Source organism: Eupeodes corollae, chromosome 1 (genome assembly GCF_945859685.1).
Source record: "Eupeodes corollae chromosome 1, idEupCoro1.1, whole genome shotgun sequence".
NCBI lineage: Eukaryota > Metazoa > Arthropoda > Insecta > Diptera > Syrphidae > Eupeodes > Eupeodes corollae.
In genome coordinates, this window is record NC_079147.1 from 198,208,730 (window position 1) to 198,269,677 (window position 60,948).

Genomic DNA, 60,948 nt, shown 5'->3' on the forward strand with positions numbered 1-60,948 from the left:
TAAATTCCCTTTACATTTTTTCACCAACGAAAACTGCTTGGTTTCAACCATTCACGAAAGAATTAGCTTTAAATTGCGTTCAAAACATTAATCCGATATTTTAACTTGACTATAAGAGTCTACTGTGGTTGGCGTTATCGAATGCTTTTAAAAAATCTAAAAGTACTTAAAAAGACTCAGATCTTTATCCATCGCATTTCTGATATCCTCTGGAACTTTTAAAGTTGTTGTAGTTTTGTCTTCAACTTGATTGTTTATCATTAATAAGTTTGTTAGTCCTTAAAAAAATACGTTTGTTTGTGTAGGAGTTTTTCCAGTACCTTGAAAAGAAACAACGTCATTGAAATCAGTCTAGACACTTGCTTGACAAATCGAAAGGAGAGATTCGAATTCAGGTAAACTAAGTCGTTTCCAATAGCATCGCTTGGTTAGTGTTACAAAAAATGCATCTTGTATCAAAAATGGTACATCAACTTTTACTCGCTCTTAAAATGTTTTTGTTTTGGTTAGTAACTAATGGTTGTTTTTTTTTTAATAAGAACAACTATTTCTTAACCAAACTAAGAAAAAAAATCACGATCGATCTGTTATTGGTGATTTGTACGATATCGTTGACTCGTAGGCGGCAATTTTGCAATAGAGTTAAATCTAAAGTTTTCTTTTTTTGTTAATAATTAATTGTATGGTTAAAATTAAAAAAAAAATTAATCAACAAAGGTTAGTATTTTGTTTATGTAAATGCGTGGTAATTTTTTGTTTATTTTAACTTTGGATGTGAAAAACAAGTGCTTTTTTGTCTGTATCAAAAATGATACTTCATGCATTTAGGACTTGTTTTGAACTAAGATTAGTTTGTTCGGAGATGTGATTTTTTGCATTTTTTAGAATGGACTGGAATCGGATACTAATAGGGACATCGTTCATTATTTAAGACAGTTAAAAATGGGTTTGTCAGAGGATGATGAAGATTTCAGGTCATAAAAGATACAATGACCGTATACCGCTTTGAACAAAATAAAGCGAATTCTCCATTTTAACGAAAAACACAGACCGACCCTAACCATGACAGGCTCCATAAACTCCGCCCTATAATGGACCACCTCATCGAAAGGAATGCTAGCGTAGCAATGAATCAACGCCTTTCCATTGACGAACAAATGTGTGCAACAAAAATGGGGCACTTTATAAAACAATATTTGCCCTTGAAACCACATAAGTGGAGTTTTAAACTGTACGTACTCTGCTCACTGGCAGGATAAGAGTACAAATTTATCATATATTCGGGAAAGGACAACAAACCGATGTTAGAAAATGAGATGGACGTTGGAGCGGTTGGAAACTTTGTGATAACCGCTAACGGAGAGTGAACCATATCGTGTACTTCGACAATTTATATAGCTCCTTGCTACTAATGTACTATATGGTCAAGAAAGGAATTTTTTGCCTAGGGACAGTACAAAAAGACCGCCTTGGAAAAAACTGTAAGCTTCCAACAAAGCAAGAGGTAATGTCAAAATCTGTGGAAAGAGGATACTACGACGAATACCTCACAACTTACGACGGTGTTGAGATGACTACTGTAAGTTGGAAGGACAACAAACAGGTTACTCTCTTGTCAACTTATTTAGGAGCAGAACCTGTAACTACAATTGAAATGTACGACAAGGCTGACAAAAGAAGGAAAAACAACAAATGTCAAAAAATAGTCAAAGAGTACATCGCCCATATGGGTGGAGTGGATTCATACTTTGGGTCGATATCGAATCTGCATGAAGAGCAGAAAATGGTATATGAGGCTTTTCCATCATCTCCTGGATCTAACGGTGATAAATTCATGGGTCTTATATAAGCAAGTTTTATCTAAAAAAGGAAAACCACTGAAAGAAATCCTGAGTTTGGTTGATTTCAGAAGCGAACTTGTTGATACGCTCTGTAGGTAAGTATAAAGTCCACCTTTAGACAACTAGAGGTCGACCCAGCAGCAGTAGCAGTTTTTTCTGAGGAACCAGCCCCAAAGCGGAGGAATGTGTTGATGATGTCATACATGATATAACCGATCAAAAACAAAAAAGACAGAGCAACCGTATGCGATTTTTTTTTTAGAAAATAGAAAATCATGCATTTCATATGAGTTTATTGATGTTTTTGTAAAGTTGTCAATTGAATTGTTCTTAAACATTAAGTCAAAGTTAGCTACAATATTTTGCATATGATAAAACAATTTGTAAGATCAAAACTAACAGTGGTACCCATACAATTTTTTTGGTCAAAGAACGAAAATTCGAATTTTCTTAAAAACAAACCGATAGATTTTTTTTTTAATTTTCTCTAAAATTTTATTTTTTAACTTTCAAATCAAATGGGGTGGCGCAACAGTCCGTTGTGAACCAGGGCCTAGTGACTTACAACTCTCAACCATTCCTGTGTGCGAGTAATGTTGTCAGGAATGGAAGGGACCTACAATTTAAGGCCGAATCCGAACGGCTAGTTTGAGAAAGCACTTTTTCATGACAAGAATTACTCTTGAAGGAATTGTCAATTCCTCGCAAGAGGCAGTACCCGCGAAAATTATTTTTTTTTAAATTATGGTGGCACAGGCAGGGATTGAACCCAAGACCTCTTGCATGACAGTCCAACGCACTAACCATCATGCTACGGGTACTATTTAACTTTGCTTCTTCTAATAAGAAAAAACATATTTTTGTATTGCTCAGGAAAGGTACCGCTCATAGAACCTTTATTTTGTTTTTTAATTTTCCCAGCAACTTATGAACCGATTTAAATAGTTTTTTTTTGAATAAGCTTCAATGTTGCTTTAACAATATTTCATTATCAAAAGTGCAATTTTTTATTGTTTGGATTTTTAAAAAAATTTCGATTTTTTTTTTTTCAAAATTGTATATCAAAAACGGGTCAAATTTTTTTTTACGAAATTCAAATGTGAAGCGTATGTTTACAATCACTAAACAACTGCATACCAAAAATATTTTAAGAACAAAATTAAAAAATTTTATATATTCAAAATTAATTTAAAAAAAAACCGCTCTAACGATTTTCAACAAAAAAAAATGGGAAAATCAAGGGTTTTTGATTTATAAATTGGGATTTAAATTTTTGAACACACATTTATTTTTCAGGTAAAATTTTGAATCTTAATTTTCTTATATTATTTTAACTGTATTAAATGTAAACTCCTCCCATCTCACCAGTTCAAATCCTGTGCATGAGCGCATTATCTTGACAAAATTTTACATAATTATTTATTTTTATAAACTATAACTATTGTAAATACCAACGAATATGATATGTTTAATCAACAATCTATTTTAAAGTTTCTATCAAGAAGTAATATCTGTATATGTATTTTCTATCAGAATCACTTCTTCAACGTAAACCTATGTATTGTATTACGGACAACCTCTACAACTACTGCTTACGTTTCACTTCATAACTAAAATCCAAAACGCACAAGAGCCTGACTATAAACAACACATGAATATCAATTTCTTGTAAATATTCGTATGCTTGTTTTTTAAAAAACTTTAACGGAAAAAATAAACTTAACGTATAATAACTCCATGTTCGCGCTGAAAACTTGTAAGAAAGAAGGAATGTGATTGCATTATAGTAAGCACCTTCTACCACCAATAACATTCCTTCATTATCATCATAAACATGTCTTTATCTATCTATCTGCATAAAGCTGAGAACGCCAATGAACTATTCTTTATCCGTTTTAGACACCTGCCCAACTACACAACCAATATTCGATCGCTTTACAATTTAAAAATAAATGTTCTTCCTCTTTTTTATCTTCAGAAAATTTACTTTCCATCCTGGTTCTTCTAATAATAAACTAAAGTTAAGCTATCCAAAGGAAAAAGCTTTGAACAAACTAGTTGAATGCACAAACAATATTGTTTTCGTTAAGTATGCTTACAAGTATTTTTCATTTGCCTGATGAGTTGTCCTAGGATGAGTTGTGTCCTGGGATGAATCACACGTTTTTAGACAAATCAAATGGCATTTATATTTTTGAAGACAAACTTATTGTACAGGTATATTTTAAAATCTTATATAGGTACGTTTTTAAACATACTCTTTGCATACAGGAGCAAGTGAGTGCGACCCAATCGTGCATTTTATTTTTTCTAATTTTGTTTTATTTTTTTATAAAAAGAACTGTTGTTAGATTTTTCTACAAATTTTGCTAAATTGTGAAAATAATATTTTATATCAGACAAAATTAGTTTTAATTCAATACCTTTACTTCAAATTCTTTTACAAATTTCACCAGATGTCAAAAATGTTATTCTTCGTCGAACAAAACGCCGGAAACAGTATCATTTTTTGTTCGTAAAACGTTTGAGGTGACAAACATTTTTTTTAATTGAGTTCAAAATAATGATTATTTGATATGTATAATATGTAAAAAAAAAAAAAAAACAATTAATTGAAATCGTAAGTGGTATTGGTTTGTGAAACATTTCGGGTCAACCAGAATTTTCATTTTCATAGTCCTTTATGGATCTTCGATATTATTACATCTAAAGCAAAAATTATTTGATGTCGATTTCACTGCTGGTTTTTAAGGTATGGAGGATGGATCTTGAAAATTTGAGAAATGTCAAAATGTTCAATTCTGCAAATTACACCGATTTCAATAACTTCCTATATAAAAATTATAAAATTATTTATCTACAAAAACAAATTTTAATGAAAACTATTTTGGTAAATGAGTAACACACAACCGCAGAGAACAATCAAAAAATTCTCATAATATATTATCCTTAAATATCTCACAATCAAGAATAAATTAATTCCAATACTTTGACATGTGGAAATTTTTGCATGTACAGCAAACTGTAGATGTAATTTCAATCGGCATTTTAACGATATGTAAATATTCAATTTCTTAAATACAACTTAGTTTTTGACAAGTCCTATACGCTTATAAGTCATATTCTTTAAAACTCCAGATATACCAACATTTTTGCAAAAGTCTACCTTTCATGGACTAATATAATTTTTTAAAAACATTAATACATTTTTAATACTTATTATGTCGGTTACTTTGAATAAGACATTTTTTACAAATCGATTCCTTTCCGCCAACATATCGCAAGCTACAAATCAAAAGCTTACTGCTGGTCCTTGAAACCTCTTATATCCTAAGTCGTTATTGGAAATGAATAACTACGCTTAGGCTAACTCATGACAAAGGATTCAAGGCTTCGTGAGTTACTAGCAAATTTTAATGAATAAATTTGTTTTTTATCGAAAATGTCGCTTTCGGCAAATTGGCGAAAAAGGCTCGATATGTAAATGGCAAGTAGTGCATTCGTAAAAATTTCGAACAATCTCGAAATTTTAATCAAACATGATTTTATGATGGAAGAAAAAGAGTGGAGGGATTTCTTTCGTCTGCCTGTTCGTCTTCGCCCCTACAGCTCAAACCATTGGGTCAATTAAGTTCGGACCTAAGAGTGAAGCTTTTGAGCAGATTCGCATAAGGCTTATTTTTACAAAACAGTAGGGGCCAAAAATCACAATTTCTTCAAAAACGAACAGAAAAATTTGTATTAAATTTTATTTTTGTCTAACTTGGCTTCCTTCACTAAAAAATATCTTTTTTCATTGCTCCAGAAGGATAACCATCGACTTTTCTCTAGTTTCCAAAGAACCTATAGGATAAATAAAAGATTTTTAGAGAGAAAGCTGTGCGTGTGCATACAAGGGGCACCGAAATTTGTTACTAAAGACACCAAAAATGAGACATTTGGAAAAATCAATAAAAATAAAATCATTTGTATATAAAATTATGTATTTTGTTATTTTATTTTAAACAAACTGTAATCACATGAATGGCTCACAAATCTTAACTTAATGTACAATTATAACAACAATTTAAAAACATCTATTTTTTTCCAAAGGATGCTGATTTTTTAGCAAATTCGCTAAGACTTAAATTGGCTGCTTTGTAAATTTTCCATTCGTCTTCGATATTAATTTCTTTGATTGTTCGACTTCTGCCCATTTTCTTGGATGAAAATTTAATTCGTTCCTTTTCAATTGGTTCTGTGCTCTTTAGAATTTTCGAAGGCAGATTGTCTTCACCTTCAAAGGTGACAAGTTTTTTCTTTTTCGGTGTTATTTCGGTTGTTGGAGCATAAGAAAACCCTCCAAATGTTACTCGTCGATTCGGTGGAGGTCCAATTGGCATTGGAATATCAAGTTTGATAAGTTTCTCATTGATTTCATCATCTGATAGGGATTCCTTATCGATATTTTTTGTATTAACTTCAGGTCTTCCTCGTTTGGCGGGAGTAGTTTGGAGGACATTTCCATTCGAATCAGTGTTAGAAGTCGATGATGGAAGTGGTCTTTCTCTTCCATAATTTACTTGGGAGTCATCTTTGGTTTGATCTGGTTGATTATTGTCATTCAAATTAATCAATTGAATTCTTATACGAAGATCGTTAATTGCTTTTTCGATTTTGAATTTTTGTTTAGGTGTCAGCTTGGTGGTGTAGACTTTTCTTTGTTTAGGCAAATTTGAAGTGTAATTTTCCTGGTCAGCTTCTAAGGATGAATCACTGTCTGTTGAGAATGTAGTGACAGTATTGTCTTCATCATCCCGGCTTCGCTTTCTTTGGCTGTATCTCTTATGACGATAAAGAGACCTTTGTTCTTGAAAAGCCATTTGCATTTTATTTGAATTAGCACTGCAAGTGTTCACTGGGTTAAGACTTGTATAGTTCTGATGTCCTGATTTAAAATGCCTGAGGTATTTATAAGAACAACTTTAATCTACCTGTACATTAAGGGAGATTTAGGGATAATTAAGTGATAATCAAGGTACCGTGACTTATTGGTTGTAAAAGGATTAGTGTCTTATTTGTTGGTAGGATTTCTTACTTACTGGTAATTAGTAGATTATTATTTTACACTTAGGAGTGTGTGATGAAGTTGAGGCGCAGGATATTAGTGATTTTCTTAGAAAAATACCTTGTGTTAATATTTTATTGAAATTTTATTTTAGTGTTCCAACTAAAATGAGATTCATAGCTAATTAGTGGCGCTAATTGTCTGATATGTGCTTTCGGTTTTCTGAATATAGGCATCTGTTTATTTTGTCTCTTAAAACAGGTAGCTCTTTCTAAAACTATATAAATATGATTAAAGTACCTGTAGAAGATTGAAGGCATGTAAGTATGTATGTGGGTGGGTGAAATATTTAATTAATAATATGAGCATTGACTCTACTCTTTGTTAGTTATACTCATATTTTGAACCTACAAACTAGAGAATACTTAAAAGTAGGTACTTTTCATTAATAAAGGTTAGTTAAATGTTAGCCGATGTTGATTTAAAATACAATTTTATTTAGGAAATTGTTCTCATTTAATTTTAATATGATAATATTGCTATGGTTCAGTTCTGCATAGAACAAAATATCGGTCCAATGACCTCCGCGACCTCGGCTGCACAACTCCATCAGGTGGTCCAAGTTTTCGATGAGGATAAGGCATACTTGAGCTTCTATGTTTTTAGTATTCCTCGAACTATCTCATCCCTATAGCTCTTGATTTATTGCTGGTTTATCGATGCATACCTTTTCTGTCAAAAAACTCTAAAGGAAAAAGTCCAAAGGTGTCAAAATAAAATGATTTTCTTGGCTAATTAACCACGTGAAATATCACGGCAATTGTTTAGCTTTGTGCCAAGTGACCTATTGTGTTAAAACCACATATTGTCGACATGATGCCGCCAGCATTGGCTGCATTGATATTAGTTTTAGAGGCTTTAGTTCTTGAATCAATTTTACCTTGTAAGTGTCTAAATGCAAGTCCTTATGCGTAATGTTTATCAACGACATTGGGAACGACACGACTATCTCGAACAGCTGCAATATTTTCTGTAGAACGAGTTGCATGAGATGTGCACGATATGCATGTGGATTTGAAAGCCTATTTTCATCATAACCCTGAATAACTTTAACGACTCGATTGTGAATTTTTATAAATAACTGCCTCCACTATTCGCCCCATCGAATTCACCAATTCGGTACATGTCTCTACAGGTATGGAGTACCAGTCCCTTTGAATTTTCGACCCAAACTCGTATTTCTTTTTGGTTTTACAATCTCCTATCCTTCGCTTTAGGATGCCCCATAAGTGTTCAATTGGGTTTGTGATGGCCATTCCATAACATTGGTTTTCTTTTGTTGTAAGACTTGTTTAGCCAATTTTGTCACCATCCTGCATGAACTCTCATTTGATTGGCACCTCCTATCCTATCCGATAACTGAATTTAAGATGTGGACATAATCCACATCGCACATCTTATCCTTGGACCAAAATATTGGACCAATACCTGAAAAGTACCCCCAAATCATTATATTCCCACCAACCTGCTTTACTGTCTTCTTTGTGTATTTTGAGTTAAACTTCTTGTCTTCTGGCTTTCTCATATACATTTTTTCATCGGAAGTAAAAAAATTGATGTTGGGTTTATCCGAACACAAAACGTTAATAAGAATGGTGTAAGTGTTTCTTTGCAAGGGAAAGTCTTTGTATAATGGTTTTCTTGGTTAAAAAATGGCATTTTAGTGGACTTCTACCTGGAAGACTTGCTTCTATGAGTTGGTTTCTTATTGTTTTAGCTATCTTACTTACTTACTTAAGGTGGCGCTACAGTCCGGGGCGGACATGGGCCTCAACCAACAAGCGTCTCCAGCCAGCTCGGTCCCTAGCTAGCTGTCTCCAGTTTCGCACGCCAAGTTGGTTGAGGTCCTCTCCCACCTGGGTGCGCCACCTGAGTCGCGGTCTTCCTCTACTGCGCCGTCCCTCGGGATTGGATTCGAAGACCTTCCGGGCTGGAGCATTGATGTCCATCCGCTCTACATGACCTAGCCATCTAAGCCGTTGGACTTTGATTCTGCTAACTAGGTCAGTGTCGCTGTACAGCCCGTACAGCTCGTCGTTATATCTTCTCCTCCATTCTCCATCTATGCGTACGGGACCAAAAATCGCCCGAAGAATTTTTCTCTCGAAGCATCCTAAGACGCTCTCATCTTTCTTTGACAGGGTCCAGGCCTCAGCGCCATAAATGAGAACCGGGATGATGAGTGTCTTATAGATGGTGATTTTAATGCTCGAGAGAGGACTTTACTTCTCAATTGCCTTCTAAGTCCAAAGAAGCAGCGATTTGCAAGAGTTATTCTTCGTTTGATTTCAGCGCTGGTGTCGTTGTCTGCATTAATAGCGGTGCCTAGGTAGACAAAGTCCTTAACTACCTCAAAGTTATAGCTGTCCATGGTGACGTTTTGTCCAAGACGTCGTCGTTCAGTGTCCTTTTTTGATGACAGCATATACTTGGTCTTGCCCTCATTGACCACTAAACCCATCTTCTTCGCTTCCGTCGCAATGCTCAAAAACGCTCCACTGACATCACGCTTTGATCTTCCAATTATGTCAATATCATCTGCGTATCCGAGTAATTGGATGGATCTTTGGAAGATTGTGCCTCTAGTGTTGACGATTGAGTTTTGCACAATTCTTTCCAGAACGATGTTGAAGAAGTCGCATGACAGTGCATCGCCTTGTCTAAAACCTTTTTTGACATCAAATGCATCGGTAAGATCTTTTCCGACCTTGATAGAGCAGCGTGCATTCTCCATCGTCATTCTGCACAAACGGATAAGTTTGACAGGGATGCCAAAACTAGACATTGCTCGGTAGAGCTCTTCCCTATAGATGCTGTCATACGCGGCTTTAAAATCGATAAAGAGATGGTGGGTATCGATTTGAAGCTCATGGGTTTTTTCCAAGATCTGCCGTAGTGTGAATATTTGGTCGATAGTGGACTTTCCTGGTCTGAAGCCACACTGATAAGGACCAATCAGGTTGTTGACGAATGGCTTCAGACGTTCACATAATACGGCAGAGAGGATCTTATACGCAATGTTAAGGAGACTGATGCCTCTGTAGTTGGCGCAGTTTAGAGGGTCTCCTTTCTTATGTATCGGGCACACTATGCTGAGATTCCACTCATCGGGCATGCTTTCTTCCGACCAAATTTTGCAGATGAGTTGGTGCATGCTCCCTACCAAGTCATCGCCTGCTGCTTTGAATAGTTCGGCGGTGATGCCGTCAGCTCCAGCAGCTTTGTTTGACTTAAGTTTAGATATAGCTATCTTCACTTCGTCAAGGTCGGGTAGGCAGAATTGTTGATCTGCGTCGCCGAGGTTGAGTGGTTCTATCTCCCTTACAGCGGAGTTCGGTTCGTCATCGCCGTTATATAATTTGGAGAAGTGATCTTTCCATATTCTCAGCATCGACTGTGGTTCTACTACGATGTTCCCTTGATCGTCTTTACAGGCTTCGGTTCGTGGCTGGTACCCTTGGGAGGTTTTTTTTTACCTTTTGGTAAAATTTACGAACCTCATTCCTGTTGTGACATCTTTCTATCTCCTCGATCGCGCGCTTCTCATGCTCTCTTTTTTTCCGTCTAAGAAGCCGGTGTTCCTCTCTCCTCTTCTGCTCGTAGAGCTCGCGAGCAGCTCTAGTCCTTTTGTGCAGCGCCGTTTTGTATGCCTCTTGTTTCTCTGCGTGCGCTTGCCGGCATTCGTCGTCAAACCAGGGGTTTCGCTGTGGTGGCCGTGTGAAACCTAGCACTTCAGAGGCGGCATCTCTGATGGCTGCAAGGCAATGTTGCCACTGGTTTTCAATGCTTAATGCAGGAAGCATAGGACTCCTTAGGAGGTTACTAGAGACTCGATCGGAAAAGGACATGGCAGTCTCTTGCGATTGTAGCCGTCTAACGTCGAATCTTCTCACAGTACTTCCTTGTTTTGGCTTGGATCGGGATATCCGTAGCCGTACCTTGGCTACAACGAGGTAGTGGTCCGAGTCAATGTTGGCCTCTCGGAATGTTCGGATATCCTGGATACTGGAGAAGTGTCGTGCGTCGATCGCAATGTGGTCAATCTGGTTGACGGTTGATTGATCAGGAGATTTCCATGTCCCCTTGTGGATATTAAGATGCGTGAACTGCGTACTAGCTACCAGAACGTCTCGCCCCGCAGCGAAATCGACCAGCCTGAATCCGTTGTCGGAGGTGGTGTCGTGCAGGCTGTATCTCCCGATTATGCCACCAAAGATGTCTTCTCTTCCTAGCTTGGCATTAAAATCTCCTAAGACAATTTTAATGTCATAGCCAGGGCACTGCTCATATGTCTTGTCCAAGAGCTCGAAGAACATATCTTTGGTGTCTTCATCTTTCTCCTCTGTTGGGGCATGCGCGCATATTAGGCTTATGTTGGCGAATTTAGCATTGATGCGGATTGTCGTGATGCGCTCGCTCACACTGTTGAAACTCAAGACTTTTTGCCTGAGCCTAGTTCCAACAACAAATCCACACCCAAATAGACGCTGTCTTTGTTCACGGTAGCAGTCGCCGTAGTAGATATCGCAGTCTTTTAGTTTGCGTTTACCCGGTCCATCCCATCGCACTTCTTGTTTTAGCTATCAGTGGTTCGTTTTTGAGTTTTTTTTTAAAGAAAGAAATGGTTTCTTCTTACATATTCTTGCAAATATGTATCAAAACGCGAAGAAGTTTATCTTTTTTTCCTCTTGTTTCTTCTTTAGGCGTGAATGTAAAGTTTCAAATACTTTTTTTTTCGAACAGTTTAAGGTTTTTGCAATTTCAACCATAATTTTTTCAGCTTTTCCTAGTTTTTTCATCACTTCGCTTTCAAAATGAGTACAATGTAATTCACAAACTATACTTATTAAAATTATAGACGGCTTTTAAAAAAAATTAGTTAGTATCGAAAATAAAATATCTGACAAACTAATAAACAAACTCAAAAACACTATTTGCATAAATTCAAAACTGACCCTTTAGTTAGAATAACAGTTAAAATAGCTTGTTTTTTTTCCCATGCGAAATCATCATTGGCCTCAAATTTTGTACCATTAAGTGAAAACAAAAAGTTGTTAACACAAAACAATTTTTCCATTTGAGAGAATTATTAGGTACGATTAAAATATAGAAAGACTAACGACAAAAGACTTAATTGCTGAAAAAATGTTGTGTATCGAAAATGATATAGACAGATGTTTCCATTATTTTTTCCATCACGTAGGTGCTTTCGTTGTTTGCCATTCTTTGATTTGATTTGATTTTATATCTCAGTTCTCTGAAAAATTATCTCCGACTAACAAGGGGATGTAGACCCCTCATCCACATACAATTTTGTTTCTTCTGTTGGTCCAATTTTCTCACTCCAGAGTTATATACATAATGTTTACCTTATTAAAGAATGGTATATTTTAATATTCTTTTTTTAATAATTCGTCGATATTTTGTAAAAAAAACTACTGAATTGTGAACATTGCTATAATACAGACACAACTTTAGTTGAGATTGTAGTTAATTTGTTTGCCTTAGAATTTTAGAACATGATTGTATTAAAAATGCTCTTCGACGGTAAAAAAACAATAACCTAAAAAAGCCCGAAATTGAAGAGCCTTTTCTAATTTTTGAACATCTTGCATGCTTTTCTCGAGGTCGGAGACGTGAATTATTAAAAAGGCCTGTTTGAAATGAAAAAAAACACCCCTTTTATTTCCTTACAAAAATACTATTTTTGTTTATAGCTTAATGAAACTTCCTATTGGAAAACTCAATGTAAGGAAACATATTTTCTTGTTTAATCTCCTTCGGTCGACGAGACTGTTTCTTTGTTTTACTTGAAACATAAATAATATTTGAGTTGAAACCTTATCTTTGCACACAACATTCTACGTTACTTAACTCAACGTTTAGTATTCTAATCGTTCACTATATTGGAAGCGATATTAGTTATTACAGTAAGAGCTAATCTTTCTGAACTTTAACTTAAAAGTATTTGAATAATTCATTTGTACAATCAAGTTAATTTTGCTTGTACTAATTGTTTTTAATATGCAAATCAGAAGCTTTGATATATCTTAACAATATTTACTTGAACACAGTTGATTTGGAAGGCAATTTACATTTTAAATAAAATCAATTATTCAAGTAAAATATAAGAAAAAGGACGTTACGAAGATTGTTGTTGCAGGGGTTGATTTGTAATTAAGTACCAATTCAGTACAGGTCTCTTTCCGAGCGGATGGAAAACAACATTTGTCCAGCCTTTCCCTAAAAAAGGCGATTTCGCCTCCCCATCCAACTATCTTCCAATAGCACTCACGTTCCTTCTCTTCAAGGTCACATTGATTAATTTATCAGCTTATGAAACATTTCAAAGTTCGTAGCAATAGGTCCACCGGTGATCTCATGGTTAATCTCACCGAACAATACAAAAAATCTTTACATCTTTTTGGAGAAAGTAAGATTAGTGCACTTTATATTTTAAAAACATTTGATAGAGTTTGGAACCAATTTATTTTATCGAAAATGTGTGCATTTGCTATTGATGAATCTCTACCTCTTTGGATTAAAAACTATTTTTCCTTCCGTTCCAAACAAGTTGTATTGGATGTTTTTAAACCTTTATATAAATGCTGGGCTTCGTTTTGTCCCCAATACTCTTGCTCATGTTAATCAACGATCTTTTCGGCTGTGGAACTTCAAAAGCAGCTAATGATAAGCTCATTGAAGTACGATTTCGACAGCATTGTCCAATATGTGGGATTTAGAGCAGTGTAGAATTTAATGCTTCAAAAACTCAATAGTATCTTTTGTCGTTAAAGCTTAATCTACCCCCGATGTCGATATGCATGAGTGGCACTTGCATCCACGAAACCTATAAGCTTTCAGCATTCGGTATGTATATAATTGATCACCTTTTATAAAATGATCACATATTCCATATCCCTATACTCTGCTATTAGTGCTTAGGATTTCTCAGACGGTGCTAGAAATGTTTCACCCGTTCTGATCTGGCCGTAATTTCAAAAGCCTTCATTCGTCCAAAACTTAATGTAACTCACATTCGTAGGTTCCCTTAAAAAATTTTTAGATAGAATATTTTTAAAAAACAATGTTCTGTCGCATTATGTACCCATTTGCATCCCCCCCTTAAACAATTCAGCCGTAGAATTCGCACTTCCAGGAATGCTCATCAGTAGGGCAACCAAAAATATGTCATAAAAATATACTTTTAAGTGCTTATTATATACCCTTAAAAATTAAATACATGCCTTTAAAATATGCTCAATAAATGTAAAAGATGTTTATAAGAAGCGCTATTTGCTTTAGGAAATTAATTAAATAGAACAATACCCAACAAAAAAAAAGAAAAATCAAAAACTCTTCTTCACTCCAACTTTTTGAAGATAATGAAAACTTCCACAAAAAATTGTTTGATGGGGAATAGTTCAACTTCGCATTATTAAAGAAAAAAAAAAAACAAAGTTAACAAATCAATTTTATTTTTGAATAAAAGACATTTTTTAATGTCAGCGATCAGTAGAAAATTTATTGCAAATGTTTGTTGCAATAAATAACTAACATTTCACTAAAATTTTTGAAAATTAAGCTGCATCTGTTTGATCGAAAAACACTTTTTTTACATGGAATAGCTCCGTTCAACAGAAGTGATCGCAGCGTATTTGAATGCTAAAACCTCAACAATTGTCTAGTCTTCAACTGCAACTTGTCTCCTGACAAAAGCATTGCAATTATTTTTAGTTTTTCGAAGATAGAATTTTTTGCATTACATGTCGAAATAAAGATTTTTCGAAAGATGTCTGTGCGTTCGCGACGTTTTTAGTCGTCCATAGCTCAAGAACCAGAATAGTATCAACTTCAAATACATTTTGTTATACAGATAATAAGGCAGTAAGATTCAGAAAAGGCTCTCAAGAAAATTGCGTGGGTGTTTTTTTTTTACCATACCAGTTTGAAAAAAGGTGAACAAATTGGTTAAACCTAAATGTCTTATGAACCAAGAGACTTGAGTTAAATTTTATATTACATATTGTAACATGATACAAAAAAATTATATTTTTGGAAAAAAATCCAATTAACGGTCTTTTTTATAAATCAAAAAAAAATTTAAAAAATGTGTCAACCTCAAAAATTTTACGACTAAAATACGATTTTATCTCCAAAACAATTTTGTACAACGAAGAATAATGTTTTTGACATCTGATACAATTTTGAGAAAAATCTAATTGACAGTTTAAAAAAAATAAAAACCTAAAAAAAACATTACTCAAAGTTGGTAAAAATTGTATTTCGACTAAAATATCTTTTCAAAACTTTGAGATATTGGCTTTAAGCTATTTTGCAATTTCAAAAATATTGTTGTCAACATTCAGTCAAATTTTGAAAAAAATCGAATTGACAGTTTTTGTACAAAAAGTTAAAAAACCTAAAAAAAATTTAACAAAAGTTGGTAAAATTTTATTTTCGACTCAAATATCTTTTAAATTTAAATTTGAGATAATAGCTTCTAACTAATTTTTCTAACATTTTCAACATTCAATCAAATTTTGAGAAAACCCAAATGTACAGTTTTTTTACAAAAAAAAAAAATTTTAAAAAAAACAATACTAAAACTTGGTAAAAATTTAATTTCGACTTCAAAAATTACAAATATTGGTATCAAACTTATTTTATTTCACAGAAAATATTGTTTTCGATATTCAGTAATTTTTTTTATAAAGTCCATGTGCGAGGCATTATTTTTGGGTACAAAACTTGAATAGATTATGTAGCTTTACCATATACGGGGCAGCATCTGATAAAAAAAGTAAGATCGAGTCTTTATTAAAATCTTCACCCAGAATTCTAACCGATTCATCGAAGAGCCGGGCGATGATGGGGGAGTGATTGGTTATTTCCAGTTTAGCTATATTTAATACAAACGTTTTTTTAAGAACGTCTCATCTAGGTCCAAAATTCCAATGATAACATTTGCAACAAATCTGTTTGGTACATCTGTTGTCTCGTCCGTTGAAACCCATACAAATCGATTTTGTTTTTGATTGCATCGATTGTTTTTTTGTGCAAATTGTGTATATATTTTTAGCGAAGGTTTGTTTTGTCCTCGGTATATTTTTCAAAAAAAGGAAGAATACTTTCATTGCGAATCTTGAACAATAGTATATCTGCCCACCAAAAGCACCACACAAATCTCTTTCAAACTCTGTATGTTTTGAATCACTCGAAGATTGTCCAAAAAACTGTTGCATTTCATTTTTCTCTCTATTAATGCTTTGTTTTTATTGCTTACCTTTAGAAAAAAGAAAAATATGCCATAATATGCCTTTTGAAATCAATAATGGAAAAATATCCATTTTCAAGGAAATATGCAAAAATATGCCCTAACAGAGGACGTTTAAAAGACGAAGATTTCAATGAAACGCATATCCATCATAGTCTCGTGTTAAAAGTGATATAAACAAAAAATATGCACGAACATATTGTTGTGTTGCCCTACTCATCACTTTACCCTTGAACTCAATTTCGGACGTACTGATAAATGTAGAAAATTCTGTTTTCCTTCCCATTTAAAAAACATATTTTTGACTTTAATTGGTGGTAATAAAGCAAAATATATTGAAATTAATTTCAACTATTATTATTTTTTGAAAATATTTATTTTCACAAAACCGTCAATAGTACATTATGTCAAAATCATATAATGTCAAAACTTGAGTCACTTGCTTTTAGTTTTCAATTCAAATAAATGTATCGACTTAAATTGCTGGCATTCAAAAGTTATTTTAATGAAACTCAATGAAGTGCGAACGTCTTAAATCAAAAATAACTATTTAACAAAACTCATTCATATTTTATCAATTTTACAAATTGCGATGAAGTCTTCACATCTGGCTCACTACGCCCTTGATTTATTACAAACATTATTAAAAAGAAAAACCTTTTTCTGTCTCATTAAATTCTCTTTGATGTGTTTTGTTTTTTATTACAACTTATTTTGTAATTCACCTTAGAATACTTGAAGACTCGTAATTGAAACAGCTATTGTAATTTTATATCTAATTAAATAAAACCAGCTTGTTAACTGTTTGAATATTGAAAATGTAACCATGTAAATATACGATACCATCTGCATCTATGGATGCTATACAAACCTTTATGATTATTAACAATTATAAATTAATAGTGATATTGCTTCTCTCTTCTTACGAGGTCTTTGATATGTTGACACTTATGACACCTTGTACCTAATATGAATTTAAATTGATGAGATCTTGAGTTAAAGGATGTCTGGATATGCGGTTTTGTATATTTTAAACAGCAAATAAGTACTGAAGGTTAATTCAAATTGTTTTGAAAAAAAATAGAAACAAATTTACACGAAGTCGTCTTTGAAACATGCAGAATATTGTAGAAATCCAATTAAATTAAGAAGAAATTTCCAAAAATGACCCTTGGATTGCGAACTCAAAATTAGCAAAAAAATCTGGAAAGATTTATGTAAGAAAAACTTAAAATCATCATTTTTTCCACAAGTAAAAAGAATATTAGAAGATTTAGAATTAGAATCATGTAGTGGATAACATTGAGAAGACAATTTATTATAAAGAATGAAGTCTTGCTATCTTCCTAGACGTAGAAAGTGCTTTCAATAACGTCCTTACGGACCTTATGAAAACGATTCACAGATCGTTTACTGATTTCGGAGTAGAGGTTTTTATTAAAGAATGGATAATTTTTAAGCTTAGTGATTGAATGATTCAAGCTTCGTCATTAGAAAAATCACGGAAATGGCTCTGAAGAAAGTTAGCAGCTGGGCCACGAGCAGTAGACTAGGTGTTAATCAGAGCTAATGAGCTGAACTGATGCTCTGCACAGAGGCCAAAACTAAAATACCTGCCTTCACGCTAGTATCGGCACTACAGGGGCCCTTCGATCGTGCCCATCAGATGCCTTAAAGGTTATTCTGTACCTCCTACCAATAGACCTACACATGAAATATTTAGTATGTGCTAAGGCTAATTCTGAAGAAACTAATCCCGGAATCCGCACACGACTTGATGAAATTCCCTAATTTACAAGTAGCTCCAACGTCATCAAGCGATTTGCTTTATCCGGTCATAAAAGAAGCATGGACCACCGAAAGCTTCCCCAATGAGTGACAGAAGGGAATTATTGTCAAGCTCCCGAAAAAAAAGAGATCGTACAAAGTGCGAAAACTTGAGAGGAATTTGCGTTCTTCCTGGCGTTGCCAAAATAGTAGTAAAAGTTATACTGGAACGCATCAGAGAACACCTTGAGGCCACACTCGATGGCGAACAAGCAGGATTCCGCTCTGGATCCTCCTGTATTGAACATATCAACACCCTGCGGATCATTATTGAACAGTGCGTTGAATATCGATCACCACTGCACCTGCTGTTGATCGACTTCGAGAAGGCCTTTGATAGCGTTAACAGGGAGTATATATGGTTAGCTTTGCGGAGCAGAGGCGTCCCAGAAAAATTAATTGCTATTATTAGAGCAGCATATGATGGATCCAAGTGACCCGTCTTGCAAGATTGTAGGTTTTCAAATGATTTTGAAATCCGAAACGAAGTCAGACAGGGCTGTATTCTGTCACCAATATTGTTTTTTTGGTTACTCTCTCATTTGATCATGGATCTTCATCAAATGACAACAAGTGTGAAGGAGAAGTTGTGGGGCTGAAAATTAATTCCGGCGAAACAAAAATGATCCGACCATCCTCTCAAATAAATATTTTCTCTCAACCGGTGGAAAAAGTGGAGAGCTTTTAATACCTTGGAAGTATCGTTTCCATCGAAGGCGGAACCGAACAAGACGTCATCTACTGCATCGGCAAAGCAAAAGCGGTGTTCGGTATGCTGTCACTATTCGTGGCATGATAGTAAGTGCGTTGGACTGTCATGCCAGAAGTCTTGGGTTCGATCCCTGCATATGCCATCTAAAGTTTTTTCACGGGTACTGCCTCTTGCGAGGAATTGACAAATTCTCCAAGAGTAACTTTTGTCATGAAAAAGTGCTTTCTCAAATTAGCCGTTCGGATTCGGGATATAAACTGTAGGTCCCCCCCATTCCTGACACATTACTCGCACACAGAAATGGTTGAGAGTTGTAAATCACTAGGACCAAGTTTTCGGCGGACTGTTGCACCACCCAATTTATTTATTTTAACTCTATCAGCTAAAGAACAAAGAACGACTGTTTGGCACAAATGTCGAATCTATGCTTCTTTATGGGTAAAGCACTTAGAAGGTTACCCTAGCCATAACAAGAAAGGTGCAAACCTTCGTGAATAGATGTTTTTGTAACATCCTAAGGGTTTTCTGGTCAAACCGTATATCAAATAAGGTCCTTCATAGAAGGACAGGTCAGGAACCTATAGAATCTATAATACGAAGGCCGAAGTGGCAATGGATTGGACATACGCTTCGAAAAGGTAACGACTGCATTGTAGGCCAAGCTATGCAGTGGAATCCGCTCACAAAAGAAGGAAGAAGAGTGGACGACCGAGAAGCTAATAGCGCATGACAGTCGAGTCGGAATCATCGTCACTAGGCAAGAGTTGGAGGGACCCGAAACACATCTCCGAAAACCGTACACGATGGCACGTAGGCGTAGTAGAGGCCCTATGTCCCTTAATGGGTTCCCAACAGACTTAACAGGTCTGAGGACATAAGGGTAAGTATGTGCTAAGGCTTAAACAATCGAACTATTGGGTTTCAAGACTCTTGGGCTTGTCAACACTAACGAACCGATTCCAGCGTATATTTTTGCGATTTAAACCGTCAGCTGCATCCCTGTGCCTTAAACCTCAGCAAAGATTTAAAGTCATCTTTCTTGCCAGAAAGGATCGGCATTGGCCGATAGGAGAGCATGCAGCAAAGTTGTGTATCCTTTAAAATATGTACTGTCCTAGCTGCGGAGACCAACATGAAACGGAAACTGTATGATTCATTCTCTCTGTAAATGTCTTGTCCTGCCCAGTTCTACAATGTTGAGCTTCCAAAGGCATTCCTTAAAGGTCTTGATGAACTTTCCGAGATGAGAATCAAATATCTAATTTAATTCTGAATTCGACGAAATATCTCTAGGATCGCTAATTTTGTCAATATAAATTCGTCATAATATTATCTTTTTACATTTTTTGTTATCTATTATATAAGTCAAATGAGTTTTATTCTACAAAAACGGCGCTTTATAGCGCTAATTTAGTCGCGCATCAAGTTCATCCTGTAAAATTTGTTGTTGTATCAAAGGTATGAAAGTTTCCTTCCATAGAATTCGTTTTCACCGGGCACGTGGATTCTTCTCTAACTGTGGCACTGTCTTGCTCTAATAAATGAATGAAAAGGAAAAGTTAAAAGAAATAATAAAATTGAAGTACTTACGATATGGATTGATGGAACGCCATTTCAAAATTTGAATATTGCAAAACTGATATGTCTTTTTGCTCATTTCGATCTAGTACGTCTCCATGATCTTCTTAATTGTCGCACCACGCTGCGCTGTACGTCCGATGTAGAACAATTTGATCGATTTTAGCCTCCTGGTTGTACTTGTTTTTGGTGTATGAACAAAAATTGAATTGGTTCAAAATGGCATTTGACAAAATGTAGGCCATACAAAATGCTTAGGAGCTCGTCCTTGCTCGTCCTTTTTGCTGAAAATTATATTTACTACAAAGCAAAAACACACTTAGATTATCTTAACAATCTTATTGCCGATAGTGTGCCACCTCAAGAGAGTGTTACTATTTCAACTTCCATATAAAGGACTACACGGAACCAATTCGAACTCTCATAGTTCTTATCTCTCATAGTGTAAACTTTGTAAACTGTGCAATACGTTTTATAAGTATGTATTGATAAAGGTCATTTGATGGATTTGACAATTATTTTTCTAAGCGCCCCAGATCTCATGGGCTTAAAATACCGTCATTAAATATTTTGCGATGGCTAAGTATTTAGTACTTTTAATAAGAATTCTAGTAATTAGTCAATGATTAATGGTAATTTGATTGACCTATTGAACACGCAAGCTACTTAGGTATAGGCACATAACCTATATAAAAAAAAAACAAAGTTGAAAAACTTTGAATAGAATATTAAATTTTTAAGTTAAAACAATTGTATCTTTGGCAATAAATAGATACAATTAACAAGCAATAAAAGTTAATTTTCTTTTCTTTTTGTTTTAAGAAAAAAGAATAATAATTTAGTTAATCACTCGTACTTGTATGCAGATTGTGTGTACATATGTACCTAGATAGATATCATAAATATCAAATACAAATCTATCAAAAAATCTCTGTCATTCATTTATGCAGTCACAAAACTATTCACCTATCATGATTTAACTTTTTTGCAAATATTAAACAACAACAGAATTAAAAAAAAAACATCACTATAAACACATGATTGCTGTTGCAAAAAGAAACTAACTTATATCCAAAGTGGAGGGAGAGGTCTTCAAGTTTTTGATTTGTTTTACTCGTTGTAATTCAACTTTTTTATATTTTGTTTATGTAGATAGATATGTTTTTATTTGTATGTAATTAATTCGATGACGGCGGTGAATGGGAGAAGAAATAATACAACAAAATTTTCTGATAAAAATCCAATATATACAAGGTCTTCGGTTAAAGTATCTTTTAGATACTCTCTGATCTTTGTGCAGTGAAATACGCAAGTTGTCGTGAGTGTATCATAAACACTGCTTAATATATTTTGTTTATAGTTTTTTTGGTTGTGATTTTAAAGCAAAAGTTTGCTTTTTTTCTCATAAAGACTTAGACTAAATTTTAATAAAAAAATATGAAATTATTCATTTTACAAGTTGCACTTTTTTGTGCTGTAGCTTATGGTGCAAGTGTTCCCGAAACAGACGAGAAATCATCAGAGGGAGATGAATTCGTCTTGCGTGAGTGTTGCTATACTTTTTTGAATCCGTTTTTAGTTTGTCAAAAGTCAAGATTTTTTGGAAATATTCATTAAAAAAAACTACTCCGATCGCTGATTACGCGATCAGGGAATACAAAATTAATGTTTTTTATGTGTTAAAAGCTGGCTTCTCTTTGGAAATCAATATCTTTTTTAGAGATTATTTTGAAATAATCTTTCCTTATTTAAGAATATGATCAATAAAATATGAATGTAGTATGTTAGACTTTTTGAAATTTGTTTTGGTTTTGTAAACCCAGTAGGTCCTGTATTTTCTTCAATTCTGTGAACTTAAAACATCTTTTAGTTTTCTAATCAGTCTTTTGAATCAAATAAAAGAAAAACATTCCTTCTGAAGAAGCAAGAACTAGCAGCTTTGGCTTAAGGCCTATTTTATGTGAATTCAAATTCTAGAATCTTAAATACGTAGTTTTATTTATAACATTTAAACTTGAGCTAGTTTTAGTATGGCAATATACTGATTAGTCTTTAGAACCATTGTAGATTTAACTGATATCAGTTTTTGTTAATAATTTTTGGTTTCGTTTTCAGACTGAAATCTTTTAGCAGAAGAATTATCTTATTTCTTCAAGACAAAGTAAAGAAATCTTGATATTTTATAGATTTCAAAATATTAACCTATATAAAAATAATTAAAAATACTTAAATAGAGCCTGGCATGCGACCCACACTAATAACTTCCCATTCCGTCTGCCAATTTCTCGTAAACTTTAACAAAATGTTATTAATAATATAAAAAGTCAAGTTAAATTGAAAACCCTTTGTTGTTTTTTTTTTTTAATTTTTGAAAAGTTTTTTCATACGATAAAAAAAACTTTGGGTTCAAAATCTCTTTTTGTTAACGAGATTATTAGTCGAACAAATTTTGTTTACTAATTTCAGAAGAATTTTTGTTTTTGTTGTTTATTTCTTATATTAAAAAATACAGATTGCATTTTTTCATTATCTTTAGTAGTACACGTGGCATGATGGTAAGTACGAAGGACTGTAATACCACAGGTCTAGAGTTCAATCCCTTTCTGTGCCATCTTAAGTTTTTTTCATGGTGACTGGCTCTTGCGAGGCATTGACAAATCCGCCAATTCTTATCAGTACTTTCACAAATTAGCCGTTCGAATTCGGTTTAAAAAAGAAGATCTCCTCTATCCCTCGCAACATTACTCGCACACGGGAATTGTTGAGAGTTGTAAGTCACTAGGTCCGATAACCAATTTTTACCAACTTTTAATATTGCTTTGTTCAGGTTTTTATTTTTTTTAAGAAAACTGTCGATTAGATTTTTCTTTAAATTTTTCAACAACTTTAAAACTTTATTCTCCATTGCATAGAGGGAGGTCAAACCTTTTTTTATCGTAAAGTAATCAAGGTGATAAATATTTTTATTAATGTGTATATTTTATACAAAAAAACCGTTATTTGAATTTTGTTACAAAATAATTCTAGTCTTAGTATGTATGTACACACGCACACAGAAATCTCTCTTAAGATCTTTGATTTAGATTCTATGGACCTTTAAACATCAAGAAATGACAACAATTGTAATTCGACAAATCGGACCAATTACAATAACATACGATGAGAACAATTGATTTTAAGGCTTACCAAACAATATACATAAATGAGTGTTTTCTAGCTTACAGTGACATACTGGGCGTACACATATTTTGTATATTATTTATTGGATTTTTTATATGAATTTTATTGAATGTTTGCCTATGTACGCATTTAATCAGTGTAAGTAAAGATGGCAAAGATATATAATATGTAAACTTAATATGGAAAGATTTGATAATGAAGAAAAAAGGCTACAAAAATATTTACAAAAACGAATTAAATTACATTTATATTTAAAAATATATTTTTTTGTAATAAAAAACAACTTCCAAAAAAATCAAAATGCGTGGATAATGATAGTAAATAACCAAAATATTTTACCAAAATATCCATTTATTTATTAGTGAGTTGAACCAGGCTTAGCTCTAGACATAAAATAATGTTGGTTAAATCTTGAAGCATTAATTAATCAAAAAGACGATTTACCTTGAATAATTTTACATGTGGTGAAATTTAACACACTTGGAGTGGAAACATTAAACAAAACACCGCACCAGTTCAATTAATCCCGTGATAAGCTAATAAAATCAGGTTGCTTACTTTGTTGCTATCATTATTGAAAAAAAATAACTGACTCTTACACTACATTATATCGAATAAAAGTCTAGTCACTTTCAACTCTCAATTATTCCCATGAACGAGTTAAGACCATACATGTGGTTGACTGGAGGTGCAAGCTTTTCATAACAAGAATTATATTATAAGACGATTTGTAAATTTCTTCGAAGAACAAAAATTGTAAGTCTTAAAGTTTGGAGAACAAACTGAGACTATTACTATTATTATTCACTTACAAATCAAATAGAATTATTTTTCTTAACCATTTTTTTTGTTGAAAATAATATAAACAAACAAAATAAATTCATTCATAAAAGCTGATCAATAAAATGATACATTATTCATATTAAAATGCAATGTGATTAAGAAAAAAAAGTAATGAAGTAACCTTCGCTTTTAACCTGTACCTACATAAATACGCATGTAAAAGAACAAAAGCAGGCCACAGTTAATAGTTTTTTTTTGTATTTAATTTTGTTAATAACAGAACAAGTTATTTTTCTTGATTATACCTACAACTGATCCGATCTGACCTTGTGATAAAATAGATACAATCATGTTCTTTTTCTTTGACAGTCTTCTGTTTTCGTTTTTGAGTTCAAAGTTGTTCAACACAAGTCATCTTACTTCACCACACATTATTGACACTCTTGAAAATGATCTTGAATTCTAATAATAAAACTTTTAATAGCAGGTGATGTAATTTTTGATGATTGAAACAATACTATTGATAGTTGATTTTCACTAATTTATGTTAATAACTAAGACATGTTGATTAAATTTTTATTATTTGCTTACTAGAATTTTAAACAAAGTTTTTCAAGGCTTTGTAAAAACAAAGTAAAAACCTTTGATCATCAGTAATACCTACCAGTTATATATTCATGGTTAATTTAAGGGTTTCTTAGACGTTTTCTTTCTTACAAGAAGAAATAAAATGCATATAGTTTATGATAAGGGTTTGCTATTAAGTTGTAAAAACGATTTCAGGCAAGTGGTAGGCGATGCGACTGGTTCGAATGAATTCCGAGCGACCCAATTTCGACCTCTTTTTCCAGCAATTGCCTATTTTATTATTTTATTTAATTTTTCGATTTCGTTTAGTTAAGTGGGGTTTAATCGTAGTTTATGGCTCCTATCTACTGGAATCGCAAGCAAAATTAATTGAGAATACTTAACCTTTACCTATAAGAGAAAAATCTTATTTGTACCCAAGGATTATTTAATTCAATAATGAAGCTTCAAACAATCTTTTACTGAAGACTCTTTTGTTCCTTATTCGTCCTACTTTAGTTATTTACAACAATTTTTTCTAAGTTCATTATTCCCTCGTATTGTGGCCCTTACTCTGTTTCAAATTAAATTAAATGAAATTTATGACGAATTTATTCCTGGTCCCAAAGGTCTGCCTGCCATTAAAAAAAAAATGTTCTCTCACACTTTCCTAAGGTAAATTTCCTCAGATTTGGAAATCCTCATTCATAATCCCAGGACACAAAATGGAATGGAAATTATAGGCCCATTTCCATGCTTTCTCATGGGTCTACAACCACTAACTAGGATAAATTTTCATCCTGTCTATCTAAAAAACAAAGTTATGAAGTCATGTTATTTCAACAGATTGCAGTAAGGCATTTGACAAAATATGCCATAGTCTTATACTATTCAAACTATAAAATGGATTTCCTCTTACCTCAAAAACCGATAATACAGCGTTTAGATCTATCACATTATACCCTTTTAAAGCTATTTCTGTTCTGCTGTTCCCCAACGCTGCCACATAGGCCCCCTATTGTTCATTCTTGCAATAAACCATCTTGTAAGGGTCAAAAGGCATTTTGTTGAAATAAAATTAAGTTTTTGAATTTTTCCATGTTTCCAGAATCAAGAATCCACTTCGTTTTCTTTACTTCGATCTTTGTGGTTTAGCCTTCGGCAATTCTCTTATTGTTCCTCGCTATGTTGCCCGTCTGAAACATCTTAACTTAAACTTGTTGGAATAACGTAAGAACATTTTAAACATTCTCTTTATTCATCGGCTCCTTTCTGTTTCCATGGATTGCACTTTCCTGTACAGCTCTTTATCTTACGAGTATAACACAAACCTAATGCACGCAATCCTAGACTCTTTTATGTTCCTACCCGGCAAAAATAAAAATAAAAATTAAAATATATAAGTGTACTTAAACCTCAGTTAAACCAAGAGTTAACGATTGTGCAAATGGCCAAGCGACTTTAACTATGAAACCAAATTTGAAGTAACGTATACTAAAGAATGCAGACGTTTTTTTCTAATTTCTATTTATAATGTTTCAACAGATAACATGCCCCACTTATTACATCAGTGCATATGATATTAATTTATTATAAGAATTGCAATCAATTATTATTATTGTTTTTTTTTTTATTATATGTTATATTCCACAACCTTGTGCTAGTAATGTTTTTTTTGCAGATATTATACCTGCTATGTATTAATGTTATTCCTATATTAACTTTAGTACGATTATCACATTAGACACACAAAGAAATAACGATTATAAACACAAACAAAATTGGCACAGTAAAATTAAAATTCACCATTAAATTACCATCAATTTATTTAATATTGCATCAAAATCAAATTGCAAAATGTAAATGCATACAATGCCCCGCAACTAATGGTATGTTGTGCATTCAGATTAAAATAATTAAATATTCAATCATTGAAAATTTTAAAATTCATCGATGATAATTTGAATTTATAATTCTCAAGCATTAAATTCAATGCATATACATTTATTCAAATATATTTCTCCAATGTTTTGTTCGTTTAGTTAAAACAAATTTAAAAATATAATTATACTTTTGTATAAAAGAAATGTTATAAAGTACCGACACTAAGGTAAGGCTACATTAGTTCTCACAATGGGTTTTGGTTGACATACGAACAACTTTCAATAGTATATAATTAAGGGAATGATGCAGATGATATTGAGCAACTTTGTGTTTGTGTAAATCATGAAAATTCTGCACTAAATAATTTTTGATTTATTGGAAGCCAAGTCTCTAGAGGATATGTTTTGCAAGTTTGAAGTTAATTTTTATTAAAGCATTTAACTATTTGTTCCTACATTAACGAGAGAGAAATCGTTTAAGCTTCCAAGGATTAACAAACGAATTTAAAATGTGCAGAATGCTAAAAATTAGGCTTTTAAACTTAAAATATATTGTAAGTTGAGGAAAGAATTTTTTTTTCTCAACAAGTTCTTGTATGGACAATTATATTATCAATACCGAAAGAAATGTAAGAAATAATTTAAAATCTTTCTAGGTATTTTAGAATTCTAAAAAAATGTTTTCATCTTTTCATCAATCTTCTCTGTACCCTACTCTATCTTCCCAGAATCATCACGCTTTCTCACATAAACAAGGCATACAAACCAACGTTTATGTCACCAACTCCCATCCCACCTCCCACGTTTGTAATGGCGACAAAGCTAGATAGCGCTCCTCTCTCCGATGCTCCTTCTCGCTCTAGGTAACCTAGCTGAATTGCTGTTACCGAATCATAATCTTTTCCTCACATATCAGAATGATGTTCTTAACATCAACTGACTTCTCACCGTATCTCTTCCTCTCCAACCACCTCTTATCTTCATTGGGCTGGATCTAAGGTGTTATACGACCCGTGCTGATGATCAGCCTGGCTGAGGGCCCAATTCAAAAATAGCCCAGTCTCTAACGGAGTATCCGGTGACTCCGAATTAACTAACCTTATCTGTATATGCGAACCTCTGTATAGACAGACCTTTTTTTTGCAACTAGTGGAACCAAAGATGAACAAAAACAAAAATTAAAAGAATGATGAGACCGGTATCTCTTCAGGACTGGGCATCAGTTTGACGTCAAAGCCTGTTGCCATATCTTCTGTGGCCAACACAGAAAAGGGAGTAGTGACAATGCATTGACCCTCCTCTGCTGTTGGTAGGAAAGCGAGTAGGAAGTTAGGTGAATAATGGCCCTACCACTTCTAATGAGAGTACATCAAGAAATGGAAAGCGAAAACTCTTAAAAAGCCTATATAGACAAAGGCGGCAAGCTGCCAAAATCCTAAAGGCCTCTGGTGCATCATTGGGAGCTAAAAGGACACCGAAGCAAACTGCTCGCGTCGAATGGGCTAACAGCGTTCTTTTTGCAACAAGGAACAATAAAGACTCTAAGTCTAAACTTGGAAGGTCTCTTGAGGGGGCCATACCGACACCAACATGGCCTCCTTGCAAATGACCAGCACTCCCCCAATTCCATCAAGAAACAAGCAAGTGGTTGCGGTCATTGACAGGAGCGATGATGATGTAACAATATCGGCTGATCGTTGACAGCTGGTCAAGGTTAAGCTCTCGGGTGGCTTTATAAGCATTTTGAGAATGCTTGCAGGACCACTTTTTTCCATAAGCGATAGGGGTTGGTATCAGGGTCATGTCAAATTCATGGTTTGTGGCGACCAGAGGTCTTGTGCCTTATACAAACTCTCTGTCAGCCGGTTAGGTGAAGTTTGGCCAGGTGCGAAGCTCGAAGTTGTCCCTAAGGAAGACATTCCTAGCAGACCTACAGCCAACATTTGATTTCCAATCGAACCTTCTGGTATCGAAGATATTCTAGAGATGATCAAAGTTTGTAATCCATCCCTTCCGACGCATAACTGGAATATTTTGATACCTTTGATCCTTATTTTTAATAAATCTTTAAAAACTTGTGTTTTTTTTTAGTGAATGGAAAATATCTTGTATAAGTCCAATGTATAAGAACTATAGACCAATTTTAAAACTTTCAGCTATACCAAAACTTTTTGAAAAATGGTCCCGCAATGACTTTATTTCGCTCCTAAGAATTCGCTACCTTAAGAACAAAATGGTTTTGTTAAATTTAGATCTAATTGTACTGATTAAAGTCTTTGCAAATTATTGTATTAATCAAGTGAAGAGCGGTGAACCAATTTATGCCTTACATATGTTTGGATTTGATGTTTTTTTTTTTAGAATGGTTAGGGCTATACTATACTACAGGAAACAAGCTGTTAAATAGAATGCTAATTGTTTCAAATTGTATAGATGTGGTGTCGGGTCTTCCACAGGGCAGTCATTTGTGTCCACTTTTTTGTATAACCCTTACAAGTGATTTAGCTTGTATTTTTAAATATTGTAACTTTTTGATGTATGCTGGTGATGTTAAAGTAGTTACAGCAACATCTTCACTTGGTATTTATATCTTAGTTTTCCATTGATTTTGTATATAAAGTTTCATGAAGTTAATCTTCTTAAGGTTAATTAAATAAATGATCTTGACGTAATTTTTTACTCAAAGCTTGACAATCACATATTGATTAAGTTTTTTTTTATAAATTTCCTATTAGGTTTTTGAAACGAAACTCGAAAGACTTTAAGGATTCCTATACTTTATTTATGTGTCTCTAAAATTTTTCCGGATTTAGAATACTTTTTACAAATTTAATATTCTGAGGATTGAAAGAGTTCAAAAAAGGTTTACAATTTATGCATTACATAAACTTAATTGGGTTGAGTCATTGCCAGATTATGAATCAAAATGTTCACTAACTAATTTAAAAACGTTTTAATGTCGTAGGCAAGTCCAATGCATTTTGTTCGTAAAGGATATTTGTGATAACCACTAATGCCACTCTTGTTCCATCTATGATTCTGAGCAACAAAACTAATTTATTTTATGCTTCACTTCATGGAACCAATTATGGTCTAAATAAACCAAAAATACGTTTTCTAAATCTGTTTCATACGGTTTATAATAAAATTAACCTTAGCAGGAATAGAGATTGTTTTAAGGAAATAAGTCTTTAAATACGAAATTGATTATTTAATTAATTAAAATGTTAACATTAATCTAGCTGTTGTAAATATATACATATATTTATCTTTGTATCTTTATTATTTTGTTTGGTAGTTTTGTAATCAGCAGATCTTCAAATCAATTCGTAAAATAAATAAACACAAAAATATGAAATTTGTGTTTATGTTATCTAGAGGCGATGACTTCTAAGATGATAGCACCATACCATATCATATAATCCCTAATTTAAATTCCAATGATGTCCCCACATTTATTTAAGATTCAATAATGATTTGCACCAACGAAACCAAGAGTTGCCAATTTGCTGTCAGAATAAATTAGCATAAAAATTATGCAAATTATTGTCTTCTAAAGTTGTTGACGTGCCTCGTCGTTGTCTTATATTTGTTTCGTTGTATTTCAAAGCTTGACGCCACGCGCCTATTTATTATTATTATTATTTTTTTCTTTTAATTGAGAAATTAAAAATATTTGTATTTTTTTCCTATTAGATTTGAGACTTTGTTCAGTTTTTCTTAATAAATTTATAATTACAGGTCAGTTGAAATAACCAATAGCATGTAATAAAAGAATGAACGGTTGAACGATCATTCATTCAATATATTATCTTGATACTAGATTTTTCATTGTCATCTTCATAAGTTAAATGTTAAAGTATTTATTACTATATTTATTATATAAGAGTTGTTTTATGTCCAATGTTAAAGCGTTTATTACTATATTTATTATTAGAAGAGTTGTTTTATGTTCATTCAAAATTGTTTCAATTAGTATTATTAAAGATACCAACCATCGTATAAAATAATGACAGATTAAAATTACATTGCCCTTCAGATTGAACACAATGATTTGTAAGATTGATCAACAACATTTACTTATCGTTAGATTATTTTATAAGTTTTGTTTTATGTGAAACAGGTTTTCTACACTCATAAAATATAACTCAGAAACAGTCAATTTTAATTAATTAATTGTCGCTAACATTTTCATGTTTTCTACTACAAAGTCTTAAAAAATTAGTACACGTGCCAATAAAATTGAAAACATTGATTTTTTATTGCTAAAGCACACCCTTACTATTTAGGTTTAGTAAAATTTTAATTGCTGGCAATTAAATTAAGTTTTTTTACTTATAATTTTATTAGACAATAATTTCGTTGCAATATAATAACATACTTTTCGAAAGTCATTTTACAGTTCAATCAGATTTTTATAATTTCTATTAAATTTGATCCCAATTTAAGTTGTGACTTTGTGCATTGCTAAAAACGCAACTTGAGGTTTATTTCTTTTAATTCCCAATACCTTTTGTTTGATCCAATTTCATTTAAGTTTTGAACAATTCGACAGAACTATACCTTAAGACATTAGAACTGTCATTTTTTGAAAATAAATTGGAAGCGGCCATATTGTGAAGCTGTCAAATTGTTTGTCATTTACTAAGCATGTTTTGTCAAATCATCATGAGCTGATGTAAACATTCAACAACATGCTTAAATGATATTAAAGGGTGGGTTTATTGTAGGGACCGATCGAATGTAAACCACACCTAAACGTCAAGTTTTTTTTCTGCATTTCATTTGATATTTCTTAATATCAGACTAACTCCATTTGAACCATGGAAAGAAACGCAATGAAGCAATGCGTTAAAGTTGTTCAGGCTTATTTTGAAAATTAGCCTTTAGATAAAAATGCATATCGTGCACTTCGTGATTTTTTCGTTCAATTAAATCATCCAAATGTGGGTAGAAAATATTGCTTCTCTTGGCGGAAGAGCCGTCCACATCAACTCGTCGTTGTGCCCAACAATTTCACCTCTCATGCTGCGGTTGACGAACATTATGCAAAAAGTCTAACATTTACACAATTAGAAGGTGAAATTAACTCAAGAAATAAAGCCCATTGACCATTTCAAAAGTCGTAGTCAATTTTGGGAATGGTACCAAGAAATAGTGGATGATCGATTTTCAAAGAAACTCATCTTCAGTGATGGGGCACATTTTCACTTCAGTGGCTTCGTCAATAAGCCTCATTTCGGTGAATGATAATCCCAATAAGTAGAAGGTATCTTCCTACGTTTGATTGTTTTCACATCTTTGGTAGATAATTTAATTTCCTTACTCCAGTGGCTTGTATATCATTGATACTATATGACTCGTATTAAAAATTGATCTATTTTTGGTCAATTTGTCTGCCTTTTCATTTCGGTCAATGCCACAGTGCCCAGGGACCTAACGAAGTGTAAACCTGTTGTAATTCGCTGAGTAAACAAAACTCCCTACAGCATTGCTTTGTCTGTTTTGACTTTGTGTCAGTGATGAATATGGCCTTAATAGCTACTTAACTGTGAAAAAATATGTTTACAAAAATGTTTTCAAAATTATGGAAAGAAAGATCTTTAGCGGCTTCAGGAACTGCAATGTTGTTGATATTTCTAGGGAAGGATTATATCTCTTAATATGTTAGTAAACCATTGATCTAAACATATTTTTTATATCTTTTATATATTTGACCGCTGTACTTCTTGTATTTATTTTTATTTTTTCACCTTATTTTACAGCTAGTGGCATACCAACCTGCAGTGCTGATGAAGACAAACTAAATGAATGCCTTAAAAATGTTTTCCAAGAAATGCTTCCAAAATTACACGTAATTTCCATAAATTCACTTTTTTGAATTTTCAAACAAAAACTAATGATTTCTTTTTAATATCTCTTGATTAGCATGGAAACAAAGAACTTAACATTCCACCAATTGATCCCTTTGCATTGAAAAATACCAAATATGATTATTCGAATGGAGTTCTTTCGGGACGAGTTGCACTGAAAGATGCTAAAATTTATGGAGTAAGTCGTTCAGAAGTCAAAGATGTTCGTTTCACTCTTAATGAAGAAGGTACCCATATGGAAGTTGATACATTCACACCACGTCTATATGTCGAAGGAAATTATAAGGCTGATATGAAAATCAATGAAGTTAAAATGAACCCCAAGGGATATTTCAATGTCACAATGTGTAAGTTATGAAAAAAAAAAAACAAATAAACAAAGTTATTATATGAACTTTTGAACATTTTCTAGCTGGTGTTAATTTCACTCAGCTTATGGATGGTAAATTCGAAACTAAAAATGGCAAACGATTTTTGAGACTTGTTAAATTCGACATGGATGTTGATATTGAAGATATGAAAATCTATGCCGATGGATTGTTCCCAGATCCAACTTTGAGTAAGTTTTTGTTGTTTGATTTCTTGTTCATCAAACTTACTTTAACATATTCTTGTGTTTCCTTGCAGATGCTATTGTCTTGGACTTCATCAACCAATACTGGCGTGAAATTTACAAAGTCATTATTCCCGAAACTCGATCATATTGGGAACCTCTTGCCTTGAATGCAATGAATGAGTTCATGTTGCATGTTCCATTCGATAAGCTTATTACCAAAACCAAAAATTAGATTTAATTAATATTATTATTATTCTTAGGTGTTCTGTTTTTTTATAGAATTATATTTACAAAAAAAAACTGTGTTATTGCCCATGAAAAAAAACTATGATTTCATTTGTGATGATCTTATGTAATTTAACACGCAGGTTAAGGTTAAAAATGAAAAATGAACATAACTTACCACATTCATACGTTATACAAATCAAGAACCCAAGTGCATAAGTGAATGAACCAAAATTAGGTGAATGACGCGCGCGACTATGATATAAATAATAATAATAAAAAACAATCACGCATACGCCGTAGTGAACTGTATGGAGAAATACGAATAAGCCAAACGCATTATAACTACTATATTATTTTATTCTGCATGCATTAGGCTTAAAAAAACGTGCTTAACGATTGCATGACGAGACTGTCTAATCAATAGGTTTGGATTGATGCGTTCAATGACTATAAAAATGTTTTGTGGACATGTCACGCTCGATGTTTAAATGGATGAGAGTGCAAAGTGTCTTTCATTTACTTTTGGAAAAATCTTGGAGTATTTATTGGTTGCAAAATTTTTGCTGCAATTTAAAAATTAAGTTGAATTTTAAATCACAGCAATTTTAAAAGCCAAGTCAAATTTTAACATATTTAAATTAAATTTGTATTTCATTGTTACGAAGTTTACAGAAAAGAAGATTGGAATGATGACGCACCCCCAAGAAAAATGACGATGACATTTTTCAAATGAAAACAAAAATAACTTCAAAATCAATTGAAAGAGTTCGGACGATTGATATCCTTAATGTTGTATGCGAATCATGTACAAAATACGAAAGAAGTCAATGACTGCTATACGTCCTCTAATGACAAATTCACAATATTTGTTCATATTTTGGTAACCACACATTGAGTTTTTGAAGAGCTTTCGAAGCCAGGGGCTTACTTTTATTTCACAAATATTGATGTAGGGGAAAGATTCATTAGCTTTAAAACCACAAGGAAATGCAAAAGGTATATTTATTAGACGTGTGGTTTTCAATAAGAAAACAAATTCATGTAGTTTAATGTGAAGGCCAAGAATCTACCTTTTTAAATTAAGATAAGGGCTTGACATTATGCATACAAAATTGTGGAAAATGGCCGCCGCGACTGCCTCGAATAAATTCTAAACAATAGTCTCAAATTTGACTACTTTTTGAAGTAGGGGGCCACTTTGGGGCCGTATGTTAGCAATAAAACACTGAATATTCTCTGCCAAGTCGTCAATCATTTCGGGTTTATCTGAGTAGACAAACGACTTCACCTAACCCCATAAGTCGCATGATCAATAATTTAATGCCAGCTATTATTTTGGTAAAATTTGCACTATTTAAAAACTTCGTCCTATTTTTTTCTTCAATATCTTCTCATAAAGCTGAAGTCTTACCGCCAAAGATTTGCATTTTTTTTATAACTGTTTCAACATTTGATTTAAAGATGTATACATTTAAGCTTATTCCAGAAACTTTATCGAACAAGAAAATATTGACTCACCTAAAAACATGCAACAAAAATTAGTTTCAATAGTTTCTTAGGGGCTTAAATATTGGTGTTATTTACTCAAGTTTTAACTTTTTGCGTTAATTCATAACACATGGTAAGTGTTTTATTTAAACAAAAAAGTACTTGTTTTTGAATAAACCATAAAGGTGAGCAGCGTTTATTCTTCCTGGTCTGGATTCTGCAGAAACCTCAAGAAACAAAGAAAAAATGTATAAAATACCAGGCGACCAGGCGACCATGCGAGAAAAGTAGGTATACTCCTTACTTCATCTTCCTTTTCAAAAGAATAAATCTAATGCCCATCACTACCTCATCCACAACCTATACATATGTCTCTTATCTAATACAACAAAATAAATAAATACTCACTTTACATCATGTGTGGTTGTCTGTGTGTACATATATTTGGAAGAGAAGAGAATCACAATAACGAAAATAAAAAAAGGAAGATCAAAAATATATATCTAATCCAATGGAATGGAAATTGGCAATAGAAACAGCAGATCAAACCACATTTTCTGTGGACGATAATTATTTTTTGTTTCTTCAAATGTTTAAAATTTATTGAAAAATTATTGTAAACTCCCAATTCTATTTTATATATCACGCGATCATGCTAAAAATTCTATTTTATGTATAAGGCGATCATGCAGATGAAGAAGGTATAGTTTATTTTTCTCTGTGTTCGTTGTTCTACTGTATTTAGGGATGAGTCCGGGAATGGTATTAAAAATGTCATACCGGGTTGACCCGAAGGTAAATTAACATTATGAATTTATTTCGGGTCGACAAGAAAATTCAATTTCAAGTTTTCCCGAAATTAGAGTTTAATTTGGGACCAAGTTTAATGACGAAAATAGCTTCGCACCGATTTTTCAAAGATTTCGGCTGGACCCAAAATTATTAAAATAGTATTATAAAAACATGAGAAACTACTAGGTAACATCCCTGAATTTATTTCGGTTTTCTCTCTCGCCAACAAATACATACATGCATACACAAGTAAGCAAGTATCACTGCCATAAAGTAGTATTGGAGAGCGCGATTACATAAATGTAGAAAAGAACAAAAGTATATAAAAAAGAGCATTGTTGTTGAAAAAAGAGAGAGAAAAGAATAACCACACACATAGACCAACTGTCAATCAGAGAAATTCAAAAACAATATTTCTACCTTCTTCGGCCGCATGATCTCCTGGTACATAAAATAGAATTGTTTGTTTTTTTAGAGCAACACAGTATGATAAAATAGTAGAAACATTAAAACTTATATTATGTCCGACATCTTGAAACCCTCTTCAGCCCAGATAGAACATATGTATGCAAATATTTTGCTACATTCTGACAATAACTATGCAGTCGATATAAAGCACTTTTTGTAATTTTGATCTCCACTTTAACAATAATTTGAAGATTGCATAATTAAATTTTTGCAAAGGTTCAATCCAATTAAATTAAAAAGTGCTTTTACTAAATCCCCAAATCTTAAAAAACTGTTCAGGCTGCCATTTGATTCAATTGGATTAACGTATATTTCTCTATTTTGTTTTGTAATTTTCCTGTGCATGCTGATTTCTATTTTATACATCAGGCGTTTTCTATTTTATATATCAGGCGATCATGCTGAAAATTTTGTTTTTTGTATCAGACGATCATGCAATCATGCAGATGAAGAAGTTATAGTTTTTCTGGGTCTGTCTTATGTATATCATATTTCGTCGTATTGATGTCTGCGTCGTTCTATTTTGTTCAGGAAAGTGACCCGGAATACGTCATATCGGGTCGACTCCAAATGTAATTATTCATAAGAATATATGTAGTTCCGGATAGAAATTAAATTTTATAATAAATATAGTTTCGGCTGGATCGGAAATTAGAGTTTAATTTGGGAATAAGTTTAGTGACGAAAATAGTTTCGCACCAATTTCGGGTTGATCCAAAATTAATAAAATAGTACCAGGTCACATCCCAGATTTTATTTTTTCCACAAATACATATATACATACTCACAAATTATACCTGCTTTGTGAGTATGATCGTCCTGGTACATAAAATAGAATTGTTTGTCTGTTTTTTTTTTTCAAAGAAAAGCATTGTAAAATGATGAAAAAGTAGAAAACTGGAAATCTAATATGTGCTTGCTTTCAAGACTCCAATATATCAAAACTCTATCAACATATTAATAGAAAAAATCATCTGCTCCTCAGCGAGGGAAGCACATGGGTATATCCCTACGTTTTAAAAATCAATATCGTGTTGATATAAGACTTTTCTTTTTCTTGAATCCTTTTTTTGTAATTACAATCCCCACTTTAACAAGAATTTGAAGTTTGCATAATTAATTTTTTGCAAAGGTTTAATCCAATCAAATTTTTAAAAAGTGCTTCTAATAAATCCCTAAAACTTTTTTCAATTAAATTTGATTTACATTTTTTATTTTCTTGTACATGTTGACTTAATTCTATTTTATGTATCATTTCGTAATAATAATGCCTGCGTATTTTATTCAGATATGTGACCGGAATTTTATTGAGTTTGTCATACCGAGTCGAACTGAAATTAATATAAAAATTTGAATTTATTTCGGATCGACAAGAAGCTAGATTCTTATAAGAAATTTAATTTCAGGTTGGCCCGAAATTAGAGTTTACTTTGGGACCAAGATTGGTGGAAAAAATAGTTTTGAACCGGTTTTTCAACAATTTCGGCTGGACCAAAACTATTAAAATAGTATTAAAAAACATAAGAAACTACCGTGTAACATCCCTGAATTTATTTCTGTTTTATTTCTCCAACAAATACATACATACACAAGTATCACTGCCATAAATTAGTATTGGAGAGAGTGATTATACATAAATGTAGAAAAGAACAACAGTATATAAATAAAGTGCATTATAGTTGAAGAAAGAGAGAGAGAAAAGAATAAACATACACATAGACAAAATGTGAAGCAAATTAAAAACAATGTACACACCTTCTTCGTTGGCATGATCGCCTGGTACAAAAAAGAATTAATTGTTTTTAAGAGCAAAACAATAACAACAAAAATGATAAAATAGTAGAAACACTATAAATCACATGCATTCAATATTCCGACATCTTGAAACCTTATCAACATATTCATAGGAAATTGTATCTCCCTCCTAAGGCGGGGGGATGCACATATGTAAATATTTTTCTACATTCTGACAATCAATTTGGAATTGATATGAAGCACTTATATTTTTCTTGCATCCTTATTTTTGTAATTGCAATCCCCACTTTAAAATGAATTTGATGATTACATAAGTAATTTTTTTGCAAAGGTTTTATCCAATTCATAATTTTTAAAAAGTGCTTCTATTACATCCCCAAATCTCAAAGATTTGTTCAGGCTGCCATTCAAACCAATATGATTAACATATGTTTTTGTTTGTAATTTTTCTTCACATGTTGGTTTAATTTTGTTTATTAAAAATTGATTGTAAAAACCCCAATTCTATTTTATACATCAGTTGATCATGCTGAAAATTTATTTTTATTTATCAGACGATCATGGACTCGAAGAAGGTATATTTTTTATTTTTCGCATTTCGTAATAATAATGCCTGCTTTGTTGTATTTTATTCAGAGATGTCACCGGAATGGCATTAAATATGTCATATCGGGTCGACCCGAAATTAAGTTTACCTTTGAATTTATATTGGGTCGACAAGAAACTAAATTCTTATCTTATTAATTTAATTTCAGGTTGGTCCAAAATTAAAGTTTAATTTGGGACAAAGGTAAGTGACGAAAATAGCTTCGCACCGATTTTTCAACGATTTCGGCTACACCCAAAATTATTAAAATTGTATTACAACATAAGAAACTACCAGGTAACATCCCTGAATTTATTTCGGTTTTCTTTCGTCAACAAATACATACATACCCAAATAAGCAAGTATATCAATCCCATAAAGTAGTATTGGAGAGCGCGATTACATGAATGTAGAAAAGAACAAAAGTATAAAAAAGGGCTTTGTAGTTGAAAAAATAGAGAACATTTACATATACATATACAAAAACAATGTACATACCTTCTTCGTCCGCATGATCGCCTGGTACAAAAAGAATTGATTGTTTTTAAGAGCAAAACAATAAAAAAAACATGATCTGAACACAAGAAATCTTAAGTGCATTCAATAGTCCCATATCTTGAAACCCTATCAACATATTCATAGATAAATGGATCTCTGTTCCTCCTCAGGCGAGGCTAGCACATATGTAAATATGCTGCCAATCACTATGCAGTTGATATAAATCAATTTTCTTTTTCTTGAATCCTTATTTTTGTAATTGTGATCCCCACTTTACAATAATTGCAAGATTGTATGATTCAATTTTTGCAAAGCTTCAATCCAATTTATAATTTTTAAAAAGTGCTTCTACTTAATCCCCAATTCACCTGCTTAGGCTGCGATTTAATTCAATTTGATTTACATATTAAAATTTTTTATACTGTTGATTAAATTCTTTTTTTATACATCAGACGATCATGCTAAAAATTTTGTTTCATGTATCAGGCGATCATGCAGATAAAAAAGGTAAAGTTTTTGTTTGGTTTGTCTTATATCATATTATTTCGTCATTTAAATGTCTATAAATATAATATAACGCCGGACCACACCCTTGATTTTATTTCAGTTTTCTTTCTTTAACAAAACCAAAGAAAAATATATGTGATAATGTTTGTTTTTAAAACATTTCTTTTCTCAACTTAGTTCAGAGATAAGGCGCAATTAAACATATGTAAATGTAGAAAAAAAACCACTGAATAAACAAACGTTCTGCAATTAAATATCGTGTTAATATAAAATACTTTTCTTGTTCTTAAATCCTTATTTTTGTAATTTAATTGTTATCTCCATTTTGACAAGAATTTTAAGATTGCATAATTAATTTTATACAAAGGTTCAAACCAATTCATAATTTTTAAAATCTGCTTGTAATAAACCCCAAATCCCAAACACGAATTTATGCTGTCACTCAATTAAATTTGTTTTGCATACATATTTTATTTTGTTTTGGTTCGTTATAAATATGGTTTCAGTTGTGTCTTTCTGTTTTTATTTATTTCTAATTTCTTTCCACACCAAGAACATGAAATATTTGTATTTCTCTTCTCCTACAACAACTCTATTCACTTATATATAAGGGTGGGCATGTGGTTAATCCTATAATAGTATTGGTGGATTTGATTGCTCACTTTTTTTCTCTTTGATCACCGTGATAAAGAGCAGAAACTTACTACGAAGCATGATAGCCTGGTGCGGAGCATTTTGTACTTAAACTAATGCCCTGGAAGACGGTATGGTAGGGGAGGAGAGTAGTAGTAAATTCTTTTTGACTGACGGTAATTTTCGTTCTCTTTTTCTTCTCCATGCTTAAAAAACACTAGAATACGAATACTTTCTTGTATAAAAGTAGAGAAAGAAGAAAGTACAAAACTAAAAGAGCAGTTTTACTACTACAGACAATTGTCTGTTTTGACGTAAGAGTAGTTAAAAGAAGACGCACTTGACAGGGATGAACAATAAACATAAATATATGAAGAGATTCTGAAAACAATACCTACTACGCAGCATGATTGCCTGGTAAATCGTTTTAAATAATTTTTCCTACAGCAAAGTGTTCAGACTAAGGTATTTATTTAAAGCACTTTAAAAAAATATGTTTGGTTGGGAAATACGTAGATTAAATTCTCTGTTTACAAGTATTTGTAAATTGTATGAAGCTATGTTCAACAATTAAAGCACTTTGTATTCACAACATTAATTTTATAAGTTGTGCTATTGACTCATATAAATTATTAGTTTTTCTGAATACAAAAGCAGTACAAACCCATTTTATTTAAACATATAAAAATGCAATTAAAACCCATGCCTTTATTTTGTATTCATGTCAACAAATCCTGCAAATCAAACTAGATTATAAAGTTTTTTCCTCATTCAATCAAAAATAATAAATTAAAAACAATTCCATTTAGTCACACAATTTGTCTCCATCTCCGTAAAGCAATTAAACAAATTACATTCCAGCACTTTGTATGCCAAACACAAAATGACATTTAATTATACAGACTTTTTTTCGGTTTCTTTTCCGCTACAAAGGATTTATTAATAATTCTTAATTTTTTCTTAATCGAAATCAGACAATAATTAAAAAAAAAAAAAAAACAATTTCTCAATATGCAACAACAATGCAAAAAATGAATTACATTGCACACACATCAATGTCTTCTTTTTGAGTGCACTTATTTCCGTTATAACATTATCATCAGTTACGCTAAGTTAGACTTCACTTTTGCAATTTAACTTAACAAAACAAAAAATACACACACTTACAATTTATGTGGTGCAATATTGTATAAGTCAGTCTTTAGAGTTCCGATAGGAAGCCCACTGACTCAACTCTATTTCCAGGAACAAAAAAGTAGCAAGACCAACCAACAAACCTGACTATATGTCTTCATTAGAGCCGCCACTGTTCATTGCTGGTTTAAGCTAAAACAAAAGATTTGAGCAGCAAACTTGTTTAATTTTGTATTTTTTTTTGATTTACTTAATAGTTTTAATTATTGGGGTGGTTAAGGAAATATAAGACTTTATACAAGTATCTGACACTGAATGTAATTAAAATATGTGAATATCATGACATACCATGTTGGCTGATGTAAATTTGAAACTTATATTCAAAGCAATGTCAAACATATAATAAAATTGCTACTATGAAGCTTAAAATTGTAGTAATTTGGCAATATTGACCGTGAAGTTTCCTCCTACCCTGCCATAAATAGAGAGGCTAGACATTTGGTACACTGCAATCAGTGAGATTGCCATTGAATTGAGGAGGAATTTTGAACTCTTTTTAAATGATAATAATGATGATGATTGGCATAGAGTGGTTATTTTGTTTGAAGTCAGTGAACTGATTAAAAGAGGTGGACCATTATAAGTTGTCATGGAATACAAATTGCAAAGTTGTACTTAAATACGAGATTCCATTCAAGGACGTAAAATACTGTATAGGTGCCGTAGAATTAATAAAAATCTACTGTTTTAGTGGACTATTAAAAAAAATAAGTATTTTAAATTAAAAATTGTTAAGCAATTGCATTTTCTAATATGCGTTTATAAAATCAATCTCAAAGTGTCATCTAGTGTGAAATAAATTGCATCTAAAGTATGTGATAATGAAAACATAACAACTTCATTTATTGTTATTTAGCCTAAACAATTTAAAATACAATTTAAATCATTTCATTGGACAAATAGGGTAAATCAAGTAAAGTACGTATACATTGAGAATTAATGTAAGTTGTGAGCAAACGAAATACGGATGTTATCAATTTTATAGCTATTTTGTTTTACTTACCTTGTACTTGTGCCTTTTTTATATCAAAAACGAAACAAACTTTTAAATATTTGACCTTTCATTGATTTATTATTGAAAACTCTGTTACTGTAAACTTTGAGTATTGTTATTGGAATTAATAGAAATGTAAATTAATTTTTTTTCCCAATAGAACCTTTAAAGTTTTTATTTGGGCAGTGAATCTTGGAGCAACTGAAAAACTAAAAAAATTGTAATAAAAAATGCTAATCAAGCTAGTCGTTCGGATTTTGGATAAAACTGTAGGTCCTCTGAATTGTTCACATATCTCGTACACAGGAATAGTTAAGATTCGTAGGTCACTAGGCCTTCTTGCTTCATGAGATACATGGTTACCAAATAAAGTTTTTCACTTAACTCACGAAGTTTATGGCTCGGATTGATAATTCTGAAAACAAAACATATAGAATTTAAATTATTATTTTTTTAATTGAAATTGTAATGAATATTTGAAAAATATGTACATATGTATGTATCTACAAAAAGATTAATTTTTCATGTAGATCATTATTCACATCAAATTGATTTTTCCATTCTATTGATTCATTATCTACAGCTTAATCAATGATAATCAATTTATAAAAAATATATTCTTGTTTATAATTCTACACCTTCAATAAATTCATTGAGATGCACTTACACAAATGATATAAACAAAATAAGGAGTACCTACAAATTGTAATATTTTTTTCTTTTGATGTAGTAGTAAAAAGTTGCAAAAATAAACATAAGTAAGGAAAAAAAGAATTTTTAAACTTTTGTGTCCATTCGTTCTCATAATATTTGAATCAAACTTAATAATAAAGGTCTAGCTAACCATTTGAAATACGTCCAGTGCTATATTATGAGTTAAAAATGTGCTTCAAATAATCCCCCTAACAGTTAAACAAATTGATTATCTGTTATTATAAACAAAAATTTTCATGCACCTGGAGATCAAAATAGCAAGTAGGTAAGCAATATTTTGCTTCATGTTTTTTTTTTACTCTTGATAGCATTCACACGCTTTCGCTCAATTCTCTCATCCTATTTTTGGTTACTTATTCTTCTTCTATTTTTTTATTGGTTTTTGAAAAAAAAATATTTTTTCATTTTATTTGACTCAGAATGTACATGTACAAAACCGTTAGGTTTTTGCAAAAAGAGCAAATTAGACTTCTTCCAAATTAACTAAGCCTTTTTTTTACAGTTAAATAAATAGACCCAAAAGCATACATGCAAGGGCAACTGCAAAAACAACTAAAGTGTTTTTGGGCAACTGCTTGCTTTGCCTGGTCGCCTGGTGCTTCAGAGAGGATTCTTTATAGACAAAATTTTGAAATAAGAATTGGAGGTAAGAGACAAACAGTTCGGAGCTCATTTTAAACTGATTACCATTTAATGACCTAAAACCAAAACTGCTTGAGATTCTGATCTCCTGGTGCATGAGGGAAAAACAACCATAAGTAAATTTAAAGAATTATTAGTTTTTAACTCTAAAACTTTTATTTCTGGTTTAAAACGACGATATTTTTAGGAAGATTGTTTATTATGAAGCAACAGATAACAAATAGGAAATCAAAGCAATATTGGTATCTTTCGATTTGTTGAATTAAATCAATGCCCACGTCTATTGCCCACGATAAAGATAAATACAACGCGTTGGAAAGCTTAGTTCGAGAGCATTATTGGTACAAGCCAGCTGGAAACACCACAACACTTAAAAATTTTCAAATTCTAGTGATGCTGGAATTTAGGGCTATTTTCGTACTTATTTAGTGCGATCCTTTGGGAACGAAAACTTTAATCACTTTCTTCTACTTATCTAGAGATTGGGTGTGCTGTTTGATGAAAAGCTTACAAATACAAAACTGATGTAAGACTGTAAGTATTTGTTGAGAACTAATAAGTTCTTCAATGTGATTCAGCAAAATAAAAATAAAATGTGTTTTAAAACTGTTATACAGCCTTTGTTTGAGATTTGTTTTATTTCGTTTGAACGATAATATTAATATTATTTGAGCTTATCTACTCTAATATTAAAAAGAGGAAATATTTGTATGTAACGAACAAACTCAAAAGTACTCGATCGATTTTAATAATTCTTTTTTTATTAGAAACCTACATTATCACTGAGTAACATAGGCTTTATTAAGAACTAGATTACTTTAGAAATTCCAACCAAAGGTGTAAAAAATTGGCCATAAAATGTCTTTCATAGCATACGCTGCGAAGAGTATTAATAAAAATAAAAAAATGTTCGACTATATTATATAATACGAATTGTCAGAATTTGTCAGTTCAAATGTACCCAAGTTAGGGGCAGATCTAAAAATTGCGTACGATGCTATAATTGAAAGTGTGGAAAATAACAGTGGCCAGCTTTATTTTTTTTGGGTAAAATCTTTCTTGCCAATTTAATATTGTCAAAAGTACGATTATCCGGAAGGTAAACACTGGTAGTGGCATCGTCAGGAATTGCTGCAACCCTATTAAATGATGGCAAAAAGGCTTTCCCGTTGGCTGTTTCTTTAGATCAACAGTCTGTATGTTCAATCCGTAAAAATGGTCCACTAGGAAAACTCTAACAGGAAACGTCGCTGATTGTTTGGGATGAGTGCACCATGAGCCATAGAGCTCATGCAGAAGCAGTGGACCGCATATTAAAAGATATAAGAAACTCATGCAATATGATGCGTAGCAAGGCTATCAATTAAAACTCTTAATTTGCACACTAATATGAGGTTACAGTTTCCTTTGAAAATATCCTTTGCCCTTAAAATAAATAGATCCCAGGGACAATCTTTTCCTATAGTTGGTATCGACTTAAAGAAAGAGCGATTGTCCCACGGGCAATTGTATGTGGCACTTTCTCGAGTAGGAAAATCAATAATTTTGTTGCCACCTCAAAATAACACATAGCCAAAGTAGTGTACAGGGAAGTTTTAAGGTAAGCATACATTTTTTTTCTAAGTTAGTGACCCATGGTCGTTTTAATTAGCATGCTTATAACTTAAATATCTGTACCTATTTATGTCTATCCGTGCAAAGCCGGGACAAATAATAAACTTTGCGAATTACATATATTTAATGTTTTGAAAATCTTTTCAGTAATATGTAAAGAGACATTTTTATTTGCGAATAAGAGAATGTTTTAAAAAGTTGTCAAAAGCTAATAAAAAAATGAAGATGTCAATAATAGTTAAAGAGAAAGTGAATGACATTTTTGTATTTAATATTGACAAATTTTCTAAAGAACATCAATTTTAAATTTCAAGGTTAATGCGTCGATTCTTCTCAATTTCAAAAATGTCTGATTTTGAAGAGGTTTCCATTTAAGGATGGCTACGATATCCTTAAATGGAATTTGACAGTTTATAGCAAAAAAACTTTTGTTTTTTAAAGTTGTTTTAAAATAATTTATAAAAATATGAATCGTTTTGAAGAATATTTTGAAAACAAAGAAGTTAATAATACTTACTTAAAGAGTAGTGAAACTTAGTAGTAGTGAAACTAAGAATACATTTCTATATTGAAAATTATTTTTCGACAAAAGAGAGTTTTCAATTGGCGAAAAATACCATCTATATTGTGTTTCCTAAAACTTGAAATAAAGTACAATGGAAAAGCCAACTGATTCTGTGTAAAAGTCTTATGCAACAACAAAACATTGAGCTGATTAGGCTACATTCCATATCATGGTGGTGCATATATTACCCGAAAGAGCAAAGCAACATTCTGCAGAGTAGCTCATCGAGTGGCAAATATTATCATTGATGAATTTCTCTCCAACACACTTGCTGGACCCGAAATTGTTCAGACATATTATCGAAAATTTTTTCCCAAACAAGATTTTCTTATGTAGCTGGATGTGTTGTCGTTATACTTCACTTTACAGGACATTATTTGTTTGAAAAGTGAAAAATGTTTGGTAAACTAGGCCCTAGGTTTCATTATTTTAAATACGAATGTTCGTAAACAAGTCTAAATACTTTCGCCGTATATTTATTAAGAGATTTACTTGGGTGAAAAATCAAGTCAATAAAAGCGGTCCGATTGGGTAGCACATCTAAGAAATTTAAAATAAGGCACAAGCATTAAACAAAATATTGGACCCCATTATCCACTCGCCTCATGTCTTTCTTTCAGTTACGGCGAAACAAATTAATTTACAGGGACTTATTTAAAAGTTAAGCTCTGGAATGCTTATAACTTGTCTTAACTTTAAATATATACTTTAGAACATCAAAAACCCTACTCTCTGATGTAACCACTGTATCAGCTGTTTTCGAAATGAGTTTCTGAAATATTGACCCTTTTAAATAAAATCAAAATTTAAATTAAAAACACTTTAACTTAAATTCTGTTCATTCAAGGCGAAAAATGGAATAAAATTCACCGAATGTGCAATGGAAATTTTTCTGTCGACGAGTTCTTCACATTTATTTATTTAATAAAATAAAACAAAATCACTTTTTAATTGAAACCTTCCGCATGGTTTTTAACAAATTAATCCTTTATACTTATAATACGATGTGCATTATCACTTCAAAAAAAGAGAATGAGAAACAAAATAAGCAGATATTACAAAATGTAGCCAATTGTTCATAGAGCTCGCTTTAAAACCTGAAGCAACCATCGACACGACAACAACGTGACGCCAAGCTGTAAGTTGTTTGAAAAATCAAGACAAAATAAAAGAAAATTGCATACACCAACTAATTGCATTAGTCTCTCAACTTCAACGTCACTATCTGCGCATTGTTCTGCAATACAAAAAACCACAATTTACGAACAAAAGATTTAGTTTTTGCTCATAAATAGCAATGTTCCAAAATAAACAAATAACTAACAAAACAACAAATCTCATAAAAGCAGATAAATCAACTTCAACCATCATCAGTGTACCTATGCGCATCACTACTGTCATTGCATACAAAATGAGTAACTCCAACTCACACCCTATAAGCTTGTAAAATATGTTGATTAAAAATTCCTCGTGCATATTCGAAGAAGACATAAAAAATCAATAAAAAATAGCACACACAAAAAAGCTCATTAAAAAAAAAGTTCACTACCAAATGTAAACAAAAAAATCGATTAAATAAAAGAAAAACAAAAAAATAATGAGATCCAAAATTCTTTTCAAGGTTAACATGTGAACTCTCCACCACACTCCACAATATTACAATAATTTCTTTATGCAATATTTCTTCGAAACAAAAAAAAACACTGAAGCTATATAAACTACAACTCTTAACTTGGTTTGGGGAGTGGGGAGGGAAATACGATATACTTCAATCAGCTTTTTTTTTAAATATTAACTTGCAGATAAATAACAAAAGATACGAGTGCAAAATTTTAATTCACTCTCTAGCTTCAACTCAGACTTAACGAAACATCCCCACAAAACATTTGATTTTGTATTTTTGCGGCACGTTAAGTCCACACAACACCACACGCTAAACACCACTTCACTTTTCTGCGTGATGTTGAAAACTCTATTCCATTCGAACATAAATTGAATTGGAAATATAAAGCTACCTTTTACAATTTTTCTGTATAAAAACTATAAATAAAAGTTTTTCGGGCGCATTAAAAGATTTTACGTCGATCGACGAAGAAGGGGAACGGACACCAAATAAAAGTCGACTGTGTCTCAGAGTTCGTATATTCGTACCGGGCGCGGAAAACATTCGAAAGCGAAAGGAATTTCGTGTAGTTTATATATACTTTTCAACTTTTTGCTTTTAATTTCCGCATAACCGAGAAGGAAAACAGAGATATTCCCCGAAATAAAACAGATCTTAAACAAAATGCATTCAAGTTTGGTAATCACATTGTTAATTGTATGCGGGTGTGCTGCTTTTGGATTTGCTGCTACCATACCTCCAGAGGAGCAGGAGGAATATAATTCACGTGAGTGGAGCACATTTTATATAAAAAAAAATCTAGCACAAGTGAAAGATACTCTGAAACCAACACAAGAAGTAAAAAGTGCATAAGATACTTGCTAAGTGGTTTTGAGCACCCAAAGTGAAATGTTGCATAACACACATCGACTGACTTGTGAACGTTTTATTTATTTTGTATTGGGAAAGGTCGTGTGTTATTTGTGATTTACTTATAAAGATTTCGTTCTCTTCGACAAATAAAAGTGTGAAAAACCGAAGGTGTGTTGCAAGTAGACATACATCACATAACTCTTCACTGATCAATTTGGCATAATTAATAACCATATCAGACGAAATATTTTGTGGTTTCAATCTTGAGTCATGCATAAGAGGTCTTGCAATACACACAAATGTGTGTCTTATGTTAATATTAACCGTTGATCAGAAATCAAATTAATAATGTGAAATATAATGCAAGTTTTAATATTTACATTTTTACGTAAAAATACAAATATTTTTTAGTCCCACATAATTTTTATATTATCATCAACTTAGTTATCTAAGAGTGAAGTGTAATGTTGATTCGATTGGGGTTTTACATACAACAAAATAAAATTGATTTTGCAATTTTGTGTTTACTTGTTTGTCCACCTTATTTATCGATACGTATGTGGAGTTTTTTCTTTTTTAAAGATCTATATAATTTGTGTATTTTTTAATGGTCTATATGGTTGAATTTTTGTGCATTAATATTACGGGAAAGTCCAAGAAGTGAAATTGGTTTTGGTATTTTCTTCAGTTAAGTGTTTTAATTGGGGGAAATGCATACAAAGAAATAAAACAAGTTGTACTCCATTTAAAAAAGAGATATTATTAACACGAATATTTATAAACACTAACAATTGTGTTTGAATTGTTGTATATTTTCGTGAAATTTGGTTTGAATTTTGCACAAAACAAATTTTGCATTGAAAAACAAAAGAGCTGTTGCTAAAACTCTTTTTAACGAAAAGTTTTCTGATTGATGAACTTTATATTTTTATATGTAAAAAAATTACACATGCTTAATTTTTTGGTGGGTAACAAGTTTCTTGCAACATAATTTGCAACAAATTAAGCAACTAGTTTATTTCTGAATATGCCGAAGAATATATTCCTGGGAGTTAATTTAATGAGTTTTCAAACGTTTTTTCCATATTTTTTTATTATTCAGTATTGTCTTGCATAACACAGTTTTAAAAGGTCAAAGTTTATTGCAGATATGAATCATCTACTTTTTATTTTTCTTCATCGGGTTTTTTTTAATCGGCTACAAGACGTTTTGTTTTAAAATAAAATACAACAAATTTAGCGAAGTTACGAAAAAATAACTCTAAAAACGACAATAATGGGGGTTCATATGCCAGTTAAATCGGAAATGATCTTCATAACCGAAGAAGATTTGAAGAATAAGTGCTCTATAACTTAAACCAACAAAACAACTAACGTTGTATTTTTTCTTTAGGGTGCCGTGATTTAATGAATAATTGAATTGAAAACTAGAAATTTGTTTTATATTAAACCGAAGTATGTACTTTTTTTGTTGTTAAGTCAAATGTTTGAAGTGGGTTAATTAAAGTTTACCAAATTTGAATGGTATCTATAAAAATGTTAATGTATAAAATTAATTTTTAAATAAGAACAAATTTAATATCTTGTGTATGTCGAATTATAATGGAAAATTAAATAAATAAATTAGATGGCGCAACAGTCCTTTGAGAACTAGAGAATAGTGACTTACAACTCTTAACCATTTCTCTGTGAGAGAAACGTTGTCAGGGGACCTACAGTTTCAAGTCGATTCCGAACGGCTTATTTGAGAAAGCACTTTTCATGGCAAGAAATACTCTTGGAAGATTTGTCAATAATTCTCAAGAGTCAATATCCATGTCCGGGTTTTGAACCAAGAGCTCTGGCATGACAGCCCAAGGCATTAACAATTACTCCACGGGTACTACTAATTATAACAGATATCGAGTATATTTAGTCGGTTTTTCACTCACTCTGTCCACAAATGAAAATTAATGGAAAAAGATCGGTTCAATGATAACCAGTTTGGTTAGAGGTGGAAAATTGACAGGAGATGCGCTATTAGCCCACTGTAGTCTCATTTATGAAAAGTTTAAACCAAAACAAATTAACATTTCGGTATAGTCGACCATGAAATATTATTAAGAAAGTTAGTGAAAGCTGGATCCCGAGGGTTTATGCTAAATTGGTTTTGTTTTTACCATAAAAATAGAAAACAGATTATCAAAATAGGTGGCAACTTTAGTGAAGTAAAACATTTTAACATAGAAGTCCCGCAAGGTTCTGTCTTATGTCCAATATTTTTTCTTATTTATATTTGTAGTATATTTGCCCTTAATTTAAAATTTAAAAAAGTTGGCTTTGCTGATGATATAGCGTGTGTCTATTCAAGTCCCACTTTGCTTGATTTGTTTTCAGACATTAATCATGACTTAGAGTTATTGAGACATTGGTTTGGCATACATAAACTAGTTATTAGTGAGAAAACAAGAATTATGTTTTTCAAATCACTTGCTTTAAATTTGAGTCTTCCTCTTCTTATTCAGCATAGTTATGACCGCAAAAAGATTCCATTAAGTAGTATTACTTGTTTTAAAACTGTTTTTTTTAATGAACCAGTTACTGTATTTATCTTGGAATCAACATTGACAGTAATATGGACTGGAAAATTTACACTCAAGCATTAAAGAAATACTTATTTTTAACCACTTGTATCTTGTTTCATTTGAAATTAGTACAATTGAAACATCAATACGGTATAAATTGTTGGGGTGGCTGTTACAAAAATCTTTGGCAACCTCTTTTGGTAACGCAAACAAAATTAATTAAAACCATTTAGAAGAAAAGAAAATATGAACATAGCTTTCCATTGTTTGTAAACTCTGGTATTCTTCCTTTCAAACACCTTTATTTTTATAAAGTTTTAAAAATATTTTTTGTCATAAAATACCAGCTTACGCTTTACGCAGTAACGATAGAAACCTTGCAATTATTCCAGCGCACAATACTAATCAATTTTAAAATTTCTTTTTCTCAATAGCACCTATTGAATTATGAAGCATTCGATTAACTCATTTTCTTTAACAAAAACATAAAAAATGGCTTTTTAGCTTTGATCCCAATGAAATCTATAATATTATCAGGATTCTTATCTAATGTTTAGTTTACTCTTGTTTCCTTTCTTTAATTTAAATATGTTTTTATATGTGTAAGTATATCTCTTCAAGCGTTCGTTCCTTAACACTTTTCTTGTAAAATTATGTCAAATCCTTTTATAACTCGAATTTCTTTCGGTACTTTCGATTCTCTTCTTTGGCAACAGATTGTACCTTCTTCTTATCTACCAAATGGAAAACACTTAAATATGATAATTTAATATTAGTTAAATAAATTATATTATAAATCATGTTAAGTTAATTTTGTTATGTTTAAATTTAAAATGTATTATATATTTATTATCTTACTTTGGTAATACGAAGAAAATAAAAATAGTAACAAACATTTGGTAATCATTTCCATTTCAATAAAAAAGTTAATTCATATAAAGTTAAGCGGTATATATATCAAATCCAATTTTGCACCTATGTAAATCTTTGAAGTAGTATGCTAATACAAATTTTTATGACTGGATGTTTGTTTTCTATTTCAAAAATTAAAACAACATGGATTTTAACAGAAATAAGCTTGAATCGAAAGTTATACTCATCTTTTAACTTAAAGAGACTTATTTTGTCACATTAAATGGTAATAAAGTCGAAGTAGGAATATGTCTATAAAAAAAAATTTAATTATTTTCCTATTAACTTCTTCTACATCAAGTTTTGTATATAGTTATTAAACACCGAAATCTGTAATGTAATTTGACTTCTAAAATAATACCTTCTGTAACAGAAATCACTTTTTTTTAAATACAACTACGTTTTGTAATACTCAAAGAGAAACATTACATGATAAGATAAATGTTTCTAGGTAATCTATTAATTAATATAGGGGTATAATTTTATCTTTTACAACATTTATGAAATTCCAATAAGTCTCCACAAATTGATTTTATAGACAAGTTCACAAAAAAATTATAAGAAAAATGTGAATAATTGGCAGTTCGAAAAAGTAAGTATAGAAGACATGATTTTGAAGCCATGAATCTGAATGAAACAACACCAAATTCAATATGATTTTCAAATAAAAAATGTATGTATTTCACTGTTTAAAAAGATATACCGACTATCTTCCTTATTTCACTTTCAATTGAAATGAAATAAACCCCCATTAAAAATAAAATTCACTTTCATTGAAATTGATTTAATTTTTTTTTTTAAGTTAAAATTAAGTGAATGTTCGTGTTCTTCATTTCGGTTTTTGCGATTTTCGAGTAATTTCAATTCAACTACATTAAATCAATGATTTTTGAAAATCTATAAAAGGAAACTGTTTCAAAACAGGATTGATTTCAATTATAGAAAATTAAGCTTAATTAATTCTTGAAATTTTGCAACTACTACTTCAAATTTGAGGAAATGAACAAACCATTGAAAACGAGTTTTTATAGCATGAAAAATGTCAATATCCTTTAAAAACTTTCAAGACACTTCTTCGATTATGTTTCTACCACAGCAACATCAATCTTTTTCAAGCGATGTCCGAAAACTATCTTAATTCAATGTTATGTTTATTTTATCAAAAGGTAAAGAAAAAGTAAAAACGTAAGAAATTGTACAAAAGTTAATAAAATAGTTAATTGACTGCTATCAACAGCTGTTTTAATTTTACTTGAAGTGATTTTGAAAATCAGTTTGAGTCAGATGTATGTCATGTCTTTTTCATTCAATTATTTGTGGTTTAGTTAGTTAGTTACTTTGTTACTTAAAAACTATTTTCAAAATAGTCTATGACCGCTCATTTTACAATTGAGAGATTTGATAATTATATCTTACAATTTTTGGTTGTGGTTTTGTTTAAAAAAAAAAAGGTTTTATTACCCTTGTTTTGTATAGTAGGATTTTACACGAATAACAAAACCAATATTCGTAGTATAAATACTAACTATAAAAGTTAAAGTAGAATCTAACTACAAATGGGTTTTTGATATTTATACGAGTCTTGAATGTATCTTATGTGATTTAGTTCTTAAATGTTGGTACTATTGATATTGTATTTGTATCTCGATGGATGTGTTCGTTGAGTAGTTGTACATTTAGAATCATGGGTTTTCCATTGGAGAAAAAAATCAATCTATTACTGTTGATATTATTTAGTGTTGTTAGTGAAAATGCACTAACTGGGCTTATTTTGCAACAAAAAACAATAGAAAAGATAATTAAGTTTATCTCAGATTAGATTAAATAAATCTTCATGGTGTTTCCCCACGCACAAGAAGATTTAAAAATTATTAAGTTTGACAGCACTTTCTTAAATGCAATCCGATGTTTGATTCGTGTTAATCAATGAAGAACTGAATAGTTCAGCATCATATAAGAATATGCTAACAAATTTAAATTTGATTAAAACAAAAGCTTCATTTTTTTACACAAACATGCAAATAAATACAAAATAATTATCTGTAAAACCAACTCCTCCGCATAGCTTTTTCTTCACAAATTTCGACTCGACTCTGAATCCCGACCGGAATCGAGTCAAATCAAGCTTATTTCAACTCGATTCAGGTATATAAATAATGGAGGAGAGCTTCAAGCTCGCTTCAACTCTACATTTAGTAGTCTTCGAACAAACCGCCTCGTTGCAGCAATTGTTAAATGCACTTTTTTTAGAATCTCAAATTCCAGATATTTTCTTAACATTTCTTCTTGAAAATTATCCATTTTATTAGTTTTAGTTAGTTTTTTTTTGCTAAGTTAATTTTAAATTTTGATTTTCTTTGTTCTATTTGTATTTTTTTATTACTATTCTGACAGGTCTTCTTTCAGTTGTGTCACTTTTTAAATAAAAAAATATGGCTACTGCCGATGCGTTTTCTTGGGAATTTTATACTACACTATTTATAGAATGCCAAAATACGAGTATTGTTACTAATGTATTTAATTTGACGTCATATTCATTATATGTTTTTGAGGGATGTGAACAAGTAGATTGTGTATTTACTGATTTTAATAATGCATTTGACAAGTTTATTAACCAAACACTAATTTTTAAACTATTTCTTCAAAGTCTTAACAACAATTTCTTAAATTTTATTTCATCATACTTAGAAAATTGACGATATAGCTACCTATGGTGTTCCCCAGGGCATCCATCCAGGCCCAATCATGTTTATTATATTTTTAAATCACTTGGTTCCGATCATACACAATTTGTTAGTTCTTATATTTGCTGATGACATTAATCGTTTCAAAAGAATTAACACTACATCCTACTTCTACAAGAAGACTTAATATTATTTAGACAATGATGCAATAAAAATCGTATCGTTTTAAATGTTGACAAATTTCGAATCATGAGATTAACACACTAGAAAGTTCCAATTGTTTTTGATAACATGTTTGATTCTCGTTCTTTAAATAGAGAACATTTTAGGTGAAGTTTAAGACTCGAAACTTTTATTAACTGAGCATTTTAGCTATGTTTTTAACAGAGCAAAAAAGAGCTTCATTTAGAGATTAAGTCTCGATTTATTTGATCCTTATGTTCTCAAGTTACTTTATGTTTCATTTGGCAGACCGGTTCTGGAATATGCCTGTGTACATAGAGTAAGTACCTTATTTTTTGTACACGAAACGAGAATTGAAGTGATTCAGGGAATATTCAATTCGTTTTTAATTGCATTTTCTTTCTTGGTATAGTGGAAAAATTCTACACCCTTATTAGCAAAGTCTCTCTCTTATTTATTGACAAATCATAGAAAATATTTACAATTTTGTTTTGCTGCAGCATTAATAAATGTTACAATATCACCACCATTGGGTCTTATTATTTTCAACGTTAATTTGAGTAGATCGAGTATTCCATTTTAAAGCTCATTAAATACAATTTTTATCAAATCGAACTCTAAATCAATTCACATTCACTAAACATTTTCTCGGAGAGTTATTTTAGAAATGTTTTAAATATTTACAAATATGTACCCAAAAAACGTAAAATAAATTCTATTAAAAATGTAGGTGAAGTTAAGTTTATGGCTTTAAAAGGTTACAATATTCATTAACCCTAACATAATACACTATAGTGACTGTTAAAAGTTCAATGGTTTAATCAAAGAAATGTGCTTCGACACACAATATCAGGGTTTATTGTTCAAAAGTGAAGGTTTTTCATAATTATATAGGCCAAATTGAAAATCTCTCATAGCTAAAAATATGTATGTAGGTATGTCCAAATTCTTTTGTTGGCCCTATAACAATGTATGTACATAGTTCATAATGTCAAGTGTTATTACATCTTACATAATTATTTTGTTTGTTGTATTCAATTGAACTTTATAAAAAGGTAAGCACAATTCATATACTGTGTACTGTCTATATGCAATGGGTTATACCCAAAAAATAATATACATATGTCGGCATATTAAATTGAAAAATATTTTCAACTCAACCTTGATAATGTTGACAATTTATTATTTTAATTGTAAACAATTTGTACCTACATTCCACACACATTCACTACCTATTTAAAAAAATGATTTTGTGAACTGGTTGTATGATTTGAAAGTGATTATTTGTATTTAACGCTTTGATATGTTAGAGTTTTATTTCGAACCAGGTGGACAAATAAAACAAATTTATCTGTCAGTTAAATAAATCCATTAAAATAACATCTGAATTATTTATTTTTATGCAACAAAGGACAAAAAAACTTGGTTTGGGAAAAATAAAATAAAAACTTGTGAAAAGGAAAAATCACTTTAATTTTCTGTGAACTACAACTCAAATATCGCACAAATAAGTACAAATGAAAATATGACTAAATATTTGCCATAAAATGCAGTCAGTGATGCATTACAAATTACAGACTTGAGCTACAAACCTTTTTTTCTTAGGTTTTGCACATTTTGTGTGTTTATTTTGCGTGTTTTGTGGTTTTGTTGTTGTGTAGTTTTTACACTTTAATGCCTGAATGCGTATTTTGTTTAGTTTATTTGTTGATGATTTACTTTCTGGCAGATGATATCAGTTGATGTTGCTATTGCGTAACAATAATAGTGGAATGAGGACTTGAGCATGATCAAAATGGAGGTTAGGCTTTATGAGTACCTAATACAAAAAAAGCAAATAAGGTCATCTGCAATATTTTCATGTTTGAGCACTAAAGTGTCGATTTAAGTGTTAGAAATCTGTTTGTTTTTCAATTCAATATCCATTGTTCCCAGATTCAATTGTTGTGTCTATGTAAATTGTTTTTTTTTTTGTTAAACAAAGATTGATTGAAAAACAATAGTTTATTGGTACAAGGCGAACCCACATAGAGGGCCATAACTAATTTAGTTTTTATTTCTTATCCGATAAATAATTAAAGAATAATAAAAATATTAAGACAAAAGCATGTTACTATAATATTGATTTATTTGTTAAATTTTATTTTGAAGACCTTGGACAGAAGCAGAAGATCGATATAGAAAAATATATCATAGATAAATGTATACATAATTGCATTTGCAAAAGTATACAGTCTTCAAGGCTGGACCAAAAGCTTCACTGATTTTCTATCTTATATTATTAAAAATAATTATAATGGCAAAGAGTGTTTATTACTTTGAGTACCAAATTTTTAGTTAACAAGAAGAATTTAACTGTGAAAAAGAGGCTGAAATTGTGACACACACTGATAACTTGCCGTTGATGTATCCAAAAAAGTAGTGGTCCTTAATGACTCCCTTGTGGTACACCGGAGGGTACAAACATAAATTTTATCTGAAAGATAGTTAGCAATTTTGATAATTTTCAGTCCGATGAAATTCCAACTTCAATAGAGAAGGGTGCATGTCAACACATTACAGCTTGTAGACAAGGATTTTATGGAGGAATACCGTCTAAGCTTTAACTTTTATTCAAGTCTACGTTAGATAATGTTAGATAAAACTTCATTTAAATAAGATTTTAAAGAGTATTTTGATTAAAAATGTTATGCAAGTATTTTGCAAATAAGAGGTACACTTCCCTCTAAGTAGTACTTAAGTATTTCATACAGATAGGTTATCAAAATGTTTTTCGTTTTTCATTTCAGAAACTCTGTTGTTTTGTAGATTACTTTCAACTGAAAATATAGACATCTTATGCTGTAGAAAAATTTACCAAGCCACCTAAGACCGCATCACAAAATCACTGGCTTTGGGTTTCGCAGGAATTAAAAGTAATTGTGTCCATACATTTTTTTGTAAAGAAATATAAATATGTGAATGTCCCGATGTACAAATAATCTGAGAAGATCAGTCTCAGTTGAGAAATCCAGTTAATAAGTACGTTTAAGTTTGTTAGCTTTGTTTATTTTCACGAATTGGCACAATTTAGACATGTTTGGATGTCCAGGTCTAGTTAGCAAAAGGAAAATAAAGCTTTAAATTTTTTTTAACAGATGTTAAAAAAAAAACAACAACAACCAAAAAACAACAACAAAATAACTAATAATAATGGTGGAGCAATTTTGTGAACATATACATTTTATTATCAGTTATCATTAACTTTGAGCGTCTTGAACAGTTGGATCTTGCAAGGCACAAGCTCATCAAGTAGATGTCCTTGTCGGATTTGCTGTTTGTGAAATTTTTCACCAAGCGTTTTAAAAACTACTGGTAAATTGGTACCAGCCAGTGATTTGATAAATAACATTAACACAGCATGTCTACTACAAGTTTTTGATATGAAACCTATCTGTATAAGAAATTTGGCAAAAATGTCTGTTCTTTGGAGAATATTCTTATTTCACCTTCCATGTTTTTACATCTCAAGATGGTGTTCACATTTGGCTCATTTGCGGATAATCATTTTGTCGTCTTATCATTTCATATAGTTTCCACTTGTTAATAGAAAAAAGATCAAATTGAATATGATAGAAATTTTCTCTAGACTTTAAAGCAAACAAATGTGAAAGAAAAATGCCAGGCTATCCGTGTCCAATGCTTTTGATATTCTGATTGATTAATCAATGAGTTCACCGGCGTTATGTCTTTTCGACCAAAAGCATAACGCCCACATCCCCAAATGTCCTAAAACCTGAAATTGGACATTGGACTTTAAAGTTAAACAAACAAAAATCGCCAACATATGCATCATAAATATTTGAATTGGCTATTTGGCTGTTATTGATATCTTAAAAAAAATACTCGGTATGTCATTAATATCAAAATGAAAGCTCTTATTGGAAAGCCATGTACATAGATATTTTGGGAAGTGTTGATGGACGTCTAGATTGGTTTACAACTTTTAAATCATATTAATGGGCGTTCCTTCGAATTTTGCATCTAAGAGTTTCTATTTTAAAATTTAACTAAATTTTTGTAAACGTTATTTTCTCGTATCTTCACGAATTGTCAAAATAAACAACGAGGCTGATTTACGTTTAAGCTCATTCAACTTGAATAAATATTTAGTATTATTTTGATAACATAAAAAATTGAAGCAATTTACAATATAATAAATTAAAAACATTTTCTTTTTTTCCAGAACAAATTCCAACCCTAGTAGCACCATGTAACGTTAACGACGAAGGTCGAGATGAATGCATCAAAAATGAATTCCTCACCATAATTCCTTTGCTAAACGTGAGTGATCCACTACTATCTATTACTACCTGCTTCTTTTTTGTTAATAATAATTGATTATGAATTTAATTAAAATTTGTTTAAAATTTCAGCGAGGAATTCCCGAATTGAATATGGAAACAGTAGATCCATATTTCTTCAAGAAGGGAATTTTCCGTTATGCTAACGATGGAGTTCAAGGCGGTTTGTTGGTGAAAAATATGAACATCTATGGAATCAGTCGAATTCATGTGCGAGATTTCATCAGTAACTTCACTGAAAACAATTTCATTGTTAAATTAAATGCAACATTACCTAAGATCCAAGCTAGCGGTCAGTTTAAGGCTGATGTTAAATTTGGAGGCTTGAGGCTAGTACCAAAGGGACTTTTCAACATAACAATTGGTAAGACAAAATTGTATGGAATAATGTTAAATGGGGTTTTAATAAGTTTATTTCCATAAAATGTTTTAGATAACATCAAGGCTAGTATATTGACAGATGGTGCAGTTCAAGAAACTGAAGTTGGCCGTAGAGTTCAATTGAATAAACTCGATGCCGATATTAGTGTTGGCCATGCTCGAATTGCTGCCAATGGAATTTTCTCCGACACAAACTTAAGTATGTATAGTTTTCTAACTCCTCCCCTAAAGAGTGAAATTTATAGTTTTTATTTTATTTTGTCCAATTAGATGCTATGATCTTAAATTTGGTAAATGAAAATCTACCAGAAATCATTCGAGTTGGAATTCCAGCAACCCGTGACCAATGGGCGCCAATAATTGTTGAACATTTGAATGGATTCTTTGCGAAAGTACCAATTGATAAACTCATCTCGTTTGCATGATTTGTTGGAGGGAACATTTTAATTTTATATCTTCTCATTTATGTAGACATGTAAAAACAGTATTTTGTTTTAAGCCTTCATCTTTTTTTATTACACAAATTAAATTAATTTATTTATAACAACAAAACAACATTTAGTGTATAAGGACAAAGAATTTGTATGTATATTTTTTATTCGATACAATGAAAATAATAATAAAATGAAATGAAAGTTTGAAATGTTGTGTTTTAAATAAAATAATAACATTATAAATTCTTCTCTGTTTGTCAATTGCATAAAAACATTTTTTATTCAAGATATTTGTTTTTAAGATAAATGAGTTGGAAATCAATTTTGATCAGTTTTTAAATATTTCTTGAAGGTTTTAGTTGAATATTTCTAAAAAACAACATTGATTAACAATAATTTTTAGAATAATCCAATTGACACTTTTTACAAAAACCTACAAGAATAAAATTTAAGTCATTACTTTAATTTATTCTCGAGGTATTCGAGTAAAATATCAATTTGTACCAATTTCAATTTTTTCAAAAACAGGATGTCAAGTCGATTTTACTCAAAATTAGACCAGGGGCCTATTTCACATATCACTTTTCACTTTGCAACGTGTTTCACAAAATTTGCAAAGTGAAAAAGCTTTTCCTTTTCAATTTTTCAGACTAACATTTTATACTAAAATGGTGAAACACTTTTATTTTTAAATAAAGGAAAGGAATAGTCTTTTCACTTTGCAAATTTTGTGGAAAACTTTGCACTTTTACTTTTTAATTTTTTTGCAAAGTTTCTAGTGAAAAGTGTTTAGTGAAGTAGGCCCCATGTTTTTATAACATTTTTTTTATTTTGTAAAGTTCGTCTTTTAGAATCATTTTAAATTTTACTTGGATTCTGGAAATTTTTATAAGTTATTACTCTTCATTTGACTTTAAATTAAGTTCTGAGAAAACTTGAATTTAACGCTCACGTGGTTTGTATTCAACTTTAAGTGCATTTTTGAATCCGGACTTTGATTTAGACTATCTCCTCAATAATACATTAAAAAAAGGGACTTTAGATTTTTCAAAGTTGGTATGATATTTGGATCGAAATTTCACATTTCAAAATATGGTTTAATTTCATAA

At 31.5% G+C, this 60,948-nt stretch overlaps 2 protein-coding genes across 2 annotated transcripts; both read left to right on the forward strand.

Moving 5' to 3' along the window:
• Positions 1-21,633: 21,633 nt before the first annotated feature.
• Positions 21,634-33,704, forward strand: LOC129938767 (uncharacterized). Its single transcript, XM_056046505.1, has 5 exons — positions 21,634-21,885; positions 32,521-32,609; positions 32,684-32,975; positions 33,041-33,187; positions 33,256-33,704. The coding sequence occupies exons 1-5, from the start codon at positions 21,780-21,782 to the stop codon at positions 33,414-33,416; spliced, it is 795 nt and encodes a 264-aa protein (XP_055902480.1). The 5' UTR covers positions 21,634-21,779; the 3' UTR covers positions 33,417-33,704.
• A 14,152-nt stretch (positions 33,705-47,856) lies between these two features.
• Positions 47,857-60,048, forward strand: LOC129939561 (uncharacterized). Its single transcript, XM_056047607.1, has 5 exons — positions 47,857-48,252; positions 58,907-59,004; positions 59,097-59,388; positions 59,458-59,604; positions 59,676-60,048. The coding sequence occupies exons 1-5, from the start codon at positions 48,150-48,152 to the stop codon at positions 59,828-59,830; spliced, it is 795 nt and encodes a 264-aa protein (XP_055903582.1). The 5' UTR covers positions 47,857-48,149; the 3' UTR covers positions 59,831-60,048.
• The last annotated feature ends 900 nt before the right edge of the window (positions 60,049-60,948 follow it).

Bases quoted from the DNA above. Each gene is read 5' to 3' on its own strand.
- LOC129938767 (XM_056046505.1), top strand. From the start codon at position 21,780: ATGAAATTATTCATTTTACAAGTTGCACTTTTTTGTGCTGTAGCTTAT. The intron at 21,886-32,520 runs GTGAGTGTTGCT...CTTATTTTACAG, and splicing joins GGGAGATGAATTCGTCTTGC to CTAGTGGCATACCAACCTGC. The intron at 32,976-33,040 runs GTAAGTTATGAA...AACATTTTCTAG, and splicing joins ATATTTCAATGTCACAATGT to CTGGTGTTAATTTCACTCAG.
- LOC129939561 (XM_056047607.1), top strand. From the start codon at position 48,150: ATGCATTCAAGTTTGGTAATCACATTGTTAATTGTATGCGGGTGTGCT. The intron at 59,389-59,457 runs GTAAGACAAAAT...AAAATGTTTTAG, and splicing joins ACTTTTCAACATAACAATTG to ATAACATCAAGGCTAGTATA. The intron at 59,605-59,675 runs GTATGTATAGTT...TTGTCCAATTAG, and splicing joins TTTCTCCGACACAAACTTAA to ATGCTATGATCTTAAATTTG.